General features: G+C 32.2%; 6 protein-coding genes across 10 annotated transcripts; 3 read left to right on the top strand and 3 right to left on the bottom strand.

Annotated features, from left to right (window-relative positions):
• On the bottom strand, positions 11,849-14,942 carry LOC109338727 (heavy metal-associated isoprenylated plant protein 9-like). 4 transcript variants are annotated; one of them, XM_019576038.1, is made up of 6 exons: positions 14,538-14,935; positions 14,136-14,409; positions 13,862-14,034; positions 13,652-13,742; positions 12,271-12,531; positions 11,849-12,237 (listed from the first exon to the last, which is right to left on the bottom strand). In XM_019576038.1, the coding sequence occupies exons 1-6, from the start codon at positions 14,556-14,558 to the stop codon at positions 12,011-12,013; spliced, it is 1,047 nt and encodes a 348-aa protein (XP_019431583.1). In that variant the 5' UTR covers positions 14,559-14,935; the 3' UTR covers positions 11,849-12,010. The 4 variants fall into 4 exon arrangements, with proteins under 4 accessions (XP_019431583.1, XP_019431571.1, XP_019431576.1 ...); XM_019576026.1 differs by having other exon boundaries at positions 11,849-12,531; positions 14,538-14,583; positions 14,623-14,935; XM_019576031.1 differs by having other exon boundaries at positions 11,849-12,531; positions 13,877-14,034; positions 14,538-14,942.
• LOC109328178 lies at positions 27,855-28,298 on the bottom strand. The gene has a single exon (XM_019561508.1). It carries the CDS (start codon positions 28,296-28,298, stop codon positions 27,855-27,857), a length of 444 nt encoding a protein of 147 aa, XP_019417053.1.
• Positions 40,081-59,125, top strand: LOC109338701 (fructose-bisphosphate aldolase, cytoplasmic isozyme-like). Of its 2 annotated transcripts, XR_002106581.1 has the most exons (6): positions 40,081-40,207; positions 40,859-41,086; positions 41,740-42,620; positions 44,095-44,104; positions 56,066-56,071; positions 59,111-59,125. XR_002106581.1 is itself a non-coding variant. In XM_019575990.1 (3 exons), the coding sequence occupies exons 1-3, from the start codon at positions 40,180-40,182 to the stop codon at positions 42,558-42,560; spliced, it is 1,077 nt and encodes a 358-aa protein (XP_019431535.1). In that variant the 5' UTR covers positions 40,081-40,179; the 3' UTR covers positions 42,561-42,771. The 2 variants fall into 2 exon arrangements, 1 of the variants encoding a protein (XP_019431535.1); XM_019575990.1 differs by lacking the exons at positions 44,095-44,104; positions 56,066-56,071; positions 59,111-59,125 and having other exon boundaries at positions 41,740-42,771.
• LOC109338711 (60S ribosomal protein L9-like) lies at positions 47,807-49,668 on the top strand. The gene is made up of 3 exons (XM_019576001.1): positions 47,807-48,310; positions 49,158-49,280; positions 49,399-49,668. Exons 1-3 carry the CDS (start codon positions 47,813-47,815, stop codon positions 49,480-49,482), a joined length of 705 nt encoding a protein of 234 aa, XP_019431546.1. The 5' UTR covers positions 47,807-47,812; the 3' UTR covers positions 49,483-49,668.
• On the top strand, positions 56,086-58,403 carry LOC109328169 (probable L-type lectin-domain containing receptor kinase S.7). The gene has a single exon (XM_019561496.1). It carries the CDS (start codon positions 56,086-56,088, stop codon positions 58,081-58,083), a length of 1,998 nt encoding a protein of 665 aa, XP_019417041.1. The 3' UTR covers positions 58,084-58,403.
• On the bottom strand, positions 66,283-66,968 carry LOC109338718. The gene has a single exon (XM_019576010.1). The coding sequence runs from the start codon at positions 66,797-66,799 to the stop codon at positions 66,404-66,406; it is 396 nt and encodes a 131-aa protein (XP_019431555.1). The 5' UTR covers positions 66,800-66,968; the 3' UTR covers positions 66,283-66,403.

The following is a 70,408-nucleotide window of genomic DNA, read 5'->3' as shown; positions in this document are numbered from 1 at the left end:
TGTTTATCATTTTATGGATAAACAATATATCTTGTAATACATTTTGAATTTTCAATTGATGCAAAAAAATTTATAAAAAAATAAATGGAAAAACTGTGGAACCGAACCGAACCATTCAAGAGCAGTTCGGTTCGGCTCTTATAGTTAAATTTGCGGTTAATTGAGCAGAACTTGACCATATATTTTTGATCGGTTCGGTAACTAAAATGTACCAAAAACCGAACCGAACCAAATTTTTACACCCCTAGGTAAGACTTGTCTCTTACCCAATCCTAAATATTAATTGAGTCATTTTTTTGGACCCAGACTTAGCCTTAGATTCGACCTAAATGTCGATCGAGTCAGCCTTTGAACCCAAATCTAGATCTGATTCAATATAATGCACACTCTTTTTAGATAAAGTCTTCTTAGTATTATTTATTACTATCGTTATGTAATTTGACATATGAAATAATGTATGTATATATTGTTAATCATGTATATATGATGAAAAAAATTAGAGAATCAATCATACTTTCAAGCAAATTGATATTATTACTATGTACATAATTGAATATAGTCACATACAAACATGATGAGCGAGTAACCATGGGATGAGTCCAGACCTAATTATGTTTGTCCTTTATCCAACCCTAAATATTGACATGGTCTGATTTTAAACTCAAACTCGGTGCCAAACTAGATGAAACTCAACCCTAATTGGGCTCGATCATGATTGAGTCAAACTGTATTAGCGGACTCGATCATGATCGAGCCAAACTGATATAAACACATTGAGATATAACATCATTGAAGATCCTTTACATGGCTTAGGAGGACCTATGACTAGAGTTAAGACCAAAAAGGCCCAAGAAGCACTTCAGCAACTCATATTTTCTACTATGGAAACAAGTGCAAATGGGACCAAGCATGAAGAGAAGGCTTTAATTTGCATAAGTCTTAATAAAGAACTCAAGGAAGGCCACGACCTAAGGGAGGATCCACCTTGATCTCTTTAGTTCTTACATTAGTAATTAGGACCATAAATAAGTGGGAGTTGTCTTAAAACCCACACTAGTTTAGGACTTTTATTTATCATGTCTTTAAATTATTGTCATTTTATTACATTTGTTTTAATTAAGGTTCATGTCTTGTAGGAAGGGAGGCACGGTTAGAGATAGAGCAAGGAGATAAATTGATGAAAGCTTGGAGGGAAAAGATGGAGCCAAAAAGATTCCACACGGCTAGAATCAAGGAGGACCAAGTCCACACGACTATAATTAAGGGAGATCTAATCTCCACAAGATAAGGATCTCATAATCTAATTTTCAAACAAGCAAATCAAAAGGAGGACCAAGTCCACACGGCTATAATTAAGGGAGATATAATCTCCACAAGATAAGGATATCTTAATCTAATTTTAAAACAAGCAAATCAAAAGGAGGATCAAATTATATCATCACCATAAAGATAATGGAAGATATTATTTCAACCACTCATCAAGGCAATCTCAAATAAAATCCACCATCACCATTCGTCCAACACATGGAGATTAGATTGAGATTAGATAGGATTAGTTTATCTTCTCATGCCTTTTGATTATGGCAATTTAAACCAAAGTTATTTTCCTCTATATATGAACCGAATGCACAAGGAATAAAGTAGATTGAATTTTATTTTGAATAACCATTGTTAGTGAGTTTTTTCCTAGCTTCTTGACTTAGTCAAGAACCCTTGTTCTTATCAAGAGTATCATTCTCTTGTGGCGAACTTCACAAGGCTTATCAAACATTCCATTGTCTGTGGCGCCATTCCATTCCTATTCCCCTACCATATTCTTAAACACTTACAACACACCAAACCTTCAATCAACCATCCAAACCGTGAACATCAATTCCATCATCAACCAACAACCATCCATAACCAACAACCATCCACAACATCCATCCATCATCCACTACAAACTGTGAGCATCAATCCCATCATCAACCAACAACCATCCACAACATTCATCCATCATCTACCACAAACCGTGAGCATCAATTCATTCATAAATTAATTCTACAAACTCAGGTCGAGGCATTCCCAAGGCAAATTAGCAACCAAAAGTAAACAAACAAATACAAGCAAAGTAATTCATCAATCAAAGAGGGACTTTCACAAGAAACGTTCCTACAAAAAAAGACAATCCACAAAGAGGTTGTCATCAAGTGGTCATCAGAGCTCAGTTCTTGCCTGAAAGTCACAATAACAATATCCTTATCAAAATAAGACTAAGGCATTGAATTTGAGGCAGCACCACAAGTAAATGCAATTTCAAATTCTTCTTTCTACAATTCTTCTTCTTATTCTACCCAAATTTCTTCCCCTTGGCCGAACCAAAAGCCATACATACAAACGAAACCATAGCATAAACACATTACCATACAAAAACCAAATCCATCCACAAAATACCCTACAAAACTTAGACACCCCAAACACAAATCATCCAAAATACAACCCTAAACCCCAAATACCTACACAAACCGATTATAAACCCTAACCCTAACCCAAACACATCAAGATGAATACAAAACCCTAAACCTAACCCAAAAACCTACCCAAGCCGAGACCAAAATCTAACCCTAACCCATAAAACCTACACAAACACAACCCTACAACCTACACACAATCCATCTACCCTACAACCTACACACAATCCAGCCGAGCCACAAACCAAATAAATTGGTAATCTTGTGAACTTGTCACACGTTTTTGATACTACAACTTGATCACTTGACTCACTCAAGAATCAAAGGAGAAATTTGAGAGAAAAGTGAGAGAGTGTAAACACTTGAGAGAAGAGTAAGGAGAGTGACATTATGGCTAGTCCAGAAGATAGTGGTTCTCCATTATCACCAAGGACAGCCGTGCTACATGCTATGATAAGCACCCAATTTCAGGCCCTACAATTACAAATGGATCAAATGAGAATAGATGTTAGGAGGCTGGAAGGTGAATCTAGTAGTGATGTAGACTATAGGAGGAGGGGAGGGAGAGATAGGAGAGGTGGTCGTGAGGATGAGGGCCATGGTGAGAGGAGAGGTAGGCATGAGGAGGAGGAGGGTCGTGGTGAGAGGAGAGGTAGGCGTGAGGAGGATGAGTATGAGGGAGGTTATAAGAGAGGGAGGTATGAGGAGGATTTTGAGGGTGGCCGTGGAGATAGGAGGAGGGAGGATAGGTTAGAGGGGGTCAAAATAAAAGTCCCTACATTCTTAGGACTTAATAACCCATAGGCCTATCATGAGTGAGAGTGAAAGATGGAACAAGTGTTTGAATGCCAACACTATAGTGAGGAGAAAAAGGTGAAGGTTGTTGCCCTAAAATTTAAGGAATATGCCATGGTGTGGTGGGACCAGATCCGAAAGGAGAGAGGAGGTATGGTGAGGAAGTAGTAAACACTTGGGGGGAAATGAAGAGGGTGATGAGGATGAGGTTTGTTCCTAGTTCCTACCAAAGAGATGTGCATAACAAATTGCAAAGGTTAACTCAAGGTAACAAATCAGTTGATAAATATCAAGGAGATGGAGCTGGCCTTACTTAGGTCCAACTTCCATGAGGACCGAGAAGCTACAATGGCTCGGTTCCTACATGGGTTGAACCCTGAAATTCAGGATATTGTGGAGCTTCAACCATATGTTGAATTAGATGACCTTGTCCAAAAGGCCATCAAGGTAGAACATCAAATCAAGATGAGGAAGTCTAAGTACTCCTCTAATTCAGCAACCAAGTATCCATCAAATACTTGGAAAGATAAATCCAAGAAAGAAGGCAATGCAAGAAAAGAGATTTTCCCTAATTCTAAAGAAGTCGTGGGGACAACAAAGTCCCAAGGTAAGCAGCCCCTTGATCCAAATCAAAGGAGCCGAGATATAAAATGTTTTAAATGTTTGGGGTGTGGCCATATTGCTTCTCAATGTCCTACAAGAAGAACTATGATGGTTCTAAATGGGGACATTGAGTCTCAATCAGAGTCAGCTAGTGATGAGGAACAAGATAGTGAGGGTGATCTTAATCTATGTACTTGTCCTTTGATGAATACTTCAAGGAGATGGAGCTGGCCTTACTTAGGTCCAACTTCCATGAGGACCGAGAAGCTACAATGGCTCGGTTCCTACATGGGTTGAACCCTGAAATTCAGGATATTGTGGAGCTTCAACCATATGTTGAGTTAGATGACCTTGTCCAAAAGGCCATCAAGGTAGAGCAACAAATCAAGAGGAGGAAGTCTAAGTACTCCTCTAATTCAACAACCAAGTATCCACCAAATACTTGGAAAGACAAAAGCAAGAAGGAGGGCAATGCAACAAAAGAAATTGTCCCTAGTTCTAAAGAAGCCGTGGGGACAACCAAGTCCCAAGGTAAGCAGCCCCTTGATCCAAATCAAAGGAGCCGTGATATAAAATGTTTTAAATGTTTGGGGCGTGGCCATATTGCGTCTCAATGCCCTACAAGAAGAACTATGATGGTTCTAAATGGGGACATTGAGTCCCAATCTGAGTCAGCTAGTGATGAAGAACATGACAATGAGGGTGATCTTAATATGCCCGATGGAGACCTACTCATGGTTAGGAGGCTCCTTGGGAGTCAAAACCGAAATCATGAGGAAAATCAAAGAGAAAACATTTTTCATTCTCGTTGCCTTGTACAAGGTAATATATGTACCCTCATCATTGATGGAGGGAGTTTTACTAACGTGGTTAGCACAAGAACGATGTCTAAATTGAAGCTTATCACCAAGGCACACCTAACACCATATAAGCTGCAATGGTTTAATGATGTTGGGGAGATGGCTGTGAATAAGCAAGATGAGGTCCCTTCTCATCCTCTTCCACATCCCATCTTCGTCCTCATCCTCATCCTCATCCTATCCTCATCACCATGACAATATGATAAAAATGCTACCCATGAAGGGCGTACTAACAAGTACACATTTATGCATAATAATCATAAAATGGTCTTATCACCCTTGTCCCCAAAACAAGTGAGTGATGATCAACGTAGGTTGAAAGAAAAGATTGACCAAGAGAAAAAGGAGGGCACGACTGAAACCATATCGAAAGGATCAAAAGAAAAGCTACTTTGTCACAAAAGAAGAAGTAAAGCATGCCCTAGTCACAAGGCAGCCCATGTACTTACTTTTGTGCCAAAGTTTTTGCTTAAATAACACGACTATTGAGAAGGCTTCTATGCCTCAACTTTTGAAAGATTTCTTGAATGAGTTCAATGATGTATTCCCATAAGAAGTCCCTAGTGGCCCACCACTTTTAAGGGGCACTGAACATCATATTGACTTGATTCTTGGTGCATCATTGCCCAATAGGCCTGCCTATAGGAGCAATCCTCAAGAGACTAATGAGATTCACAAACAAGTCGAGGAGTTTATGCACAAGGGTTGGGTTCAAGAAAGTCTAAGTCCTTGTTCCGTCCAAGTCATCCTAGTTCCAAAGAAAAATGGAGCTTGGAGGATGTACACTGACTGTAGGGCCGTGAACAAAATCACGGTCAAGTATAGACATCCCATTCCTAGATTGGATGATCTCTTAGAGGAATTACATGGTGCCTGCATCTTCTCAAAAGTGGATTTGAAGAGTGGGTACCATCAAATTCGGATTAGAGAAGGGGATGAGTGGAAAACAGCCTTCAAAACAAAATATGGCTTGTACTAGTGGATGGTAATGCCTTTTGGCTTAACCAATGCGCCAAGCACATTTATGAGGCTGATGAACCACGTTCTAAGGGATTTCCTTGGAAAATTTGTTGTGGTGTACTTCGATGACATCCTAATATATAGCAAGAGTCTTGATGAACATTATGAACACCTAAAAAGTGTTTTGCTTATATTAAGGAAAGAGAAGCTATACGCCAACCTTGAGAAGTGCAGCTTCTGTGTTGATCACGTGATATTCCTTGGTTTCATAATCAATTCTAATGGAGTACACGCAGATCCTGAATGGCCCACTCCAAAAAGCACCACAGATGTGAGAAGTTTTCATGACCTTGCAAGTTTTTATAGAAGGTTTGTCAAGGACTTTAGTACCTTGGTTGCACCTCTAAATGAAGTGGTCAAAAATAATGTGGGGTTTCATTGGGGTGATAAGCAAGAATAAGCCTTCAAAAGGCTCAAAGAGAAGCTCACACACGCTCCAATTTTGAGATTACCAAACTTTACAAAATCCTTTGAAATTGAGTGTGATGCTTCAAATGTTGGAATTGGGGCTGTGCTAATGCAAGATGGGCATCCTATTGCCTATTTTAGTGAGAAGTTAGGGGGGGGGGGCTGCCCTTAACTACTCTACATATGATAAAGAGCTATATGCCCTAGTGAGGGCCTTACAAACTTGGCAACATTATCTACTGCCCAAGGAATTTGTTATTCATAGTGATCATGAATCACTTAAATATTTAAAGGGGCAAGGCAAGCTAAACAAAAGACATGCCAAGTGGGTGGAATTTCTGGAGCAATTCCCTTATGTGGTTAAACACAAAAAGGGAAAAGCTAATGTGGTAGCTGATGCCTTATCAAGAAGGCATGCTTTGATTGCTACCTTAGAGACCAAGCTCTTAGGTCTTGAATGTGTGAAGGGCTTGTATGAACAGGACCCTGATTTTTCTACACCCTATGCCAAGTGTATGAATTCAGCCCATGATGGTTATTATAGGCATGAAGGGTTTCTTTTTAAAGATAAAAGACTTTGTATCCCTAAGAGTTCTATAAGGGATTTACTTTTGAGATAAGCCCATGAAGGGGGGCTGATTGGTCATTTTGGTTCCCAAAAGACCCTTGATATATTGCATGATCACTTTTATTGGCCTCATATGATGCGTGATGTTCAACTTTTATGTGAAAAATGTATTACTTGCAAACGGGCTAAGTCTAAGGCCATGCCTTATGGGCTTTAAACTCCATTGCCCGTCCCTGATTCACCATGGATAGACTTATCCATGGATTTCGTGGTTGCTTTACCACGAACTAAGAGTGGCAAAGATTCAATTTTTGTTGTAGTGGATAGATTTTCTAAAATGGCTCATTTTATACCTTGCAAAAAAATTGATGATGCTTGTCATATTGCAGGGTTATTCTTCAAAGAAGTGGTAAGGCTACATGGCTTACCAAGGAGCATAGTGAGTGATAGGGATGCCAAATTCCTAAGTCACTTTTGGAGAACCCTTTGGGGGAAGCTTAACACAAAGCTTCTTTTCTCTACCACATGTCATCCTCAAACAGATGGGCAAATTGGGTCAATAGGACACTCTCTACCTTGTTGAGGGCTGTCCTAAGGAAGAACTTAAATGCATGGGAAGAGTGCCTTCCCCACGTGGAGTTTGCCTATAACAGGGCAACTCATAGTGCAACAAAGCATTCACCATTTGAAATTGTTTATGGTTTTAACCCACTAACTCCCCTTGATTTATTACCTTTTCCAGGTACATCATTGTTGAAACATAAAGATGGTAAAGCCAAGGCTGAGTATGTGAAGAAGCTACATGAGAAGGTGAAGGAACAAATTGAGAAGAGAACCGAGAGTTATGCAAGATCAGCCAATAAGGGAATAAAGGAAGTCATCTTTGAACCAGGAGATTGGGTTTGGATCTATATGAGAAAAGAAAGATTTCCATCTCAAAGGAAATCAAAGCTTCAACCTAGAGGGGACGGTCTTTTTCAAATCTTGGAAAGGATAAACAACAATGCATACAAATTGGACTTGCCTAGTGAGTATGGAAATATTAGTGCTACTTTCAATGTGGCTGACTTAACTTTTTTTGATACAGGTGATGAAAATGCTTATTCGAGGTCGAATTCTTTCGAAGAAGGAGGGGATGATGTAAACCCATTGGGACATAACATCATTGAAGACCCTTTACATGGCTTAGGAGGACCTATGACTAGAGCTAAGACCAAAAAGGCCCAAGAAGCACTTCGACAACTCATATTTTCTACCATAGAAACAAGTGCAAATACGACCAAGCATGAAAAGAAGGCTTTAATTTGCATAAGTCTTAATGAAGAGCTCAAGGAAGGCCACGACCTAAGGGGGATCCACCTTGATCTCTTTAGCTCTTACATTATTAATTAGGACCATAAATAAGTGGGAAGTTGTCTTAAACCCACACTAGTTTAGGACTTCTATTTATCATGTCTTTAAATTAATGTCATTTTATTACATTTGTTTTAATTAAGGTTCATGTCTTGTAGGAAGGGAGGCACGATTACAGATAGAGCAAGGAGATAAATTGATGAAAGCTTGAAGGGAAAAGATAGAGCCAAAAAGATTCACACAGCTAGAATCAAGGAGGACCAACTCCACACGACTATAATTAAGGGAGATCTAATCTCCACAAGATAATGATCTCCTAATCTAATTTTCAAACAAGCAAATCAAAAGGAGGATCAAATTATATCATCAACATGAAGATCATGGAAGATATTATTTCAACCACTTATCAAGGCAATCTCAAATAAAATCCACCATCACCATTCGTCCAACACATGGAGATTAGATTGAGATTAGATAGGATTAGTTTATCTTCTCATACCTTTTGATTATGGCAATTTAAACCAAAGTTCTTTTCCTCTATATATGAACCGAATGCACAAGGAATAAAGTAGATTGAATTTTATTTTGAATAACCATTGTTAGTGAATTTTCTCCTAGCTTGTTGACTTAATCAAGAACCCTTGTTCTTATCAAGAGTATCATTCTCTTGTGGCGAACTTCACAAGGCTTATCAAACCTACCATTCCATTCCTTTTCCCCTACCATATTCTTAAACACTTACAACACATCAAACCTTCAATCAACCATCCAAACCGTGAGCATCAATTCCATCATCAACCAACAACCATCCACAACATCCATCCATCATCCACTACAAACCGTGAACATTAATTCCTTCATCAATCATTCATAAATTAATTCTACAAACTCAGGCCGAGACATTCCCAAGGCAAATCAGCAACCAAAAGTAAACAAACAAATACAAGCAAAGTAATTCATCAATCAAAGAGGGACTTTCACAAGAAACGATCCTACAAAAAAGACAATCCACAAAGAGGTTGTCATCACAAACTGTGTGAGTAGGTTCCATCATGATCAACAATAGGAAAATTGTTCTTCCTTTTATTATTTTTAAAATAGGTGTATAAAAATAATTATAAATAAGTAATTAAAATATAAAAATAGATATATACCATAAAGAAATCAATATTCAAAACTTGAAATAGAAGTAAGATAATATGACCACATCTTTAAATAAGGAAGCTTTTAAAATTAAATTAAATTAAATTTATCTTTTATATAAGCTTCTCAAATCAGCATCTACTTAGGTTATTTACCGAAATATTTATTTTTCAATTTTATTTTATCATTTTTATGTTTGTTTTAAATGAATGAGATCAATTTTGATACTTATTAAAAAACTGAGTAATAATGAGAAACATATTAAAGAAGTTGTGTTAGTTATTCGGTATCAAAATTTTATTGGATAAGACATAGTTAAAAATATACTTTTCGAACAAATGATCTTGATTTGTTTCAAACTAAAGTTGCACAAATAAGATGGAAAAACTCAAGTCAGAACTTGTGTAATCGAGGAACCAGTATGTTCTAAAAGAACAAAAGTCTTTTGATATATATGTAGCTTAATTTTAAAGTTTAATGTGCATAAATTTAAACAGGGTTCTAATGTTAGTTCACTGATTGAGCAAATAATCTCAACTTTTCATTGAATTCAATGGTATATAATGATCATGTTAAATACATGGTCAAACACAAATTCTCAAATATTATTGTAACAGCTTCAATTATTAGGATTATATGAGTTAATTTTTCCCCCTTAGAAATTGTTATCCTTTAGCTTATGATAAGGAACACATGTGACTGAGTTACTCTTCTTGAGTCAATAAAAGTAAAGTTTACAAATAAATTATCTTTTGAACTTTCAATTCATATTATTTTGTATTGGGATCAATATAATAAGAAATGATAATTCATTCCGCTAATCTTTTTTCCAAACTACTTATTTTTTTCTTCCCTTAATGTTAGGAAAATTGTATGAAAGGGTAAGGAGCATGTGACTTAATTACTCTTCTTGAGTCAATAATTGTTTCGAGTAAAGTTTATAAATAAATTATGTTTTCAACTTTCAAACCCATTCTATTTTGTGCAATGATTAATATGATAAGAAACGACAATTCATTCCAGCTAATCTCTTTTTCCAAGCTACTTATTTTTTCCTTTAATGTAAGGAAAGCTGTATCAAAGTTGAGAATCCAACATATGTTCCAATAACTCATCTTAGTGACACAAAAAATCCATTTGTAAAGGGAAAATCTTGTAAAAAAACTTGTTAGAATAATGCAAAGTAGTGCTACAACTTACCAGATTTTATGACCCCAAATTATCAATAGAAGTACAATAAAATAATGGATCATGTCCCACCTAAAATTTACCAAATTATAACTAAATGACTGAGGGATAGTATACATTTAACTGAGACAATATCTATTGTCCCATTTTGTGTATCAAAATCATTTGATTGATTTAAAATTTGATAATCAAATTGAGAATTAAGTTTCATATTTTTATATTTTAACTTTTTAATTTTATTTTAAATATTTTGATGTTTTAGAAATCCATATTTATTGGTCACTCACTCATTCTCTTTACCTCATGTCTCTTAGTATCTTTTTAATTTGAATTTTAATATAAATTAAATGATTCTTATACAACTTGAAACATAAAAATATGAAAAGTTTAAAATTTGTCCACTGAATGTATAAAGTTTTTTACACTGTCAACACATCATCCACCATTGATTTGCATTACTTTTATTTGAGAATAAATGATAATTAATAAATTAATGATGAATGATTTACAATCAACTGACTCTCATATGCTAGAAAACATACCTCCTTCATTTCATATTTGGATTTAATATATATATATATATATATATATATATATATATATATATATATATATATATATATATATATATATATATATATATATATATATATTAAATCCAAATATGAAATGAAGGAGGTATGTTTTCTAGCATATGAGAGTCAGTTGATTATGTCAGAGAATGTGAGATAACAAATTTGCCGAAATAAAATTCCACTTTTTCATGTTAGTTCGAATAGTGGTGGATGTTCAAAGAGATATCATATTAGACTAATGTTTCTTAATTTGTGACTTTATTGGCATTAATATGCATGAGTTAATTAAGTGATCGATATATGTATATATTGAATGTATTTTTAAGTTAGTTTTTTTTTCTTCTTAATTAGAATGATTGAGGTTTCTTACTATTTCTATATATTTGAACTCGTATACATATGTCCAATACTTTCTTGTGTAAGTGCTTCTAATAAAAACTCATAAACTTTCATACATCTATAAGTAAGTGATGATATAAGAAAAATTATGTACCGCCAATATTTTATAGCTTAAAAATTTATAAATAATTAGTATAAAATTTAATATTTATATCTATTATTTTGCCAAGAGATAATGATAATTAAATATGAGTGATAGATAATATATGAATAATGTATAAAACTTTTACAATATTAATAATGAATACTTTTTTTTCGTTCATGTATTTAATATAATTAAGAGAATCTTGATCTAACCCTCCAGTATCTATATTCTGGATTATCCAGAGAACAGAATCTCGACTCAATTAGTGATTACTGATTAGTGAGTATAAAACTTATTGAAACATAGGAGGAAAGGGAAGGAAATAGCAAAAGATAAGTTGAGGATACACCTATTTCACATGCATTAATAATTCGTACATATTGATTTGGGACTAGTGTATAAAATATAACATAAAAAAGAACAATATATTATAAATTAACTTATTATCATGTAACACCACCTTCTATTCTATCAAAATGCAGCTCCAAAAATTCCCAAGTTCTAAATACTTAACAAACAACTTACAAATTTAAGACCACTTTCTTATATTTCTATGATAAACTTTATAAAATGCAACATGCATTAGGATTTTCATCACTGAAGAGTTGAGGTGGTGGGATTCTTTCAATCACATAGAGAGGTTGATAAGGATAATAATAGTATATCATTCTCTTCATTCCATTCTCATCAACATTGTTTGTAACCACAAACTCATTTTCTTCTTTCTTTGTTTCTTCTTCAGTTCCTTCTTTGCCACCCTTTTCTTCCTTTTTCTCATCCTTATTCTCACCTTCACCACCCTCTTCTTTCTTATTCTCACTACTATCACCTTCACCACTCTCTTCTTTCTTTGGTTCCTCTGGTGGCTTTTCCTCTTCTTTTGTTTCCTCAGGTTTAGCCTCTTCTGCTGCAGGTTTTTCTTCAGCTTCTTTGGTCTCTTCTTTCTTTTCTGGTTCTGGCTGTGGAACTATTTTGGCTTGCTTTTTGGTGCGTCTATATACATATTCCACTAGCTTGTTTGCATCCATGGTTCCTGACACTATAACCTTCCCTGTGCTAAATTCTGTCACTACTGTTTGAACCCCTACATTAAATAATGAACATGTTTTCATACTAACTACAATTGAATATAAACATATAGCAATAATTTAATATTAGTATTGATAATGATGATACATACCAGTATGATTAATAATAAGGACAAATATTTCTTGTCTTCAAACTGTGTCCTAAATCATGTTCTAGACGAATGAAAAACATAATATATCAAATAAAAAATTAAATATTTATTATTTTTTTATTTTTGCTTCAATATTATTAGTATGAAGACAATAGATAATTGTCCCACGTATAAAGCATGATAAATTAGTTATATGACAACCCTCCTTGTGAATAGATAGTGGTACCAAAGTTTTGTTAGGTGAATAGGACAAATGGCATGAATGGTTTTTAAATTATGTTTCTTTATTGATTGTATTTCTAAAAGATTTAATCACTTTTAGTTGTCAAAATTTGGCTATGACATTAACATCTTTATAGAAATCTCCCCCTGCACTTTCTTTCCTCTTTTTGAGGTGCAATCTGATGCAGGACATGGAGCATGGGTCCCTTATCACATCATCATCAACTAATTTGCCCTAAAGCATGCCATGTAAAGGGTCCAATAACAAGTGCTGATTTGACAATATGACACAATTACAATGGACACATGCCCAACTTCCATATTGTTGATGATTATTCACCCCTATTCAATAATTTACTTTTGGATCAAATGGGTTATTAAAAGATTACAAAATCTATACAATGATAGTATAAAGATTTATACATATGTATTTTATCATATGTCATTTATTTAGAATATTTTTTTGAAAATAAAAAATAATTAAATATTAATGGAAGATGATACACTAGCAGTGTATAAAACTCATACGGTGCAAATTTTTCTCTTATTAAAATGGTGTGTGAGAAAAATAATCAAATAGAGGAAAAAATTGTATATGTAAATGGTGTAATACAAATAACTGATAAATAACATTAAATAATTTATTTCCCCTTTTCACCTTTCTCAATTATAACCAACAATGTAGCCATGAAATGATTTGAAGAGATAAATGATAACCAACAATGCAATTGGTACCTTCTTACCTCTCATTTGAGATAAATCATACATGAAATCATGAGAAATCAACAATGTACTAAGTTACCTCTCATTTGGAGTATCTTCCTCTTGAGTTGCTGAGCACATGCCACACAATGCATGTTTACATTAAGCTCCACAGTAATTGGTCCACTAACCTGGAACACCAACAATTACCATTGTTAATTAACTATTTATAGGTAATTACCCTTTTATTTATATCAAAAAATCTCAATCAGAAAAGAGGAAATTGAATTAAAATTCTTGTGATAGATACCTGAGAATTAACAACTTCTGGTATAGGTTCTCCTTCTGCTGCAGGCAATGGAGATATAACATTGGCTCTTCTCTTTGTTTTCTTAGTAATTGTGTTGCAGATTGCTTGAGGCTCCACTATACCCTTTATGGTCACTTCATTTTTAGCCATATCAATTACCACTCCCTCAACACCTATTAGAAGAAGATACACACAAAATAGACAATTTGATTGTACATGCATGCATGAAAAATTTGGAAACAAAAATGAATGACAAGTGTTAAAAGATGTGAACCTCTCATTTTCATTATAGATCTCTCAATTTTCTTGGCACATCCAACACAATGCAAGTCCACAAATAGAACACATGGAGATGGTGGTTTAGGCTCTTCTTTCTTCTCCTCAGCTGGCTTTTCCTCTGTAGGTTTTTCTTCTTTTTTCTCCTCAGCTGGTTTTTCCTCTGCAGGTTTTTCTTCTTTCTTCTCCTCTACTGGTTTTTCCTCTGCAGGTTTTTCTTCCTTGTTCTCTTCTGCTTTGTTCTCTGGCTTGGCCTCAACCTTGGGTTGTTCCTATGAAAAAATTAAAACAAACATGGTTAGTACTAGAACTAATGCAAACCATAATGTCCTAAAAATGAGTAAGAAAAACATCACAAATAAAAACAATAAAAGCATGATAATGCCAATAGAAGATTAACCTGTTTTCCTTCCTCACCCATTTGATCTATGAATGATGTAGAGTGAAATATGAGATTAGATTATGATTTTGGGAAACAGAAGTGAGTGATATACTGATATTATAAGGAAGGTTTAGGAGGGTGATTAGCATATAAAACTAAACTGAGTGATTGATTCTTGATGTATATATAATGCTACTAACTGCACAAAAGAGATTCTTAGTTTATTATTTCTTTTCTATCTTCGAGGCTGAAGAGAGAGAAGGGGTGAAGCAATGAATAAAGGTGAGAAGATTTATAGACCAAGGGGGTGATTAAATTGTGAGGGCCAAGTTGAAAGAGAGAGAGAGAGAGCGAAAAGAAGCAATGAAAAATGAGAATACTTCCATATTCAACCGACTGGTATATTTTTCATGACAAGGTGGTGAAGTGTTATTTTGTCATACATGCATGGCTTATGTGTATGTGTCATAATTTACTTATAGCTATTGGGTTTCATATAACGTGTATCACGTATCAAATTATTCTGTATCAAATTCTTTATTATAACTTGCATATAACCAGGTGTTGTGTACCAAAACTGGTACCACTTAGCATGTAATTATGGTATGTGTGGGACCCATTTAGGACAACCTGGTCGCCTACCTAGTTTTTAAGTATCACATCATTCTCACTAACTAGGTGTGTGTCTTTAGTGTGGACACCTATTATGAATCCTGTCACTAATTTTACGTAACTTTTTTTTCCTTTGATTTTTCCTTTGATTTGAAACTGTAATTATATATATAGAATTACTATACTACTTAGAAAATGACAAAGCACTACCTAAGCTAAAATAAATGACCATGGAACATGTAACTCTTATATATTATTAATCTTTTAGTTATCTTGAAAATATAGTAAAATTTTATGATACTAAACCAACATCTCGTTGGTTGATTCTCTGTCTATGTGCGTTATATATTAAATTTATAAACAATTTATTAGATTATTCTTAAGTATTTGGAAGTTTGTACAGGTTTATGTTGCAGTTAACATCCTTTTTTGCTGTTTAATCATTCTTCCATCATATGCACCACGCATGGAGAAAGCTTGCTTCCAAGATAACTCTTTGTTTCCCTTTGTTTGCCACCTAAGTTCAAATTAATATACTTTCATGAAAGAAAAATTATGTTAAGTAAAGATTCCTTGTAGATAACATTAAGCATTTATTTTATTGATGATATCAAAGATGAGATGAGTTCATTCGATCTAATGAAAGATTCATTGCCCAAAAATTGCTGATATAATTACTTATCCTACTCTACTCATGAGACTAAATTATTATAATTGTAATTCCATGAAAATTTATATTAAGCACTTCCCTTTGAGTAATATACCACTTTGATCATATAGGTAATTAGTTGATGAAAGAGTATGCACAAATCAACTATGTCATATGTCATACTATCATGAATTTTTTAGTAGTATCAATAATATTCCCTTTGGATAAAGAACTAATTTTTTATAGGTAATATGATTATCTCTTTTAATAAATATCACTCTCAACTTTTGATTTTTTCATTTTTCTAGATATCTAACATGACTTTATACCACCAGAACGCTGTATTGCTATACTATCATGAATTTGATCACACATATATTGTGATTTCTTGAAATGAGATTAGCAAGTACATTTTCTTGAGCACATTTCTCATTTTCATGACATGTGTTTGGGATGAATGGAACGTGGGAATGAGAGAAATGTAGACATTATGCGTGACTAAACTAATCCATGAACGTTAATTCCACGTGGGGCGTTAGAGACTTTTCTATTCTCCATTAAAAGCTTAATCAGTTATGCATGCACACACAAAGCACGTTGGACTATGAAATACCTCTTTTTTTTTCTGCTTTTATAAATCAATCCCCTCTCCCTCTCTAACATGTTTATTTTGTTACTATCATATATATCATTTTACCCTATAGTAAGAGAATGATATTTTCAAGGCGGATAGCTACTCTCTCAAAAAATATTCATTTCAAGAATCGAACACTTAACATTTTAATCTTTTTAAGATTTAGCAAAATCTTACATTACTAAATTTAATGTCTCATTAGTTACTCTAATTTTTTTCCCCATAAATTTATTATCTACTAGTGAAAATAGTTATGATAGTCTTTTAGCCAAGGTGGAGATTTATTAAATATTGGCTTAAAAGAAAAAGAGAATGATGTGGCAAAAGAAGTGGCTATGATGAAACATTCTTGTGGCCAAGTAAAATGAGTGGCTATAGTGTAACCTCTTTTGTAGCCAATGAGAAGAAGAGGTTGTGGTGAAGCATCTTTGTTTTTGGCCATAGGATCCTCAAGGCTTTGGCTATAAATAGGAATGCTCCAAGCCATTGTAAGACACACCAATATTCTAGCCTTAGTGCATATTCTCTCTTCTTCTCTTGTTCTAATATTGTGAGGAATATTTTAGTGTTTAAGATATAAGTGAGTGAGAGTGATATTGGGTGTACTTGGGTTTTGGGAAGTGAGTGAAACACTTGAGTGAACTTGTAATTCTCTTTTATCATAGTGATAATATCATTGTTGCTCTTCAACCGTGGACGTAGGCAAATTGCTGAACCACGTTAATTTCTCGGTGTCATTTTCTCTATTATATTTTCTCCATATGTCTTCCGCATCAACAAACTGGTATCAGAGCTCGTAGAGCTCTTGCATGCTAAGCCGTACGATCTAAAAGAAAATTCTTAGTATGCTCTGTGTTTGCAGCATTGTCTGATCTTACACACCAGAAAAGAATTGTTCTTGTTACTAGAAAGGTATAATAGTGTGAAAGTGCATGTCTAGGAAAGTTCTGTCTTAGGAAAGACCTGGTATTTAAGCGTGTCTGTTAAGACCCACCTCTCTTTCCTGGGAGCTTTCCTGGTGTATGTTCACGGACTACGATACTGTTCTGGTATACGGTTATCATGGCGAGTGCTAAATTTGATTTGGAGAAATTTAATGGAGAAAATGATTTCAACCTATGGCGATTGAAGATGAAGGCTCTACTAGTTCATCAAGGCTTGGGAAAAGCCTTGGAAGGTAGAAACAAGTTACCACAGAGTCTGACCGAGGACGAGAAGGATGAAAACCTGGAAAAAGCACATAGTGCAATTTTGTTGTGCTTGGGAGATGAAGTTCTACGAGAAGTGTCAGATGAAACTACAGCTGCTTCATTATGGTTGAAGCTGGAAAGCCTGTATATGACGAAGTCACTCACCAACAGGCTGTATTTGAAGAAAAGAATATATACCCTTCAAATGCAGGAAGGAAAACCCATAAAAGATCATCTGGATGAATTTAACAAAATTATTCTTGATCTAAAGAATATTGATGTTAAAATTGAAGATGAAGACCAAGCAATTCTTCTACTATGTTCCCTTCCAAGTTCTTATGAGCACTTCATCGACACCATGATGTATGGTCGAGAAGATCTGACCTTAGACGAAGTAAAGGCGGCGTTGCACTCAAAAGAACTGAAGAAAAGAGTATCATATTCGAGATCTGAAGGCTCAGGTGATAGTCTTTTTGCCAGAGGAAGAACAGAGAGGCGAAATCAATTTGGTGAAAGAGGGAAATCTAGGTCCAAGTCTAAAGCGAAACCTAGAAAGTATAAATGTTTTCATTGTCATAAGGAAGGTCATATAAGAAAGAATTGTCCAGAGCGCAAAGGCAAGGAAAAGATTTGTGAATATGGAGATGCAGCTGTAGCAAATGACTATGATAGTGCAGATGCACTAATAGTCTCAGAGCACGATTCAAAAGATGAATGGGTACTTGATTCTGGATGCTCATATCACATGTGTCCCATTAAGGATTGGTTTTCAACTTACCAACCCTTAGATGGGGGCAAGGTCCTTTTGGGAAATAATGCTCCCTGCAAGGTCATTGGCATCGGCTCAATTAGAATCAAGATGTTCGATGGAATCGTAAGGACGTTGACAGATGTAAGGCATGTTCCAGAATTGAAGAAAAATCTGATTTCCTTGGGAACACTAGATTCAAAAGGTTATAGCTACAAAGGTGAAGGTGGAGCTATAAGAATATCTAAAGGCGCTATGGTTGTAATGAAAGGAAAGAAAGAGAATAGTCTCTACATGCTACAAGGAAACACAATCACGGGTGTTGCTGCTGTCTCATCAACAAGTGATTATGATGTCACCAAATTGTGGCATCTAAGAATGGGTCATGTTAGTGAAAGAGGCCTAGCCGAGTTGGCCAAGCAAGGATTGCTATGTGGTCAACAAGTCGGGAAGGTAGACTTCTGTGAACATTGCATTTTTGGGAAGCAATGTCGAATAAAATTCAACAATGCAGTTCATCGAACAAAAGGCACGTTGGATTATGTACATTCTGACTTGTGGGGTCCTTCCCAAGTACCTTCTCATGGTGGTAGGAGATATATGCTAACTTTCATTGATGATTATTCAAGGAAGGTTTGGATCTTCATTTTGAAACACAAAAGTGAAGCATTTGTGAAGTTCAAGCAGTGGAAAACCTTGATCGAAAAGCAAACTGGGAGGAAGATCAAGCGACTGAGAACTGACAATGGCCTAGAGTTTTGTAGCAGAGAATTCGGAAACTTTTGCAAGGATCATGGTATTGTCAGACATTATACTGTGAGGCACACTCCTCAACAAAATGGACTTGCAGAACGGATGAACAGAACCTTACTTGAAAGGACAAGGTGTATGTTGTCAAATGCTGGATTGCCAAAACAATTCTGGGCGGAAGCTGTCAATACAGCTTGTTACTTGATCAACAGATGTCCATCAACGGCTATTGACTTTAAAACTCCAGAAGAGATGTGGTCGGGTGTTCCTGCAAATTATGATAATTTGAGGATATTTGGTTGCCCTGCATATGCTCATAACAAAGAAGGAAAACTTGATGCAAGAGCATTGAAATGCATTTTTCTTGGATATCCTGATGGTGTAAAAGGATATAAGTTGTGGTGGCCAGAGAAAAGAAAATGTATTATCAGTAGGGATGTTACTTTTAATGAAGCTGAAATGCTAAAGCCTCATAAAGAGTCTTCAAGTGAAAACAAAGACCCTAGTATCTCGGAGAAGGTGGAGTTTGAGGTGGAGTTTGAGGTGGAGCCAACGAAGGAAAATACATTTGATCAAGAAGAAGAAGTTCATGATGCATCTACTAGTAGTGATGTATCCCAATTGCAACATTATCAGTTGGCTAGGGATAGGCAAAGGAGACATATAAAACCTCCTGAGAAATATGGTTATGCTGATCTGGTGTCTTATGCTCTAAATGTTGCTGATGATATCAGCAATTGTGAGCCACAATCATATGAAGAAGCTATCAACAATAAAGAAGCTTCCAAATGGATTTCTGCCATGAGAGAGGAAATTGAGTCTCTTCATAAGAATCATACTTGGGTTCTTGAGAAACGACCAAAGTCTCAAAAGGTTGTTGGATGCAAATGGGTCTTCAAGAAGAAGGAAGGAATTCCTGGAGTTGAAGATGCAAGATTCAAAGCGCGATTAGTGGCCAAAGGTTTTACACAAAGAGAAGGAATTGATTTCAATGAAGTTTTCTCCCCTGTGGTAAAACATAGCTCTATTCGCATCCTACTTGCCATTGTAGCTCAATTTGATATGGAACTTGAGCAACTAGATGTCAAAACAGCATTCTTGCATGGTGAGTTGGAGGAACAAATCTATATGAAACAACCTGAAGGATTTGAAGTTCAAGGGAAGGAAGATCATGTTTGCTTACTGAAGAAATCCTTATATGGCTTAAAACAATCTTCTAGACAGTGGTATCGACGGTTTGACACCTTCATGCTCGAAAATGGCTATTGTAGAAGTGAGCATGATAGTTGTGTCTACTACAAGAAGCTGGCAAATAAGTCATTTATCTATCTCCTTCTTTATGTTGATGACATGTTGATCGCATGTAAGAACATGTCAGAAATAAAAAGCTTAAAAGCTCAATTGAGCTCAGAGTTTGAAATGAAGGACTTAGGAGCTGGAAGGAAAATTCTAGGAATGGAGATTCAGAGAGATAGAAAAGAAGGGACGCTCTTTCTATCACAAAAGAAGTATATTGAGAAAGTGTTGGAACGATTTGGCATGCAAAATGCTAAACCAGTCACTACTCCATTGGCGTCTCATTTCAAACTTTCAATGGCCTTGTGTCCACAAACTGAGAGCGAAAATGAGGAGATGTCAAGTGTACCTTATGCTAGTGCAGTTGGCAGTCTTATGTATGCCATGATATGCACTAGACCAGATATTGCACAAGCAGTAAGTGTGGTAAGTAGGTATATGGCAAGTCCTGGTAAAGTTCACTGGAAGGCTGTGAAGTGGATTATGCGCTACCTAAAGGGTACCATGGATATTGGCTTATTGTATGGAAAAGTCAAAGGTGTTGGAAGTAAGGTCATCGGATATGTTGACTCAGATTATGCCGGAGATTTGGATAAGCGAAGATCACTCACTGGATATGTTTTTACACTGTGTGGTTGTACTGTTAGTTGGAAAGCAACACTACAATCAATTGTTGCTTTATCTACAACTGAAGCGGAGTACATCGCAGTAACAGAAGCTGTAAAGGAAGCCATTTGGGAGAAAGGTCTAATTGAAGAGTTGGGTATACAACTAGAAGAAACAACCATCTACTGTGATAGTCAAAGTGCTATACATCTCACAAAAAATCCAATGTATCATGAAAGAACAAAACATATTGATGTTCGGATGCACTTTATCAGAGATATCATTGAGAAAGGAATTGTTAAAGTGGAGAAAATACCCAGTGCAAATAATCCTGCTGACATGATGACGAAACCAGTTCCAACAACGAAGTTCAGGCATTGTCTGGACTTGATTGATGTCCAGAATCTCTAGTGGGCATGAAGAAGAGCAACATGAAAATAGTTATGATAGTCTTTTAGCCAAGGTGGAGATTTATTAAATATTGGCTTAAAAGAAAAAGAGAATGATGTGGCAAAAGAAGTGGCTATGATGAAACATTCTTGTGGCCAAGTAAAATGAGTGGCTATAGTGTAACCTCTTTTGTAGCCAATGAGAAGAAGAGGTTGTGGTGAAGCATCTTTGTTTTTGGCCATAGGATCCTCAAGGCTTTGGCTATAAATAGGAATGCTCCAAGCCATTGTAAGACACACCAATATTCTAGCCTTAGTGCATATTCTCTCTTCTTCTCTTGTTCTAATATTGTGAGGAATATTTTAGTGTTTAAGATATAAGTGAGTGAGAGTGATATTGGGTGTGCTTGGGTTTTGGGAAGTGAGTGAAACACTTGAGTGAACTTGTAATTCTCTTTTATCATAGTGATAATATCATTGTTGCTTTTCAACCGTGGACGTAGGCAAATTACTGAACCACGTTAATTTCTCGGTGTCATTTTCTTTATTATATTTTCTCCATATGTCTTCCGCATCAACAGATATATAGTAACTTAATACTATGTACCTAAAAGTGATGAGACAAACTTTCTACTAAACATTTATTATCGTGACCTTACCAAACTATACTAACATGTGTATGGTTTAGATTGGTGAATATTTTCCAGTCATTTCATCATACCCAAACATTCAAACAAGGCCCTTAAAAGGAAAACTGAAAGCTTACATAAAAGATTTTGACATGTTTATTGACTCCTTTTTGAACAATGAAGAAAGTGGCCTGGAGTTAACTCAAATGGTTTGAAGTTTTTCTCGTTCAGATATTGTAATTGTGATTGTGATTGCAATTTAGGGTAGTAATTGTGGATAAATTTTAAAAAATGAGGTTGATGCACTTACATTCATGATTTTGATACAACTACTGACTTTATTAAAACCGTAATATTATGATTGAAATTACAACTACGGGCATCAATTTAAAACCCCAAGGTTTATTTTCGAAAATAACAATAGACTTTCTTTTATATGATCAAAAGAGGAAAATTTGATTTTGATAATGTGAATGGGAATGTTATTGTCTAAGCATTGAAAGTAAGGCTGATTAAGAAAAATTACCAATGGAGAATCTTATGTTTCCATTATGAATGGTACATTTATGAGGACACTTGGGAAGTAGAAGGGAGATTGTGACCTCAATTTGTTCTTGTCTCACTTAGTGTCTCCACCCAATTAAATTTTTTAATTTAATCAAAAAAAATCTTATAATAACATAAATTAATATTTTCACATTATTCTATAAAATTTGATTGGCTAGGTACATGTAAACAAGATTATCTTGGGACAGAGAGTCCTTGTCCCAATCAGAAATCATTGGTTTTGATTTATTTGTTTTATATTTTATATTTCCATATTTTCTATGTATAACTAAAATTTACCTTAGTTGGGGTGAGAATTGATCTTGTTTTATGATGTAATTGTAAACTTGTTTTATACTTATTCCAAAGGCATATTATTTATGATTAATCTTTATCTCCTCTCTTAAAACTTGTACTGACTTGGTCAATCATGAAATAATTTTGGGGTTTGGCACATGAATAACTCAACTAATTGGATCCATAAACACTTTCATTTTGTTTGGTCGGGGAGAACATAGAAAAAGTGGAAAGAAAGAATGTATGTCGGACATAAATAATCCTATAATTGATAGGCCCTCCTTTTCATGCCTAACAGGAATTGAGATCACATATTCTATTTTTTGCCCCTAATTTGTCTATCAGCTTAATTAAGAAATGATACATAATTAAAATGACAAATCATAAAAATATAAAATAATTTTTTTACATTATTTGGTAAAAATTGATTAATTTGAAACATATAAACATAATTTTTGTGACATAAGACCGTTTTATGTTCTTCCTACTTTTTCTCTCTAGATTTTAGCATGAGAACTTTGAATTGCTTTTGAAGCAAAGATTTCCGGTTCCATTACAAAGAAATTTCAAAGACCACAATCATATTAAGGAAAGGTAGCTACAAATGATAGAGCAATGTTTTATTTATTGGATATTGAAGACACTATTGGAGAATATAAGGTAATATGAAAAGAATTATTGAGAGGGTTAGCAACCTACTTGTTTATCTACTCTACTATCTATATAAGAATATAAAGGGCTGATGATATTACCATAATAGACATCTTTAAATGTTGACATTTGAAATATCAAAGGATAGAATTGTAATACAAAATTTAAACTAATTAAAAAAACCAAAACAATTATGTTGTTGCACTTGATAAATCTTAGTTCAACAACGATTCATGAAGAAGAAGAGGAGGAAGAAGAAAGAACTTAAACCAAGAGGAGAGAGGTAACACTTCTTTATTATTATTCTCTTAAGGAGAAGAAAAGGCTATATAAACAAAACAAAATAAGGGAAACTAACTTAACAGAAAAACTGAAATAACTAACCTGAAAAGGGGAAAAACTCAAAAGGCCATTAAAAGAAACTAATATTCCTAAACTACCCTTAACCCAGAAACAGGAAACCAAAAGAGGGAAGAAGGCAATTAATAACCATGGAAGAACCAATTATAAAGCTAACAGCCCCCCTCAAGATGGGCGATATAAGTCACATAAACCCAGCTTGAAAATGAAATCTTTGAAGGCGGAAGCATGAAGAGGTTTTGTAAATACATCTGCTAACTGAGCAGTGGTTTTGATAGGAAGAAGATGAACCCGTTTTTGCTGGATTTTTTCTCTAACAATATAGCAATCAATCTCAATATGCTTGGTACGTTCGTGGAAGATTGGATTGTGAGCCAAGTATATGGCTGATTTATTGTCACAGTAAACTGAAATTGGAGAGGGAGTGCAAATATGAAGGTCATTGAGAAGAAACTTCAGCCATTGTAATTCACAAACTAAGGTTCCCAGAGCTCTGTATTCTGCTTCAGTGGATGATCTACTGATTGTCCTTTGCTTCTTTGATTTCCAAGATATAAGGTAGAGCCCATGAAAATGCAGAATCCTGTGATAGGTTTCCTGGAATCAAGGCAACAAGCCCAGTCAGAATCTGAAAAAGCAGAGAAAGTAATAGGAGAGTTAGAGGAAAAGAAAAGTCCTTGAGATGGAGCTCCTTTGAGATAGTGCAAGACTCAAATTGCGGCCTTGTGATGAGTGTCATGAGGATTATCCATGAAAAGACTCAGTTGTTGAACATCATAGCAAATGTCAAGTCTTGAGATTGTGAGGTAGATGAGTCTTCCTACTAATCTTCTGTAGGATGAAGGGTCTAATAGAGGAGTGCCCTTGTGAAGTTGCATTTTTGTTGCAGGATCAAAAGGTGTGGAAACAGGTTTAGATGCTAGGGACCCTGCATCTTCTAACAAGGATAAAGTATATCTTCTTTGATTCATATGTATACCTGATTTGGATCGGACTATTTCAATGCCTAGGAAGTATCTTAAGTTGCCCAAGTTTTTGATTTTGAAAGAATTGTCCAGGACAGTTTTGACAAGGTTAATTTCTGGTATGTTATTTCCTGTGAGAACCATGTCATCAACGTAAACTAAAATAGCAGTGAAGTTAGTGGTAGTTTTCCTTGTAAACAAGGCTTGATCAACATTAGAATGATGATAGCCCAAAGTAAGGAGTTTGGAAGATAGAATGGTGTGCCATTCACGGCTAGCTTGTTTGAGGCCACAAATGGATTTGTTTAGCTTACAAACCAAGGTATTTGGGTAGTAAGAAGACCAGAGGGAGGGGTCATATATACTTCTTCATGTAAGTCCCCATGAAGGAAAGCATTGTTAATGTCCAATTGTTCCAAAAACCAATTATTGCAGGCAGCCAAGGCTAGGATTAAACAAACAATAGTGGTTTTTACAACAGGGGAGAAAGTATCAAAGAAATCTACTCCTTCTAATTGAGTGTAGTCTTTGGCAACAAGCCTGGCTTTGTGTCTTTCTAAAGTACCATCAGCCTTATATTTTGTTTTGTAAACCCATTTGCATCCAATTGGGTTTTTAGTAGGGGGTAGAGGCATAAGAGTCCAAGTATTATTATCTTGGAGAGCCTTCAATTCTAATTGCATAGCATTATGCCAATGAGGCATAAGAGATGCTTGTTTAAAAGTGGATGGTTCAAAAGTAGAAGTAACATTCAGACAAAAAACTTTATATGAGGGGAAACACTTATCATAAGAGAGGACAAAGGATATAGGATATAATACTGTTGCAGAAGGGATTTTAGTTTGAGGGTTAATATGAGCTAATTGGCAATGATAATCACGGAGGTGGGAATGGGGGCCTCTAATTCTAGATGATTGTCTAGGAGGTAGGTTTGTAGTGGGGATATGAGTATCTGGGATAGGATCAGGTTGAGTTGTGATGGTTGTAGAGGTAGGGTCATCAGAGGCAGGGGATGAGAAGTGGTGGGGTCTGCAAAAAGGTTGGGGTTGGGTAGTGTTTGGTTGAAGGGCTAGAAAAGGGAAGTGAATTTCATAAAAATATACATTTCTTGAAGTAAAAATGTTATGAAAATTCAAATCATAAAGGATATACCTTTTTGTTCCCTCTTTGTAACCAATGAAGGCACACTTCCTAGCTCTATGGAGAAATTTTGTTCTGTGGGCATAGATGGTGCTTGCATAGGTTAGACATCCAAACACTCTGAGATGATCAAGGGAAGGAATTCTGCCATGTAGCAGTTGATAAGGAGATTTATTTTTAGTAAAGGTGTTGGGAGTCTATTGATGAGATGTGTGGGCATGTTGGATGGCAAAATTCCATAGTTTTGGGGGAAGATGGGACTGAAAATATAGAGTACGAGCTATGTTTAAAATGTGTTGGTGTTTTCTCTCCACCACACCATTTGTTGGGGGTTTCAATGCATGAGGTATGGTGGAGAATGCCTTTAGAGGACCAGAATTGTTGCATAAGGAATTCGGCATCATTGTCAGTTCTTATTGTTTTTAGTTTAGTGCCAAAGTATGTTACAATAAAGAATATGAAATTGATCAAGTGTTGTCTAGTTTCAGCCTTGTTAGTGAGCATGATAACTCAAGTAAATCTACTATAATCATCAACTAGAGTAAGGAAAAATTTGTGACCAAAAATAGAAGGGGTGGAGTAAGGACCTCAAATATCAGCATGTAGTAAATCAAAAGGTTGTGTAGTATGGGTTTGACTGATGTTAAAAGGCAATTTCTTTTGTTTGGAAAAATGACAAGTATCACAAGGGGGGAAGTAGTACAAGGGGGAATAGAGGCAGTATGTTTGGCAATTAAATTCAAAACATTGCTAGAAATGTGACCAAGTCTTAAATGCCATAATACGCGAGACTGTTGTGATTATGCAGAAGTCTGAGTAGAAAGAACTGTGGTGTGTGGAAGATTGATTTGGAATAAGTCATGTTGAAGCTTAGTTGAACCAATCATCTTCCTGGAAGCATTCTGCACAATGACACATTTGTCTTGAGTGAAGATTAAATGGCATTTAAGGGTAAGGATTAATTTTTTTAGTGAAATGAGATTAACTTGGAATTGAGGCACATAAAGAACATTAAAAAGGGTAAAAGTAGGGGATAAAATGATTGTGCCAGATAGAGTGATGGATACTTTGTCACCAGCGGGTAATGTGATCAGGATAGGGGAAATATTTTTGGTTGTGGTGAAAAGATGTAAATTGAAACTGATGTGATTAGTAGCTCTAGTATCAAGAAGCCAAGGTGAGTGAGGAATACCTGGATTAGCAGAGTCATTGTGGATATTCACTGCAGAATTTGTTGTGCGAGTGTTTTCTTGTATGTTCTGGTTGAGAAGGTGCATGAGCCCTTGGTATTATTCCTCAGTGAAGCCTTGGATAGATGTAGTAGCTTGAGGTTGTTGGGTGGATTGGTCTGCTGCAAGGTTGTCTAAGGGGAAACTTGTGGCATGGTTAACCATTCTAGTTCTATTTGTTTGGTATCGAGGATGATAACCATGTTTTAGGAAGCAGGTTTCTATGGTATGGTTTGTTCTCACACAGAGAGTGCAATATCTCTTTGGTTGTCTGCCTTGACCATTAAATCTGCCACCCCTACCTCTATAAGGTTGGTTGTTCCTACCTCTATTGTGTTGAGAGTTGGTGTAATTTTTGGTAGTTTCTGAATTGAAATTCAAGGCCTTAGGATCCAGGTCTATGGGATGGGGGGTAGTAGTAGTAACTTGTCTTTCCTGTTGGATAAGTAAGGAGAAGGCTTTGGAGATGTTTGGAAGGGGCTCCATTAGCATGATCTGGGCACGCACTGGAGCATATTGGTCATTAAGACCCTTTAAGAATCTTACTACATACTCTTGTTCCTTGTAAAGGACACAAGAGCAGGGTATTGTACATGAGCATTTTCTAGTAGGTCTGAATGTTTCTATTTCTTCCCAAATGGTCTTCAATCAGTGAAAAATTCAGAGATAGTGAGGTTACCTTGGTGTAGGTGGTAGAATTCTTCTTCAAGTTCAGCAATACGAAAGATATCACCTTGTGAGAATCTGTCTTTGAGGTCTGTCCATAATTTTGAAGCAGTGTCAAACCAAAGAATTGACTTGGCTATGGATTCTTCTACAGAACGTTGAAGCCAATACAGGATTGTGTTGTTGCATCTTCTCCATGGACCATAGAGAACATCTTCAGGGAGAGGTCGTGGTATACTTTTGTCAAGAAAACCAATCTTGTTTTTGGATTCTAAAATCATCCTCATAGCTCTTGCCCAAGAATGGTAATTTTTACCATTTAGTAAAGGTGTAACTAACACCAATGTTGGATTTTCATTTGAGTGAAGAAAAAAAGGATTGGAAGGATTTATATTGAAATCAATATAAGTCTGATTCGCCATTTTAAGGGAAAGGAAAGGAGATCAGTACAAAGGATAAGGAGAAGGAAGAGAATCGGTTTTGAAGCTTTGGTGCTGATGATGAATCAGAGACTGCTCTGATACCATCTTACTGCAACAACGATTCATGAAGAAGAAGAGGAAGAAGAAAGAACTTAAACCAAGAGGAGAAAGGTAACATTTCTTTATATTATTATTCTCTTACATTGTTGAAGGAGAAGAAAAGGCTATATAAACAAACCAAAACAAGTGAAACTAACTTAACAGAAAAACTGAAATAACTAACCTGAAAAGGGGAAAAACCAAAAAGACCATTAAAAGAAACTAATATTCCTAAACTACCCTTAACCCATAAACAGGAAACCAAAAGAGGGAAGAAGGCAATCAATAACCATGGAAGAACCAATTATAAAACTAACAATAAATACTTTTTTACTTATTGTTGTAGTGTCATTGTTCACGTGCATATGCACTCTTCATTGGAAAATTTTCTCTCTCTAATAAGAAGGTAACATGTTGTATTTATTGCACCAATTATTTTAAACAAAAAACTATACAACTTTATTTTTCTCTCTCCAGATTATGTAACCATTTTCAAATTCAGATTTCAAATAACTTTTTTCCATTCATTTCAAAATTTGAAACTGCATACTATTTCATTCCTTTTTCGTAACAGTATCTTTCTCATGTATGCACAATTTCTTTTCCAATCTAAAACTCATTGAACCTTCTTTTCCATTAATTTTCTTCCTCAATCTTTTCTAGACACAATTTCTTTATATGTGAAAATTGATTCATAGGTTCTTATAACTTCCTTTCATGTTCTTCACTCATGGGATTCTAGGTTGTCAGGTATGCTTTCTCATCATAATAACTCATTTTGAACTGCATGCATGTTATTTTTGTGTTATTGAAATTGAAAATATTTTTAGTATATCAAACTTATTTGATGTTTTTTAGTTCAACATTTACTAAAATATATCATTTTTACCTACAAAGTTAACATTTTTTTTTAATATTTTTGCTCCATGAAGCTTATTTATGCTTTTTCAGTTCAAGATAATAATTTTGATGTTATCTTAGTATACATGTTATTTTGATGTTGTTGATAACATTTTAATGGATTAAACTTATTTGTTGTTTTTCCAAATCATCATTTGCTAGAAAGTTAACATTTTTATTGAATATTTTTACTCTATGAAGCTTATTTCATGCTTTTTGTGTTCAAGATAATATTTTTACCTCAAAAATTAACATTTTTTTGTGGGTATTTTTGCTCCTTCCAGCATGTTATCCTATTTCTCTATTCTTCTCTTTACATCAATATCATCCAAGTTAGATTTACCTTCTTTTTTCTAAATACTTACTATTTGTTTTGCTTTTTAAATCATTATTTACTAAAAAGTTAACATTTTTACCTCAAAATTTAACATTTTTTTGGGATATTTTTGCTCCACAAAGCTTATTTCATGTTTTTTGTGTTCAAGATAACATTTTTACCTGAAAAGTTAACATTTTTTGGATATTGTTTCTTCTTCCAGCATGTTATCCTATTTCTCTATTATTATTTTTACATCAATGTCATCCAAGTATGTTTTGTCTTCTTTTTCCTTAATATTTGCTATTTGTTTATGCAATTTTATGCTTTCTTTTCTACAAAAGTTTTATATATAAGTAACATACTTTTAATACTCACTTAAATCTCTAACTATGGACATGTAACTTACAATCATTTAAGCATGATTTGTTGGAATCAAGAGAATTATTTATTGCAACCTACTTAAGCACATTGTACTTAACGTATGTACTCGATCATACCATAATACATATCAAGTGCACTTGCTTTACATTTAATCACCGTTTAATATTTTCCTTATGGCAATATTATCTCATACTTTAACTCACCATCATACAATACTTTCTTTTTAATAAGAACGTGTATTATTTTTACACCTATATATGAGTCATGAAATCATTGTTTAATTAAATTTATTAATTATCACTTTAGGTAAAAAATTAACTATTGCAAATCTTATGATGTGTAATAAGTTGTGGGTAAAAAAAAGCTTTTCACATTTTAGAGATTTGTATTTTCTTAATTTACCCCAAAAATATATTAATTTTCCATCATAAGAATCACAAAAGGTAGGTTCATCTCTGACTATTAATAAACATATCTAAAAAGGTAGGTTCATCTCTGACTATTCTCTACTTATTCTTAATACCCGCTTAAATCTCTAATTATGGACATGTAACTCACAATCATTTAAGCATAATTTGTTAGAATCAAGAGAATCATATGTTGCAGTCTCCTTCAGCACAATATACTCAATGTAGGTACTCGACCATACCACAATATATACCATGTGCATTAAGTTTAATATTTTCCTTATGACAATATTATCTCATACTTTAGTTGAATATATATTGATGAATTTTTATTTACTTTTATTGGATCTATATTTTTCTTGCTTTTTTGAGTTTAACATTTTCTAACCATGTTATTTCAGGGTAGGGCTAGAAATATTACAGAGCCTTGATTGACCCAACCTTCTCTTTCTCAAAAGTTTTTCTATTTTTTCTAACATATCTTTGCTATACATTTGATGCAATTTTTCAAGTTTTTATTTGAATTATTGCTATAGAACAATGAATTGCAATGTATAACAACTGAATATTATGTTTAGTTCAATAATTTCCTTGCTTCCTCCATTCTAACTTCTATGTGTTATTTTGGATATGCATACTCACTATCTAACTTATTTGGTAAAAATGAATTATTTTCAGCATTTTTTATCAATCAAGCTTACTTTGTGTATTTTTAGTTAGACATTACATTTTCACTATCTAAGTTACTGAACCTTATTTTATTTTGTACACCTATATCCGAAGTTTCTATTTTTTTATCTAACTTTCTCTCAGCTTGTTAATTATTCCTTATTCTTCTTCATCATTAAGGTTTTAGAAGCAAAAGAAGATTTACAAGTGTTATAGAGGTCATGGAAGCTCCCAAAGATAAAAGAGATAAATCACCTACCAATGGACCAACTTCAAGGCTTAGAATATTGTATAGATTCAAAACCATATTGGGTTATGTTAAACTTTAATCTTTCCTCAACTTGCATTTTCAGTTTTATTGATAGATTGAATATTTTATTTTATTTTTTTGTTTAATGTTTGTTTTGGTTTTCCTTATACTAATAGTGATATCTATGTTTTGAACGGTGAAAAATGGAGTCACTAGCCCTGAGTTTCCAATATTACATGTTGGCCTCCGGAATTTTGAGGGATGGAAGTGATGTGAGTCATTCACTCTCATGTTTAAGTCATTTTTCTACTTCAAATGTTCAATTTGTATATTAATTATATTAAAATTATTAGATATTGACAATTCTCTAAGATGTAAATTTTTTAATCCTTAGATAAATGACTTTACAAACGAAAAATTAGCTTTTTTCTAATCACACTCGCGCCGTGCGCACACACACACATACATATATATATATATACATATATATACATATACATATATATACATATACATATATATATATATATACATATATATATATATATATATATATTCTTAAAGAACATGAAAAACATATTACGATTTGAAAATATATTGTATTAACTGTGATTTTCAGTGATATAACTTCTTATTATTATTAGGGATAGAACATCATACTTTAAATCCAAAATATATGTACCAAGTCTTGATAACTTTATTTGCAACATTCATCAAAGGTCTGAACTTGCAAACATATTGAAACAACCTAAGTTAATTATATGAGATGAAACTCCAATGACATATAAATTTTCTTCGAAACACTTGATAAAAGTCTTCAAGATAAAATAGGTACAACAACAAATGACTCAATTTTATTCGGAGGAAATGTTGAAGTTTTTAGGGGTGATTTCAGACAAATCTTGCCAGTGGTTCCAAGAGGTTGTCGTTCAGATATTGTACATGTAACAATAAATACATCTTATCTTTGACGTCAATGTACAATTTTAACTTTTACAAAGAACATGCGTCTAGAAAATCATGACAATGCAACAAAAATCAAGCAATTATGTGTATGGATATTGAAGTTGGGGATGGAAAATAATTCAAGCTTAATTATGGTTGTTCTAAAGTTCATATTCCAAAAGAATTTTTATTCTTGATTTTGGTAACCTGGTTGATGTCATAGTATCTAGAACTTATCCAAATCTACAACATCGCTACAAGGATGAACAATTTCTGCACTCTACGGAAATATTTACATCAACAATTGAGATTGTTGATCAAATCAATGGATATGTTCTGACTATAATTTTAGGTGAATTTTTTTACTTTTCTTTAAATTTTTATTATGTTTTATATAATAGATTTATTAAAGTTATACTAATAAATGCTCTAATGTATAACTATGGATGAGGAAAAGACATACCTACGTTTAGATTCAATTGACATTTCTGATGTTAATGAAAGTGATACATTCAACATACTAATTCTTGAATTTATAAATTCACTTACAACCTTTGGTCTTCTCAATTATAATATTAAGTTGAAAGTCCGAACTCCAATAATGATATTGACGAATTTAGACCCGTCTGAAGGATTATGTAATGATACAAGATTGCATATCACTAAAATATGGGGTTATATTTACCTAGATCAGTGTTCAGTCATAGTCAATTTTACATAGCTATTTCAAGAGTTCAAAGAAGAAAAATAGATTAAAGATTTTAATTCATGATAAGGATGGTCAACCACTAAAAACAACAACAAATGTGGTTTATAAAGAATTTTTCCAAAATCTCCAACATGTATTCTACAACTTTTTGTTCATAACAATTCTTTATTTATTTAATATAACAAGTTCAACATCATCTCAATCATCAACAACTTCACACCAACAATTAAATACATAAACATTATCTTTCATGAGGTAACCCTCAATAACATTGTCATTAACAAATTATATTTTCATTTTTCCAATAAATTCATGCACAATACATTATCACTCATGTGAATGCACGGATATCCTACCTTAAAACAGAGTTGAAGTTAAAATTGGTGAATAAATGCAGACTTGTATCTTTATTTATAAGGCTTCTCAAAATCCTTATGCATTAGATAGGATATACATGGGTTACAATTAATAATAAGGCAATAGGTTCTATTTAATACTATTATATAATAGTTATGGGTTCAAGGAACCCAATGGATATTCACATGATATACACATTATCTACAACAAACATCTCACTTCTCATCACTATATATATATATATATAGTTTAAGTAAGAGTATAATATCTAAGTATTATCAATATAAAGATTTATACAGAGTCATTTACTATTCATTTGTATTACTTTTTAAAAAAAATTAAATGATAATTAAATATAAATTGTGAATAATACAATGATAATATATCAAACATTGTTGATACATACATTTATTTCTAGTAATGAACAATATTTTTAATGAAATAATTTATAATGAACGAGGTAAAATTGTTATGTTGTTTATATTTATTTATGAAATAATTTACAAAGAAATGTTTTAATTTAAGTAAACTACACTAGAGTATAAAATAATATATATTGTTTTTAGTAGTACATAAACATTTTAGATGACACTGTTATGATTAATGATATTATTCATTTTGCTAAGAAGGATAGGAATGTGTGTATGTTGTTCAAAGTGGATATGGAGAAGATGTATGATTCGGTTAGTTGGGAATTCTTAGATTATATGATATCCAGGTTTGGTTTTTCGAGTTAATGGAGTAAATGAATTAATGAGTGCTTAGCTTCTACTACAATGTCGGTGGTCCTTGTGAATGACATGCCCTCAACTCAATTCTATATTTCAAAGGATATTAGGCAAGGGAATTCGATGGTGCCTTTTTTGTTTCTCGTGGTGGCGGAAGGTTTTGTGGGTTTGGTTCATATGGCAAGAAGTGGTGGATGTCAAGAAGGTTTTAAAATGGGGCGATCAGAGGTTGAAGTGACAGCTTTAAAATTTGCACATGATACAATAATGGTTTTCTAACCCACTATTTCTAATTTGTGGGGTGTAAAAACTATTATTAGATGTTTTGAACTAGTGTCTGAATGAAGATTAATGCTCATAGAAGTTATCTTTTTGGAATCTCAATTGAGAGCTTTATGAGATTGGTTTTTCTTGTAAGATTGGAGCTATTCCTTTTCTATACTTGGGACTTTCGGTTAGGGCAAATCCAGGGAGTACATCTACATGAAAGAGTGTTGTAGATGCAATGGCTAGGAGACTTGCTCCTTGGAAGCGGAAGCACATATCATTTGGAGGTAGGTCATTCTCCTGAACTCAGTTTTGTCAAATTTGAAAATCTACCTTTTGTCTCTTTATAAGGCTCCTAAGAAAGTCATTCATAATCTTACCATCCTTCAAATGAAGTTCTTATGGGGAAACAAAAGAGGTAATAGAGGCATCCATTGGTGAAATGGACAGAGGTTTGTAAACCGAAGAAGCAAGGTGGGTTGGGTGTTAAGGATTTAGCCAAGTTTAATGAGGCTTTGTTGGAGAAATGGAAATAGAGAAGATTGATTGAGCCATATTCACCTTGGGTTAGAGTGTTGGATCCGAAGTAAAGTCCTGACATGAGTCGCTTTGATTTAGATTTGGCCTCGAGGTGGTGGATGGACTTGGGTAAGATCAGTTCCTAGAGTGGAGCTCAAGATGGATGGTTGGACTCTCATATGTGGAAGGAAATTGGTGATGGTGGATCGATGTTATTTTGGCATGATACTTATTTGATAATCATTGCTATAAAGACATGTTTCCGGGACTATTTTTGTTAGCAGGGAATATATAGGCTCTAATAGCGGATTATGGTGTTTGTATCAACGAGTCTTGGAGTTGGCACATTTCTTGGAGACGACAACTATTATCTTGGGAGGAAGATTCAGCGGATCAACTATATGACCTTAAAAATTGTCATGGTTGTAGGCGAGGTATCTCTAATAGATGGAGGTGGTGTCTATATGCTTCTCGGGTTTATACAGTCAATTCGTCATGCTTGGCGCAATTAGAAATTGGTATCTCTGCTAGGGTTGATCTTCTTAACAGGTGTTGGATTAGTTGTGTTCCGGTGAAGGTTTGCTACTTTATGTGGAAAGCGTTGAGAGACATATTATTAGTGAGCTAGATTTGAACTGTGTTTTATGTATAAAGCAAGTAGAGTCAGGTGATCATCTCCTTTTAGCATGCCTATTTACATCGTCAGTGTGGAAATGATTCTACTTTTGGTTACAGGTCTCATTCTTCTCCCTAACTCTATTTATGATCTTCTTGTGATGCATGATTCTTTTTATAAAGTACCAAAAGGTAGAAAGTGTTGTAGAATGCTTTGGTTCGTTGTGGTGTGGTCGATTTTGCTTATAAAAAATGATGCAATTTTCCATGATAAAGAGGTTAGTCATACCTAGGTTATGGACTTAATTCAAATTTAGTCATCGACTTAGTTTTGTTTTATTAGTGGCCCATGTATTTATGATTTTGTGCATTGGTGTATAGACTCTAGGTCTTGCATTTCTCATACCAACAGCATTAAGTGCTTGTAATTCAACGTTGTTATATATTTGGTTGACACTCTTTATACCTTGTTAGTATTTTTTTCATTTATAAAAAAAGAAAGTAGTAACCAAACAAAAATTATATAATCTGGGTTGATTATGTTTCATGTAAATATAATGGTATTAGATCTAAATCAATAAATAATAAAATTACATGATAATAGAGTGCGACATATTTATTATAATGTTTACTTTTAAGATTTCATACTTTAGAATAATATAATAAGTATAAAGGTTTGTATATAAATATATTATCTGCCATTTATTTATATTAATTATATTTAAATTTTAATAATAATTAAACATAAATAATAGATGGTGCAATGATAAAATAATAAACTCTTACATTATTAGTGCATATATTTTTTTTTGTACTTTATAATTGCATAAGATTTAGGATAAATTTGATCTCTATTTTAGAATGAAGATAATTATTGAGAAAAATATGGTAAAATAAACTTAACTGAAATATATAAAGCGTAAGTTAAGGTGACACATCCAAAATTTAACTTAGTTACACCTAATTAGCTCCAAATTTAACTTAGTTACATCAAAATATGATCAATACTCCTAATGTTAAAAATATAATATTTAGCTCTATCTCCTAATGGGCGTTCATTGTAACTAAATTCATCTTCTTTACACTTATAACTAGTATAATGTATATAGTGCTTTATGTATGTATAAAAAGTGGATGATACTATGTATAATTTCACTAAATTGTATGGATAATATATAGAGAGAGAGGTTGAGTAGTATAGAAGATATTGAGAGGTGTAATGTATGACCAAACAATAATATAATGAATGAAAAATGTGTCTTCTTATTTAGGTATGTTTGTGGACAAATTTAGTTGAGTCAAATCTAATATTGGTGAGCAGGACTTGACCCTACTTGCTCATACAGTACGGTGTGATCATGATCGAATCTGAATAATGTCGGGTTTAAGATTGGGTTCAGGTTCAAAGATTAGAGTTGGTCAATATTTAGGGTCAGGTAGGGATCAAACACGACTCGTCTTAACTCGTCCTATGGTCATTCACTTATCATGTTTGTATCTATTTTTATTCACATGTATAGAATAATGTCATCTTTTTGTCGAAAATATAATTGATTCTCTAATTTTTGATCATATATACATGATTAATAATATATACAATATATCATTTAATGTCAAATTACACATTCATAATAATAAATGATATTGAGAAGACTTTATCTAAAATGAATATATATTATATCTAATCGAATCTAGGGTAAGGTTCAGGTTTAAAAATTGTCCAGGTCGATATTTAGGGTCGGGTTAGCTTCGGGTTTATGATCGAGTTCAGGTTAAAAACATGACTCGACTAACACTTAGGGTCGGATAAGAACAAACCTTAACCCGACCCATGCTCATCCCTAGAATCTAATATGATACTTTAATTAATGTTGTGAGGACCAGATCGAACCGAGCGATTTGATCGGTCCGACCGCTGACTAGACTTGAAAACAACTCCAGATTATAGTCTTAATCGAATAAGGGGTTGAACCAATTTAACCGGAAAATTTTCAGTCTGACCATGTTAAACTCAGTTAAACCACAATAACCTGGGAAGTGAACCAAACGGTTCACTTAAAATAGAAATGAAATATTACTATAATATTTTATTTTATTCAAGTCCAAAATAAGATGGAGATACGTTACTTCAATATAATAATACACAATTACTAATAATATAAAATTTTACATTAATATATATTTACATATTTATACAAATTATTAATTATATATGATATCTTCTAATCCGACTGTATAGTTTAATTAATTAAACTAGTTAAACTTAATACATAATTTCTTTTAGTTTGATGCCCGATTCTGATTTCATAATAATGATTTTAATAGATTTTTTAGCTATTCAGTTATGAATCATAATACATAAGACAAAAAAATATATATATAAATGATCACAAAAATAAAGTAGTCAAAAGGAAGAACTAAAATGTGGCAATTATAGAACTGATATTAAATATCATTATTAGTAAATAATTTTAAAATGAAAAAGGTAAAAAATAAAAAATAATCTTCAGTAATGATATTATTTAATTGGCCATTTAATAGGTTTAAAATATTGAATATAAAAGATAGTATATCAAAAAAAATTGAATTTAAAAAATGACATGTGTCCAACCTTGGACTCACGGGTACATGCTGAGATATGTATGGTTCCATGTTCATTTCTTACGATGATGGTCAATTATTTTTTAGTATATTAATAGAGAAAAATATGTATATATTGACAGTGTAAGAGTTTTTTATACTGTTATTTCATTAGCTACCATTCATTTTCAATTATGTTTGACTTTTCACAAAAAGTAATCCAAATGAATGATAAATGATATACTAATTATACATAATTTTTTACACTATCAGTGCATTAATATTACATTCATATTAATATCCACTTAGCAAACAATTCTGAAAATTCTACTGAACAAATTTAACATGAACCTAACATGTGTCACATTCTTATAGTTAAATGTAATTTTAGATTTTTGTAGGGAGGATATAACATTTTTCCGTGTTGAGATCTTTACCATTTAAGTGTCTAAGCTCATTTGAGATATTTTAAAATGTCAATATATAAGGCTCCTATTATAAATGAATTTATCTGACTTCCTCTGTTTCTAGATCTATTTTGTGGCTAAATTCATTTGTAGTAGAGAACCTTATATGTTGATAGTTAGTAAGAGTTAAGTATGTTAAAATATGATATTTCCTCAAATCATTGTCCAAGCCATACATATTATCACCTTCATCCACATAAACATTACCACTAAGTAAAAAGAAACAAATTCTATGTAATTATGGTTGAAGATTAATTTTGTAATTAATAAAGTAAAACATGAAAATTATCCTCTAAATATAAAGTGACACTAACTTAATATTCCAAATACAAGTCTTAATAAATAAGTCATTCAAAGTTAACAAAAACACCACGTAATATAAAATAAGGTCCTCTAGAAATTCAAAATATTGCTAGATGTATCAACTAATATAGTGAAACTTTTAAATTTTTAAAAATGTATAAGCCTTCTACTATATGAATTTAGTCACAAAATTGATCCAGAAACAGAGGAAGTTGGATATTTATCTATAATAAAGAGTCTTATACGTTGACAGTTAGTAATAGATAAATATGATAAAATATTATATTTCCCCATATCATTGTCTAAACCACACATATTATCACCTTCATCCACATAAGCATTATCACTAATAAAAAAAAACAAATTCTATGTAGTTATGGTTTAAGATTAATTTTGTAATTAATATATATTTTGAAGTAAAACATGAAAAAGTGACACTAACTTAGTATTCCAAATACAAGTCTTAATAAATAAGTCATTCAAAGTCAACAAACACCATGTAATGTAAAATAAACATTACATAAATTCCTCTAAAGATTCAAAATATCACTAGATATGTCAATTAATATAGTGAAACTTTCAAAATTTTAAAACTTTTTTCTCTTTGGAATGATTGATCTATTTTTATTTAGAGAAAAAGATGTATATATTGATAGTATATAAGTTTTATATCATTCACCATTCATATTTAACTATTAATCACTTTTCAAAAGATGAATCCAAATTAATGATAAATGATATAATAATTACATATAAATCTTTACACTGACATTACATATATATTATCTCTTTTATTTTTTATACTATTGTATAATCTATATATTTATTTTGATTGTTTATCTAATATTAGTGTGCAGACATAAACTTTGTATTTCTCTACCCACATAATTATTTTTTATATTAATTTTTTATATATTTTTACTTTATAGCATTATATTAATCTCTTTCCAATATATATTGTATTATGATTTTAATTATTATTAATACATTTTACAGGGTTATTATTGGATTATATGAGTTTTATAGAAAACAATATATATCAAAGGAAAAAACATGAAAATACAAATTACTTCCTAATGTTAGATATCATATTTCCAATTTATAGACAGTATAGATATAGATCAATACATATACCAAACTTTATAAGATTCATTTCTTAACCAACAAAAAAAAGCTGGCCGCTGAATTGAAAAGGTTAGGACATGGATTTGAAAAACCATTAAGTACATTTGGTTTCTAGAAGACATGAACTATTCATCATTTGACAGTTGTCCAATTTATGTTACTATAAATACATATAATACCCTACTCACTATTCCACTCATATCAAAACCCAATATTTCATAACCCTCTTAATCTATCTCCCATGTCTAACTTCAAGTCCAAGTACCATGGTAACCATTGTGTTGTTTAATATTTCTCTATTCAACTGATTTTATTTTTTTGTGTTCTTTACTTTATACTTGGTGATTTAGCTTTTTTGGGTTGTTACTTTTTCTATTCTTTCTATAGATTGGTTCTTTTTATGTTACTTTAGGATTTTGATCGGGTGAATATTTCAGATCCAACTTTTTTTTTTGAATTTTAGTTGAAAAAATAGTCCTTAATTTTACTTTTCGCTAGATCCAGTATGAGCAAAAGGTTAAATGTTAGATTTCTGTGAATGAAACTTGTTGGGAGGGACGGGCAGCCACGAAACCCGAGAGTGATTACATACTTACCCAAAAAAGGTGAAGATATATATTTGGTAGTATAATATATATAGATATGTAGTGAATAGTGTATTTGGCAATATTTTGAACATGTGTGCAAGAGAGTAGTAGTCATAAGAATAGTCATCAAAGACTACTCCAATTCCTAGAGGAAGAGTGAGATGATGAAAATTTGTGGATGAAATGATCAAGAAAGACTTATATCAATGTTTTGTCAATGAATTTGTGAAAGAGCATTATGATGAGTCGTTCTATTCATGATTCTTATTTGAAGATTATAGCAATAGAATTCTTATAATATATATGTACTAATTAGTAGTTTATAACTTGCAGATGAGCTCATTGCCAATGCTGCATACATAGGCACCCCTGGAAAGGGTATTCTTGCTGCTGATGAATCAACCGGGACAATTGGTAAGCGTCTAGCCGGCATCAATGTTGAGAATGTAGAGGAAAACAGGCGCTATCTTCGCGAGCTCCTTTTCACTGCTCCCGGAGTTCTCCCATATCTCAGTGGAGTCATTCTCTACGAGGAAACCCTCTACCAGAGCACCGCTGCAGGTACCCTCAACATTCTTGGGAATATCCTAATAGTTTTAGAAAAAAAATGTATACAGTAACAATAAAAGTTTTTTACAGTGTCCTCATCATTCATATTCATAAGTAATATAAATGAATGCCGAATGATAATATACTGATTGTGTTTAAATCTTGAAACGGATAGTACGTGCAAAGATATTATTACATTTGTTGTTTTATTTGTTAACTGATGAGCATTGCACCAATGGCTTTGATCATGCATTGCATTGTTATTATCCTGTGTTTGTTTAGGATCTCTAAGTCTATTAAGTAGGACTTCAATTTAACTATGGACTTTTGCCATTTATAATAATGATATTTTTGTTTTCAGTAAACAACACTATTTCATGTAAAACACTACTTTGTGTACAAATATTTGAAGAAAAGAAACGGAATGAAAACATTACTCAATAATAGTGATTAATAATAGTAGAGAATGGAAATGGAAATAGAAATTTTTTCTCAAACCAAATAGGCCAATAGTTATATTATTGAACACAATACTCAATGACATTTTCGATTTGTTCTAATCTTTGTAAACTTTATTTGGGAAGTGATTTCATCTATGTGTTTTGTTATTTGAATGATGATAGTAACATTGTTCTTACACTGACATCTTGAATGGATATTTTCAGGGAAGCCCTTTGTGGATGTCTTGAGGGAAGGTGGTGTCCTTCCTGGTATCAAGGTTGACACCGGTACGGTTGAACTTGCCGGAACCAATGGTGAAACAACCACTCAGGGTCTAGACGGCCTTGGTAAGCGTTTCCAGAAGTACTATGAAGCTGGTGCACGATTTGCCAAATGGCGTGCCGTGCTGAAAATCGGCCCCAATGAGCCATCTGAGCTTGCAATCCATGAGAATGCATATGGATTGGCCAGATATGCTGTCCTCAGCCAGGAGAATGGGTTGGTTCCCATTGTTGAGCCTGAAATCCTTGTTGATGGTCCTCATGACATTCACAAGTCTGCTGAAGTGACCGAACGTGTCCTCGCAGCAGTCTACAAGGCTTTGAATGATCATCATGTCCTTCTTGAGGGTACTCTCTTGAAACCAAACATGGTGACCCCCGGGTCTGATTCTCCCAAGGTTGCCCCTGAGGTGGTTGCTGAGCACACTGTTAGAACTCTTCAGCGAACTGTTCCTGCCGCTGTTCCTGCCGTGGTTTTCTTGTCTGGTGGACAGAGTGAGGAGGAGGCCACACTCAACCTCAATGCCATTAACCAGGTCAAGGGAAAGAAGCCATGGACTCTTTCTTTCTCTTTTGGAAGGGCACTTCAACAGAGCACTCTTAAGGCATGGTCTGGAAAGGAAGAAAATTTAAAGAAGGCTCAAGATGCACTCTTGATAAGGGCTAAGGCTAATTCAGAGGCAACTCTTGGAACTTACAAGGGTAGTTCTGAACTTGTTGAGGGTGCCTCAGAAAGCCTCCATGTTAAGGACTACAAATACTGATCAAATTTGCTTCTTTCTTTTAGAGACTAGAGGATAGGAATTGGTATCAAAGGTTGTTTCATGAATGTTGTTGTTTGACTTGTAAAAGAATAATTGCTTTTAAGTTATGCTTTGTTATGCAAGTGTTTCTCCAGTGTATTGGTCAACAACACATGCAGAAAAGGTGTTCACTTGTAAGCCCATTTTCGTGAAGTTTGGTTTTATATTGATGAAGTTCTTGAGTATATTTTGCATTTATCATGCCTCTCTAATATATATTGTGCTAATTTTATATTTTATATTGCAAAATGTAAAGAATGCAGCTTTTTATATTCTAAACCATGACAACACTAGTTGATAGTGGGAGGATATGTGTTGTCCCATAAAAGTATACCACTCTATGTAGGAGTACTTATGATCGATTGAAAAATATATTTAAGTTAAACATTTAATGAAGTATTTTTTTGACCAATCACAAGTACTAACACACGGTGTAGTACATTTTTTGGGACACAAGATATCCACCCGTTAATGATGGAGTGTTTGGCTTCCAGTTTTGATCAGTTTTTACACAGAAAGTTATCCAATCCAAACATGAAAATCACTTGCTATAAGTATACAATTTTCTATGGGTGTTTGGTGGCAATCTTATTATTTCATTATAAATTTGTAACTTTTCTGCTGTTTTCAATTTTGTTTAATTATGGCTCTGCCAACTAGGTAATATACCATCTTGTTTCTGCAGATTCAATGGTGCTTACTTGACATTGACCCTTGAAATTATCAAAGTAAAAAACTTTTCTAGTGCCATAATAAGACCCAGTTTTTTGTTTCCTCAAATAGCAATGTCTATTATATAAGATTGTGTCATTCTAAGTTGAGTGCTGCTATCTTAACTCTTCATTTACCATGTAACTGTGTGAGGAGGGTAAGGTTGGTTATTCTGCTGTTGATAGAACATCAATGACTTCTGGTTCTGCTTCGAAATCAGACTCCGAGGACAACTGTATGCTTATCGATATTTGATGCGAATTCACTGATGCAACAAAGGGCTCATGCATGAATCAGATTCTGATTATGAAGACAATATGATGATATTGATTAGAAAGTAATAATGACATTAATTCAATAAGTAATTTACCTGATAAAAATTCAATCTTTTCTTGTATGACCACATTCCCATAAAGATAGTCACAAGAATTTCATTGACATAAGCTCCAACAAGTGATACATGTTGATTCCTTTAATTATATTCATGCTGATTAATACTTGTGCAACTTTACCAATAAGTTATAGCCACCTCCTTCTGATATATTTATAAGTATAATGAAACACATCCTTTGTAAGAAAACTCTAGAACCCTTGTCATGGGAGCAAAAGAGAAACACAAAGATATACCAATTATACCAAATGAGAAGAAAAGTGCACAAAGGCACAAGAATAGAATAAGCTTTTCTGCTAGTCTTCCCAATGATGTGCATGGTGCATTTGCACATAGTTTTTGTGCAGTAAGTTACTCTGATAACCCTTTTGTTGACATAAGGGAATCAATTCTTGAGATGATTGTGCATGTTGGAGTTCATGATTGGGATGAAATGGAGGAGTTGGTTTACTGTTATATTGCTCTCAACTCAACAGAACTTCATGGTATTATATGTCAAGCATTTCTTGATCTTTGTGCTTGTTTGGATTTAAGTTTGTAAATTGAGTTTGGATGAAGTTGATTTTGCAATATAGATTTAGTCAAAAGCATGTATAATATAATATTAAATCATGATTATATATTTGTTGCTTTACATGATAAATAAAACCATGATTATGATGTAAAATCAATTTTGCTATGAAGATATCAAACATGTTGGGACAAATTCTTGGATTAGGAAGGAAAAATGTTAATAGATTCCAACTTTTAATGGTTCACCAAGTATGAATGCTTTTGATAAGGCTACAAAAACAAGGGCAATGTATTGAACATAGAGCATAATATGTTAGTGTAAAAATTTAAAAATGTATATGGTCTAACATTTGTTTATATTACATTTTTTGAATAGTCAATTACTATTAAATATTAAATATGAATGGTGAATAATGCAGTAATATTATAAAAAAGTTTTACACTGCATAATTTTTTCTAAGGGAAAAGTTCACAAAACCTCTTTAACTTTATGTATTTTGCAAGTAAATACCGTAAAATATTTTTCTTCCTAATTACTTCCTAAACTTTAATTGTTAGTGAAATCAATCTTTACCTACATAAAATCTTAAATTCCTAAAATAAAATAACAAATGAAAACACAATGTTGGATAGAGCTCTCTCTATCTGTCCATAATGCAGAAAGATGTTTGGTTCCTATTCTATTTTGTTTCCCCTTTCTTCTTTTTTATTTTTTATTATTACATCTGAACACTGCTCTATTATGTTTGTGGAATGTGCACTATATAGAGGCCTACCAAAACAAAAACTTAAAAGAGCAAACAATGTTCATGTTATGTTTCTTGTACTATGTTAATTACAGGGGATGGCAACGAGGCAGAACAAGCACGAGTAGTAATTTCCTATACTCATACCCGCACTATTTACGAGTGTCCGTACGGATAGTGAATATTTGCGGGTACCCAATGAGTTTTTAAGTTTCAATATATATTTATATATTTTATAATAATTAATACATATAAATAATTATTATATGAATAATAAAATTTGTGTAAATGTTAAATTTATCATAAATTTTATTACTAAAATTCATTATAAAATAGTACAAAAATGGATAATATATAGTTATAAAATAGTAATAAAAATGTAATACATATAAATTATTTAATTAAAAATAAATTAATAAGTATGCGGGTACCCGCAGGATGGGTATCATGATACTCGCTCCCACTCATAAATTATTTTTACGGGTACCAGTTGCGGATATTTTAGCAGGTATCTATTGGACAGGTATTTTTGCCATCTCTATTAATTACTTTGATGCAACGGGTTAGTTAACATTGTTTAATGCTCCATCTGTCATTCTTTTCATGGTTAGTAATTTAAAATTATATATATGTAATGACCAATTTCACAAATAATTAAAGTTTAAGAAGTAATTAAGAAGAAAAAATAGTTTATGATACCTATTCGTAAAAAACATAAAGTTTAAGGGGTTTTGTAAAAAAAATTCATTTTTTAATCTTAAACCTATATCATTACTCATTAATAGAAAAAACAAACGATGGGGGTGTGAAAATTTAAAATAAAAAGCAAGAGTACATATTAAATACGTAGAACAATGAAAAAAATGGTCTTGACCGTGAGGAAATCTTGTGTCCTAAACACTATCTCATTTAATGTGTCATTACTTATGATTGAAAAATATTTAATGATTCATTTTTAATTTAAATATATCCTTTTTAACTTATAATAAGTGACTGACATGTAACACATATTTTTGGATATAAGATATGCTCATTCTTAACCAACAATATGGAAACATTCGAATCATTAATTTTAAACAAATTTATCAAATCTATAATTTAAATATGTTCATGATTGCCAACGTAGAGACCATATGATAAAATCTCGAAAATTTGATGAAATGAATAATTACCTTTCGAAATTGTTAATACTTAGCCCATGTTTGGTTCTTCTTGTATTTGGTAACTTATGCTTATTTTTTTAAAAATAAACTGAAAATATAAACTATGTCTGTTTGACAACTAAATGAAATTATAAACTTGGTTTTTTTGTTGAAAAAATAAGCAAAAAAATATAAGCTCCAAAATCATGAGTTGATTTATTTTTTGTTAGCTTATTTTTTTCAATTTTTTTAAATCATAACTTTATCTTTCTCATCATGTTTACTCTTCTAATAAACATCTTAATTCTTCACAACATCACTCCAACCTCCATAACTCTCATTTTCTTCCATCTTTTTTATCACCATCAAACTCTATTACTCCTCGTAACTCTTCATTTCCTTTTTTCTCTTTACATTTTTTAATTGTTTGTCAAGTAAATATTATTTGGTAGATGTTGGTTATCCAACACCCCTAGATACTTGAGGCTATATAAATGTGAGCGATATCATCTTCCTGAATTCAAGCGAACTACTGGATTTAATAGTCAAAATGAAGTCTTCAACTATTATCACTCTACCTTAAGGAACACCATAGAAAGAACATTCGGTGTTTGGAAGAATAGATTTATAATTTTGCGTCGCATGCCCAAATTTAAAAATTATACTCAGATCCAACTAGTTATCTATACTATATATAAAGGCAAAACATGGTGTAACTTCCACCATGGTGTAATTTTTACTTCCTATTTTGCCTTTCACATTATTTAATTTTTACAAAAAACCATATAATCCTAATTAATCACCACTAACATATTAATTAACCACATCTCCCACCTTAAACTATACATTATCTTAAACACACAAAAATTATAATATAAAGTATATTGAACAAATATATTCTAATTATAAAAAATGAAATATATAATACCATGCAATATTGTTCGGTAGGCACGAAGTGCCTGTACACATTAGTTACTATAATGACAATACCTAATTTTATTAGGCAAAACAACATCTCAAATCCTGAGTTTAACATTATGGATAATCATGATGGTGATATACCAAATGTTGATGATGATGCTACCAATGATGATGATGGTGATTTTGCTGAACACATGAATAATATATCTTCTGATCACATGTTTCTTGTTCGAGATTCAATAAGGATGACATTATTAAAACTTTTGTGTAAAACTTGACATTTTAGTATTATTTATTTTATCAATTGTGTATTTCAAGTTTAATTTATGTACCATGTTGTTTTTTAATATTGATATTGGTTTTTATATTGTACTTATTTTAATATACTTTTTTTAACCTTTGTTATGCAATATTAAAAATTAAAAAGAATTATAGTAAAAATATATATGATGATAAATATTAAAAAATGTATGTTTAAATAGTGTAAAAAACAAATAAAATAATAATAACATAAACAAACAATCTCATACCATTTTATGTAATTTACTATATAAAAAATAAGTTTTTTACCTTACCCAAACAAAATAGATTAGTTTATATTCAGTTTTCAGTTAAAGTACCTAAACATAAATAAATTAATCTTAAGATATTATAATCTCACAATTTATAAATTGAAAATATAAACTTAATTTATACCAAAGACAGGGTTAATATTGACAAATAAGTATTAACACTTATTTCTTTAAATTGTTTTTGGTAATTTGTTTTGTGGGATTTGTTAACATACAAATGGGCTTAGAATTAACAGAGGCCCATAGCAAAAGTTCTTCTTCTTCTTCTTATTCTTGGTTTTCCAAAACCCTAATCGCCCTCACACTCTCACACACATACACAGAATTTCAACAGAGCAAAAGCATGAAGACGATTCTGTCTTCAGAGACAATGAACATCCCCGACGGTGTCACCATCAAGGTGCACGCCAAGGTCATCGAGGTTGAGGGTCCACGTGGCAAGCTTGTTCGTGATTTCAAGCATTTGAACCTTGATTTTGACCTAATCACCGATGAAAATGGAAAGAAGAAATTGAAGATCGATGCGTGGTTCGGTTCCAGGAAAACCTCCGCCGCTATCCGCACCGCCCTCAGCCACGTTGAGAATCTCATCACCGGCGTCACCAAGGGTTACCGTTACAAAATGAGATTCGTCTATGCTCACTTTCCCATCAACGCTAGCATTGGCAATGATAACAAGTCTATTGAGATTCGAAACTTTCTCGGCGAAAAGAAGGTGCCCTTTTCATCAAGTTTCGTTTTTTTGTCTTTTTCAATATTACACTGGTTTTTACTTTTACTTCTATTATGTATTGAGATTATGAACTTCATTTTATTGCTGTCAAATTCAATATTCTATCATTAAGGACTTGTTATTGACTAATCATATTCTTATAATACATTCTCATTCAGTACATTCATTAGTTTCAAATGAGTAGTTTTTGGTGTTTTGTAACGAATTATGATTATTTGTAAGCATTTAATTTACTGGTCTTTTCACATTTGATGTATGTAGCCGACCCGACTCGATCAGGATGAAAAGGGCTTGTTTGTTTTTGTTGTTAATTTATTGCTAATTTAGTTAAGCTTGAGAACCATTAGTCAGAGACTCAATGGTATACTAGTGTCAAGAAGTTTGTTTTTTTTTTTTTTTTTTGCATAGTTGCATTTCTTCTCTGATTGTCCATGACTTGGTATTGATGTTGTTGAAGCTGATGCATTTTCATTTTCAGCTCTCCTATCTCTCACTGTTGTGCTTTCTGCTATTGTTTTTATACATTAGGTGCGCAAGTGTGTTATTGCTTGTGTTTTTGCATTTCTAAATAATGGTGGATGGTGCAATTGGTTGGAATAGATAAAATACTTTGTATTATGTCTTTTGAAGCAATGTGATTTTATACCTTATAGGAACAAGTATGTTATTGCTATTTCTCATGTGCTTGTACACGTGTGTGTACATACATATGCATGCTGTATATAATATGCTGGATGTTGCAATTGGTTGGCACAGGCATTTAAACTTTGTACATGTGGTTGACAATTTTTTACTAAATTGAAATTTGCATTTGGTTGGCATGATATAGGTGAGGAAAGTGGACATGCTTGATGGAGTTAATATTATTCGATCTGAGAAGGTCAAGGATGAGTTGGTTTTGGATGGAAATGACATTGAGCTTGTTTCTCGCTCTTGTGCCCTCATTAACCAGGTTTGCTGCACTCTCCATCTCTTTATACACATGCATATAGTCAAATATTATCAAATTCTGTTCTTGCTTGGACTGTAAATGTAATTTTTTTCCCTCCCCATTTTATTTTCTTCAACAGAAATGCCATGTTAAAAACAAAGATATCAGGAAGTTCCTTGACGGTATCTATGTTAGCGAGAAGGGGACAATACTCGAAGAGTAGATGGTGAACAAATAGGAATACTGATGTCAATTTGAGTAAGTCATTTACCTGAAATGTTTACTATTTAGCTGTGAATCTTTGGAGACAGTTTTTCTTACCTTGTTGAGACTGGATGTCCAATCATGTTATCAAAGTTATGGAATATCTTATTTAAAATTTTATTTGCTGTTATATTGATTGCTATTGCATGTTTTCAAAGTTTTGGTGTTGCTTCCTAATTTTAGCACCCATTTATGGTGGGGCCTTCGTAGTCTCTGTAATAAAACGGTAAACAATGACAGAGAAAGTAATAGATAGAACAAGCAAATCATTTTCTGAATGAAGGATTGAGTCTAAACTCTATCAGAAATTTAGGGGTTCTACTGTGAGGGCCTAGATGCGCAACTTATATGGAATTGTGTATATTTTTTGTATTAGACATAATCACAATTCTTTCAGTCAAATGCTTGCTTCCTTTCATTGAGAAGCCAATAACTACCATTTTTTCACAAATCTTTTTGGTGCACAATTGATAAGTCCCCTACCACTAATAATCTTATAAAAATGTACCCACGCTTTTGGTGATGATAATGTATTAAAATACGAAGATAAAGTTATCAAAGTCCTAATTAGGATGAGCATGCATGGGCCATGTAATGTTTCACTCTTACTTGACCATAAATGTTTGACCATAAATGTTGGTTGTTTTATATTTTAAACCAGAACATAAACTGAAGCTAACCGAAACTCAAATGTCGACTCGGTCAACATTTGAATCTGAATCCAATCTTAGAACTGATTATTAGATATAATGTATACTTATTTAGATACAATATTTTTAATATTACTTATTTTTATGACCTTTATCTAATATGGTATAGGACCTTTATCTATGATGGCTATACTATAAGTTCCCACAAAAAACATGGTATTAACCATTTATTTATGATGGTTATACTATATATTTTATTTTTTTATTATAATAAAATAATAATATTAAACTCATTATTATTGTATTTCTTAATAATTTTAAAACAAAAAAAACATGTATTGAGCTTTTAGCTGTGGTTGCACGCAACACTAAATTTATTTACTATGTGATGAAAAGCTTCTTCTAATGTTATCATTGGACAAGTGTTAGATGTTGGTACATTTCCCCCTCTCAAATAGCTCCACACACTTATAATCCATTGACCCATACTCTATTGGCTACTCATAAACAAATTTGTTTTAATATTCTTTCATATCATCACTTCCTTTTTAATTTGTTTCCTTCCTAAAAGGTTCTATGACAATATTATCTACCTATCGACACTATATAATCAATTTTGTATACTATATATTATCATAATTAATAGTAAAAAAGTATGTAATTTATTTAATGTGTTATGTTGTTGATAATGATGACAAATAATTATTGTAACACTTAAACATTTTAAAGTTTTAATTAACATAATTATGGGAGAAGTGATGAATACTAATCTATAATATTATTAATGATAAATAACTCATAATATATCATTATCGAAATAACTATTTGATCAATTAGTATTTTTATTATCAAATGTTATGATCACACTTTTGGTAACAAAGCCTAATATAATTTCGAAATTTCGTTTATTTTCCTTATGTGTTTGAACATGCAAATAAACTAGTAACACATGTGTTCTTAACAATACAAATATACGAGTAACATGTGTGTTTTAACTATATAAATGCACGAGTGACCTATGTAGTCTTAGCCATGCGAATGTAGTGGTAACATGTCCGTTTTTAATCATGTGAATATACGGCTCACATGTGTATTCTTAACCATATGAGTGTACATGTAACATATGTGCTCTTAACCATGTGAATACATATGTAATATGTGTGCTTTTAATCACGTGACAACAATTATGCGAATACACGAGTAACTTGCTAGTTATAAGTAAAAAAAATTGAAACTTGTAATGGTCTTATATTATATAACAATGATGTTATTTATGAAGAAAAAGTGAATGAGAACATATACAATAATACAATTCATAATTAGTAACATATATACTATTAGAAACATATATAACAATACAATTCACCATTATTATTATACATAATAAATAATTTAATGATATATATAACAATACATGTATAATAATTAAGGTATATGTTAGTTTCAAATCTAGTATCACGAACCAACAATGTGTTGGTCTAGTGGTGTAAGACTCTACTAAATCATACTTGTTCGAAGGAGCAACCACGTACCTTGAAAGATATTAGTTCCTTACCAAAAAAGATGAGAAATATTATTAATAGTACTAGAAAAAATCCTACATCACAAAAATTAGAAGATATATTACAAATCATCATAATACTAAAAAAAAATATCATATATATATATATATATATATATAACAATTTAGTAAATTGGAACATATATAATACAAACATAATTACTAATATATATAAGATAGTCATATACTTCATTGAAAGAATGACAATAAATCAGAAAGATAATACTGGATAATGTTGGTGAAACAATAATTAATTGTGGTACTCTGAATTGTTTGAACCAAGGAAGCTTGCTTAGAACATGAATGAATAAAACTATACACCCCAAAAATATAAAAATTTATGCATAGTCGATGTATCATTTATTTTTTATTTAGATTAATTTTTCTAAAAATTCAATGATAATTTAAAATAAATGATAAATAATGTATTGACAATCTAAAAACTCTTACCTTATCAATGTATACATTTTTTTCTAATAAACTAAAGCTTTGGAAAAAATAACGTGCAAAAAAATGATTTATAAGAGGGATATTGTGGTTAGAAAGAAATTGAATATGTCTGTGTAATTGAAAATCGGTCAATCGTGTTTTTTATCCATTTATGAGTATTGCACTAAGTTTTGAAATTTTCTAGTTATATGGGAGTTTTGGTCTAAAAATGGTAATCTAGTAAATGCTGAAGTTAAATAAAATATTATACCTAACTACAGATTTCTTTTATAAATATTCTTTATAAAAAATATTTTATCTTCAAATTTGCATTTTTAAATGTCATGAAATTAGTTTTATTTCATTTGACTATTTGATTCTTAATAAGTGCTCATAAAACTTTTGGTTACCTATATTTTCTTTTTAATTAATTCATAATTTCAAAAAATCACAGATAAAACTTTTAGTTTTTAGCAGTTTTATTTTATTTAATATTTAATATGAACATTACAAAACCATAATAGCATGGGAAATTGAAAAAGAGTTCGGTGGAAAAAATAGAAAAAAATGAACAGTGATAAACCAAGAAACAAAAAAAAACCATAAAAAAAAGAAAGAAAGATGAAAACAAAAAAAAAAACTTGAGCTTTGTGCGTGGAGTTCAACTTTGAGGAGTTGTGAAAGTACCAGACGTCACGCTCCTATTGGTGTTGCCGCTACTTGAAACAACTAAACGTCATTTAACGTCTCAGATTGCTAATGCACTGTGTCGCTCTTACCCCAGACTCAGCCACGCGCCACTCTCGCCCGTGTCCCATCATTACCACTTATTGGCACATAATCTATGTGGCGATGTCACCTCATTCTTGACATAAAACTAAATTCATTTCCATTTTTAGATAATAAAACTAAAATTCGTCTTTAATGAAAAATAAATTCTTAACATAATTAGAGTCAATATTTGAATACATAATAATTAATTAAATATTATTATTTTATTAAAATAATTCATTAAATATATAACTTAATTAATAAATTATCGTGAGAGTATAATAGTAATAAATATCTTGTGTTGTATCTTAACTTAAATTATTACTTTAATGATTAAATAAGAATGTATTAATTAATAAATTATTTTTTTTCAATATAATACTAAAGTTATGTCTAGTATCTTACTAGTTGCTTCGAGTCAAGAAGCATTTATGGTCAAGTCGTATTATCTCTACTATATTTTGAAAGGTGAAGTTACTTCATGACGAAATGCAATTTTTTTATGCTATTAATTCTCTTTTAAGTGAAATTACTTATTTAATAATTAAATAAAAATGAATTAAATAATAAATTAATGAGTAAATACTTATTTTAGTCTCTCGTATTTTTTGACTTTACCAATTTAGTCTTAAAAAAAAAAAGACCTAAAATAGTCCTCAACGATTTCAAATGCGGGTCAATTTAGTTCTTTTTAGATATTTTACAATAGTTGGTAAAGACTAATTTAACCCCTAAAAGGACTAATTTGACTTACATTTAGAATTTTTAGGACTATTTTAGGTCTTTTCTTTTTTGAAGGACTAAATTGGTAAGGTCAAAAAACATGAGAGAATAAAATGAGTATTTACTCTAAATTAATTTGAGAATCTAAAAGTAAGTTTACGACCCTTGTCATATCTACTTTATGCTTCGAGACGAGAAATAATTGTGATCACTATATTATTTTTGCGATCTATAAAAATGGAAAGTTGTTTTACTACCAATATAGTCTTTTCTATTATTAATTCTCTTTCGATTAGATAAAAGTAAGATAAAATCTTGTCATAGTACATTATTTGATGTTGATAATTAATTTTTTTAATACAATTAATTAATTGAGAGCACAATTACTCAATGCAATTAATTATGATAACATTTTAACACAATAATACAAGATCTATTATTATATTAATATTTTATAATTATTTATATTGAAATATTTATTTTGTCTAACAATATTCCTATTAAACATAGTTAAAATTTATAATATGGTCAAATTCTCTCCATAGTTGCAGAATGATAAATAAAAAATATTATTATACTATGATTTGAATTTAAATACTGGAGACCAACTCATATTAGAACAATTTGTTAATGTGAGAAATGAGAAAAATTAATATAGACTATTGGACCTTGTTTGAACATCAAGATTGAAAGATACATGAACATGACTATTATGTTATCATTAACTAACTTTTAATTTTAACTATCTATGATGGTCGTAAGACCTAAATTTTGTTATTCTCACGAGTGTTGTAAAAATAGGTTAGTACCACTCAACCAATAAATCAGTGAATCGGTTCTCATACCGGTATGATATACTAATTATATTGATCATGCAATCATATCGATCAAAACTGGCAGGTTTTCAATATTAATGTTAATATATTGTATATGTATATCTAACTTCACATGTATACAGTTTAATTAGTGAATCACCAATTGAACTGCTATAACACTATATCAATATCATCACCGATTTGACATCGATAAAATATTAATAACATTGCTTCTCACAGTTTTTATAAGAGAATCTTTCTAACTCAAGTCCCTCCCTTAAGTACTACTATTATATTATATTAAACTATAATTATATTTTCATAAATATAAGATCATTTTTTATGCATAAAAAGACAGTTCAAATAAAATAAAATATTTATTCATTTTATAATCCACAATATAAAATAAAAACCTCAAGTTATAGCAAAGAGGTAATAGAAAGTTCTAAAAATCATATTAGTAATTAGATAATTATGTCCCAAGAGTAAAAGAATTAAACAGGTAATAAAATTTACGATTTATAATATTTAATTGATGGGATAATATAATAGTAAAAAATATAATCGTAAATAAAATAAATTTCCGGAAAATTAAATAACTATATGAAAAACATAGTTGAATGTTTTTCTACTAACTATAATAACTTAAATTATTTTTTGTGATAAAGAAATAACTTTATAAACATAATTAAATAAAAATATTTAACAAACATCAAAATTTGAGTCAAATATATAAAAAGTTTTTTCATCTTTGTAATTAATAAAGATTAGTTTGACAGTTACTTATAAGCTGTATCTAAATATACATGAAATAATTATCTTAGTTGGTCAATTATCAAATTATCAAAAATATATTAATTGTCTTTTAATAATTTTGATACGGCAGTGATATTATTTAACCAACTTGTAAGTCATGCAAACAACAAATTATAAACAATTGCAATATATATGTGAGGAATAAAAAAACTCTAAGGAGCTTGTATGTCAGACATACTTTTCCAAGATGGAATTTTTTTTATTGACTGTTTATGTTTTTTTCTCATAACATTTTAATTTCTACAAAATTTAAATTATTTTAAGAGCCTAATATATATGCAGTGACAATGTAAAAATTTATATGCAATTAATGCATCATTCATCATTCATTTGAATTACTTTTCTCTACTCACAATTATATATATACATATTTTTTCTCTTATTTTAATGAAAATATCAACTAATTGTATCAAAATGACAACTACAAATGAATATTGGTTCAAGTGGTACATGTTTGTTTTTCCTTAAGCAAATTCTCAGTTTCGAGTCTTATGGATGTGTTGGGAGAGTTAACCTCACATACATGTGAATGTTCCTAATTCGGACAGAATTGCAGAGGATACATTGGAAAACCAAAAAAATGAAAACAACTATAAGTGTAAACCAAGTTTAGCAATTACAAACAATTGTTTTCAAATTTTGGGATGTGGAAAAGCTCCATGAAGATGTGTTGAATTATAAGTTGTAATTACTTAAAATAAGTTTATATTAACCAATGGTAACTTTCACCAACTATCTTCCAAACTTTATTTATAACACTAAATCATATCATCCTAGTAAGTAGTTGCAAACTTGCAATGAATTCCTTACACTATTTCATCTCCATATTTTGGTTAATCAATCTTCTAGCTTCCATAATTCAATACCAAGTTGCAGTTTGTTCAACACGTAATGTTCCAAATCCAATTAATGTAACCAAACACTTTTCCTTCCCTGATTTCAACTTAACCAATAACCCACTACTTGTCCATAGTATAAGGCTTATTGGCAATGCCAAGTTCTCAACTAAAAAGGGTGCTCTTCAATTCTCAAATGAAGCAAAAGGCAAAGATATCAAACATCAACCAGGTAGAGGAATCTACTCCTTTCCGATCCGGTTGTTCGATCCAAGTACAAACACTCCAGCTTCTTTTGAAACTGCTTTTTCTTTCCAAGTCAACAATTCTACTAAAAATCAAACAGGTTTTGGTGGTGGCAGTGCCTTAACTTTCATTATAGTCCCTGATGAGTTCACTGTGGGAGGGTCAGGGCCTTTGGTTGGAATGCTCAATGGTGGTATTTGTGAGAATGATTACAAGGCATTGGTAATAGATTTTGTCACAAGAATGAAACCAGAATCAGGAGATCCAACAAATAATGAAAGCAACAATTTAGGTACCACATTATCTACTAGAATTATCAATGTTTCTGATGTTGGATTGCCCCTTAAGGATGGTTTTGTTCACTATGTATGGATCAGCTATGATGGTCCTAAAAAAATAGTCGATATTCGATTAGGAGCTGAGAAAGAAAGATTTCCTTTTAAGCCTATCTTTTCAGAATCAATGGATCTGTCTCCATATCTCAATGAGTACATGTTTGTAGGGTTCTCAGCTTCCACAGGTAACAATAATCAAATCCACAGCATACTCTCTTGGAACTTCACTTCTACTAGCCAAGCTTTTCTTCGCTTCCCTTCTGCTGAAAATTGCAAGTCTAAAATCTCAGTTCAGAACACCACCACAACAGAAAAGAAACCTGACAAGAAGAAGTCTAGGAAGGATGAAATTCCGCGCGGCTTTTTTATTTTTATGGCTGCGGTGGCTCTCAGTTCCATCGTTGGTTTTAGCTTTATCCTTAGGCGTAGAGGAAATGCAGCCAAACCAAACAATTCATTGGAGGCAAAAGTTGACCGGCCAAGTCCTCCAAACAAACCGTGTCAATTCACTTTTTCCCAATTTTCCTTCGCAACTAGATCATTCAGTGAGGTAGAGTTTCTTGGTAGTGATACTAGAGGACAGTACTATAAGGGAAAGCTTTCAAATGGAAGCAGTGTAGCAGTGAAAAGATTCTCAGGCAAGTTTCTCAACACATACATCTCTTATAGGAAACGTTTGTTGAAGGAAATCGCAACCATTAGTAACGTTCGCCACCCGAATTTGGTTCTTGTTAAGGGCTGGTGTGAAGACAACAATGAGATCATGGTGGCCTATGACTTTGTCCACAATGGCAGCCTAGATAAATGGCTATTTGGTACTGGTGTTCTTCCATGGGCGCGGCGGTTAAAGGTTATTAAAGACGTAGCCGATGGATTAAACTTCCTACACACAAAGAAACTAGCCCACAAGAACTTGAAATGCAGCAGTGTGTTTCTAGATCTTAGTCTTAGAGCTGTTTTGGGTGATTTTGGGTTTGTACTAATCGGAGCAGAATCAAAGAAGTTCGAGTCATTAGTGAGTATTGGTGCTGATGTGTTTGAATTTGGAGTCCTTGTATTGGAAGTAGTAGCTGGAAGGAGAAGGGTTGAGGAGGAGAAACATGAGGAAAAAGCAGAAGAGAGGAACTTATTGGATTTTGCTTGGAACTTGCATCAAACTAATGAAAAAGTGAAGTTGGTGGATAGAAGGATGGGACCATTGATCAACATGGAGCAGGCGATTCGTGTTCTCGAAATCGGATTGCTTTGCACTTTGAATGAGAAGGAAGGGAGGCCCTCTATGCAGGAAGTGGTGGAGTTTCTTCTTAACAGGGATAAGCCAATTCCTTATCTGCCAACAACTAGCCCTGGTGCTTTGCTCCCTAATAAGTTAAAATAGTGCAACACTACACTTTGCAATTCATACTGTTTGTACGTTCCGTTTGCGAGCTGAGTTTTGGAGAGGAATGAAGGAAAAGGAAAAACTTCAGAAATGTGAAGTATATTTGTAAGATGGCTTTGAAGACTTCCATTTCCATTCTTTCTCCTCCAAAACTGAACTTGCAAAGAGACCCTTAGGTGAGGCCAAAATGTTAATCGAAGATTATACCGAGGTGATTTATAAACAAATAAATAAAGATTTTAGGTGAGGTTAGGATGTTAATAGAGGATCATATTGGGGTGATTTATGAATAAATATAGAAGGATAGATTTTATGCTTGCAAGTTGTATGAAGAGATTGATTGTCCAAATGCATCAAATTCTTCAATTTGTTACGTTGTATAATGGTAAGAAGGCTAAGTTATATAAAGGAAGGCTCATTTTTATAACTACATTTTTTTTCTGCAACATTACTGTGAGAATTTTTACTTCATTCCAGATTGCCTTCACTCTCTTTTCTTGTTGTAATGGGATTATGCTCTGCAGATTTTAACAATTGCTATGTGGTAAGAAAGCTAGATATTTAGAAAGATCTAATATTGTTCAATCCGAGTATCTTGAGTGTCCAAACATCAGTCAACCACTAGGAATGAGGCCAATAACTCGTAGATAAGATATGGTCCATACAACTGTCGATCTTGTTCGAAAGGTTTACCTAGCTAGAGGAAAGGACGACACTCATAGAACATAGTCAAGTCAACACTTGCTATGCCGAAAAACCTTCCTTCACGCCAAAGGCAAAGTCACGGCTTGAGCAGCGCAGGTCCGCATTGCCCACACAGTAAGTAGTCCAAATCTATAACAATATTATCTGATAGACTAAGAAATAACAAAGTCATGTCATTGATAATAATGTCAGACCTTCCCTTTCGATGCAAACCACTTCATTTTAATATAAATAGGTGACATTACCCACAAGGAAAATATATATGTTTTCACTCTATTTCTATCTCTAAAAAGCATGCAATATAAAATACTAAATTGAGCATGAAAATTCTTTTTCACGTATACACCCAGGGTGATCCAAAATCGACTAATGCTCTAATTCAGGAAGATATACAGATCCCAACCAATCCCTTCAATAGAAAATAACAAATATTATTAGGTATATTTATAATTACACATTATTATGTCTAGATAAATAGTTAGGTAACTAGTTCACATTTTTTACTATTTTTTAATATTATTCATGATAATTATCCTCTTTCTAATTGTATTATATATTTTATTTTAGAGAATTAGATTTTTTTTTGAATTGAATGTACTTTATATTATATATTTTTTTGCCTTTTATTAGAATGTTCAACTTACGATTAATGTGTTTGAGGTTTGTTGAAATATGGCTTTCCATAAAGATTCAAGCTCCATAGAAAAAGAGAATTGACACTAGAGTATTGAACAATACCTCATAATATTTTTATTATTGAATTGATGAATAAAAAGTGAGTTAACATGACTTATTTATACAAGAAAAATAAAAGAAAAGAAAGTTTGTAAAGCAACTAACTAGCACAAACCTAACTTGCTAATTCCTAGCTTCATAACCAATTATCATCTTCCAAAAATAACTTTCAATATATCTTTAATATCTCTTCAAGCTGGTGGGTGAAAATTTTCACTCTCGAGCTTGAAGTTGATTTGAAAAAGCAATAACAACGCTCAGCCACTCATGGCAGAAACTATATCATCAAATGCTTAACCATCCATAGTAGAAGCTATATCTTTGCTTAACCACTCTCGATAGAAGCTAATCATCCGATGCTTAACCATCCATAAAGTTATTCAACCATTAATAATGAAAGAGAGAAAACATATCAGAATCTTGATCCTATGCTAGAGAGGTAAATGTTGAAGAATAAGAAAATGATGATGTAATCTTGTATATGATAGATTGGTCATGGTACTCCATTTTTGAAGACCTTGAAAATGAATTCTTATTTGACTTGATGTAGACTTGATGCTTGGTACTGGTGGCTCTTTGCCCGAGCGACACTTGAACTTGGATATTTTTGATGAACTTGGATATTTTTCTTAAGTCCATGGACACAATATCTTCAAAATAACTTTTGATGACAGAAACACAAACTATAGCATGAGAAAGATATCAAGAACAATATGTTCCATCATGTGCTATTTGCAACAACATTTTGTGCCCCTTTTTCATTATCTTGGATTTTTACAAGAAGATCGTTTGCTATCATTTGTAGTTACCAGTCTCAATTTTGCAGCATATAAGAAAGCAAACCAAATGTTCAAGAATGGGCAGATGATGTATGGAGCTTAGATGCAAAAGATGCAATGATTTATTCAACCACACCATTAGGAATCTACATTGCTCTGGGAGAAGTACACTTCGAACAATAAAATTGGAAATGCCAAACTCAATCCAACAAGAAAGCCTATATCAATCCCTGCTAAAGCTCCACTAAAGTTGAGGTTGTTAATGAGAAGCCCAACAACCCTTCCAAAGAAGAGTTTCAAGAATCATCTATTTTTGCAATGAACTTGCACTTTGACCCTGCTCCTCTGGATAATAATGTCTCTTCTGACGATGAGGACAATGACAAGGATAATGTAGATCCACATTTACATGAATCAATTCTAGTGTTAAAATAGTTGAGCTTTTTTAGTCGGTTAGTTAATTTGGTTAGGGTAGTTAGTGTTTTCTTCCCCTTTATATAGATGATTCAATGTAATTTTGGAATTCAATTCAATTCAATAACATTTTCTCATTCTTTCTTGTTCATCAAGAATCTCTCTTATCCATGCCTACTACCATTTTAATATGATATCAGAGCAATAATTATCTATTTTTGATGGCTTCCGCTTATGCTTCTATCGTTCCAAGATTCAACAAAGAATAATCATCAATATCATTTATTTCTTCAACATTGCAGTATCTGGTATTGCAATCCCTTTTGTTCTTGGCATTGGAATATCTTTAATTCTCAGAGCCACAATATCCAAAGGTGATGATTCAATATCTTTCCTTGTTTTCATGGGTGCAATCACTACACTCTCAATCACCTTTGTACCTCTATGAGTTTTGTTATATTTGTTATTAAACCCTTGCTTGTAGCTATGGCTAAACGTTATCTTGAGGGTGAGCCAGGGAAGGTGATTTATATATGCATCACATTGACACTAGTCTTGGCTTGTAGTTTCACCACTGGTATTATTGGTATTCATGCTCTATTTGAATCTTTCCTGCCTTGAAGATGCTAAGTCTATGATTGAATCGAACATAGAGAAATCATGGTGGATTGTTCAAGAAATGGAGGTCTTTTTTGATCTTGCTAAAAAAAACACTCATTCATTCAGTAAATTCATTTTTCTTATTCTTTATCATTACCCTCCAATTATCTCTTCTCTTTTATACTCTATTTTATTTACCTCTCTCATTAAACACACAATATTATAGTGTGTAATTTTTTTCCTCATTGAAGCAACATATAAGGATCAAGATTAAGGTCCATCTCTTTTCTCTCTTTCATCCGTCATGATTGGTTTGTTTCTGTCAAATAGATGGTTAAGCATCAGATGAAATTGCTTCTGCCAAATGGTGGTTAAGCGTCAGTATTGCTTCACGTTCAAATTTCAAGACTGGAAGACGAAGACTCGTTCACTAGCAAGATGAGGTATTAGAGTATATCATCGTATTCAACACAATTATTTCAAACTTGAAATGTTTGATACATTCCAGCTTGCGGAGGAATGTTAAAATAGTTGAGCTTTTTTAGTCGGTTAGTTAATTTTGTTTGGGTAGTTAGTGTTTTCTTCCCTTTATATGGATGATTCAATGTAACTTTGGAATTCAATTCAATTCAATAACATTTTATCATTCTTTCTTGTTCATCAAGAATCTCTCTTATCCATGCTTACTACCATTTTAACATCTAGTGCCTTCCTCTCCAAGCGGTGACCCTGTTAAGGCTTTTGTTGATGAAGAAGCAGAAGTTGAGCACATGTAGAAAAAATCATGATGTTGTTAAGATGCAATACTTGCTGTTGATGATGATTAATACAAGGTTCTTCTAGGGCTATTGAGATGGTTCTTCTAGGGCTTTTGAGATGAGGAAGAAGAATTTTGGAATAATGCAGTCATAAGCGGAAGCTATTAAAAGATAATTACTGCTATGATATTATGTTGAAACATGACTTTCCATACTTGAAAAGAAAGAACTCAAGATAAGAACAAAAAGAGCAAAGATTCAAGCTCCATAGGAAAAGAGAATTGACACTATAGTATTAAACTATACCTCATAATATTTTCATTATTGAGTTGAATTGATGAATAAGAAGTGAGTCAGTACAGCTTATTTATACAAGAAAAAAGAAGACAATAAAGCTCATAAAACAAGTAATTAACACAAACCTAACTTTTTAATTCCTAACTTCCTAATCAACTATCATCTTCCAAAAATAACCTCCAATGTATCTTTATTAAGGTTGTTACATAGTATTATATGGTCTTTTTAGAAATTAAAAAATATTAAGGGCAAAATAGAAAAATACAAATTATATTGTAGTAATAGTTACATCATATTTTGACTTTATATATAGTATAGATATAGAAGTATATATGACCTAATAAAATATGTGTTATAAAAGAGGTATAAAATAATATCAAATTATAAATATTTTCTAAAAGAGTTTTAAAACATTTAAAACATAAATAATTATTTTACAATTTACATTATCAAGGTTGACTCACCACAACCCATTTACGCGAGTTTGAGCTGCAAACTTTCATACATGAATAATAACATAACTTTTTAGTCGGCTTGGTTTTGCTCGAGCCCTATCTCCGTCTTGATAAATCTATGAGATAGTAACTTGTTTAACCCTTGTTAATTAGAGAATAATGTATCTCCTTGTATCAGGAGATACATTATAAATATTTTCTAGCAAATGAGAAAGGAAAGAGGTTATTATAGCAATACAAAATGAAAAGAAAGTTTGAAATTATTTATATTTAGAGTTTCTATTTTTTACTTCTATATTAATTTTTTTTCCTTTTAATCAAGTAATAAGAGGCTTTAAATATTAAAAAAAAATATTTCTCCTTATTTTTTATTAACAATGTGATTTATGAGGAAAAAAAGTTAGAAATCAAGATAACAAGTGATACTCCTATATCCACAAAACTTTTAAACAGTACAATCAAGAAGATAATTAACAGGGTTCATCACTCCCTCCACAAAAGAGTAGTTGAAGCTAGGAAAGCAAACATAAAGAAGATTATAAGAATTACAAAAAAATTAACTCCAATACCTCATCTAGGTGAAACCGAGAGTTCTCGAAAATGATTTTGTTCCTAACTAATCACAGTGTGCAGATAGTAATGAACCAAAGAGACATCCACTGGTGTTTGTTTTTTTTCTCCATCCATGAGATATATTACATGTAAAGAAAAGTTGTTTTTAACATCATTGAGTATAATTGAGTTAAAATCAATATTGTGAAATCCGAGTCGGACGTCAAATTGGAAGAGGTCTTGTATTTGGTTTAACCGATTTAAACCGTTCGGTCAGACCGAATGATTTTATTTATATGATTAATAACTTTTATTTATATAATTAATAACTTTTATTTATAAATATATAATTATATATAAATGTTAAACTTTGTATAATCAACAATTGTGTATAATAATATCAAAGTAACATATCTTTATCTTTTTTTGGATCAGAGTAAAACAAAAAATTAGAGCAGTGTTCTATTTTTTAAATTTTAAGTGAACCATATGGTTTACTTCCCGGGTTATTCCGGTTGAACCGTGTTTAACACGATCTGACCGGAATTTTCCCGGTTCAAAACGGTTCAACTCTTATTCAGTTAAGACTGCAAACCATAGCCGTTTTCAAGTCTGGTCAATGGTCAAACCGGTCGGACCGTCTGGTCCGGTTCTCACAACACTGGTTAAAACTAAACCAAAAGTAAAGCTTTTGCCAAACACTATAGGAAATATAGCACGGAAAGAATAAGTGATTTGTTGATTCATTCATCACGCAACAAAGAGTGCATCGTGGTGAGTCTTAAACTCCTAAGACTTCTCGTTTGAACTAGATTCAATTTTGTTGGGAGACCATTTAAGGAAATTCTCCATACTAAACACCTCATCTTTGGTGGAACATTACAAACCCACAATCTTCTAAAGAAGCCATTATCACAATTACTATCCTCCTCTTGAAGCACCTTATATGCATTTCTGACCGAATAATGATTGCCCTTATCATGAATCCAAATCTATTCATGAGTAGTGTCTTATTCAAGCCTTGCATTTCCCCTTGATCAATAATTAAGCTAACTCAGTTAGCAATTGTATGATTAGTGAGAATAAGACATATGTGATTTCTCGAATCCATTTCTTGATTTTCTTTGTAGATCGAGAGGCTATCAAGATTCCTGATCAGTCTGCTATCACCATTCACCATACATAATTATTATTCCTAATTAGTAAGGTTTTATATATCTATAATTCTTAGACCATATTAGGTAGAGTTTCGTGCGTTGGGCTGCCTTTTTTTATTTGTCCTCGGGAGAATGCTACTTCATAGTTCTGTATCCAATCAAACTAACATGATGCTCCAGCTCTAACTATGTATAAAGCTTAGTTGGCAATGTCTCCATTGATAAGCCCAATAGGACAAATAGAAGATGATTCATCAGGTGAGGTTAAAGATGTGACCTTAAACTATAACTAAAGAAATCCTAGATGATCACGAAGGTTGAATTTGAAGAGGGAAGTGAAAGGGTTTAGTTTTTAATTTTTTTAAGGTTTTAGTTGGGGCAATTTTATTTTTACTTTTTAATATTGAGATTACATTTTTTTGTCTCAAAAAGTGTATTACTCAATTCATTACCACTTCTGATCTAATTAGTCAGAAAAATATTGAATTATTCAAATTTTAATTTAAATATATGTGTTCCCTTGTTAATATTTCCTCAAATACGGTTGGGACAAAGTACAATTCTTGTTTTTTTCCTAATGCCTATCCCTAATCTCTTGTTTTTTTTTCCTTCCACCAAAATCAAAAGAACCCCAATTTGGTTAACTGCCTAAGGTGATTTCCATGATGAATAAGCTGTGGCAGCATAAAACTAAGAAATGATATTAGCACCCAAAAGTCATGATTCGAATAAAATTAGAGGTGTCAATGTAAAATCCTTTACACTAAAAATGCATACAACTTCAATTAATTGGACATTCCATTATGAAAAGCTTAGTGACAAAATGTGGAATGGCTATAAAGTGCAGATAGCAATAATATTTGCAAAATAGACAGGAAAGGAACAAGAGACAACAACTTGACCTGAATAATAGTCTCAATCAATTCATTCAAACGAGCTCAACAAGTTGAAGCAGTGATAATAGAGTAGGTTTATGTTTGGATGGATGAAATATAGGGGAATGGAATACAATGAAAAGGGATAAATCAGGTTCAAATTAGTTTTGAGCTAATATCATAATGGAATGAAAGGAAGAGAAATGTTCCCTTTTCCTTCTCCCAAATATCACTAATTCTTCTCTTCCCCATCCCCAAATTTAGGTGAAACCAATAGAACAAAACTTGCAAATAATGAGAAGGCTACTCCCATTCTGTTTCAACCCTTACCTTTATATTTCAAGATGTTTCATTCAATTTTATCTCCCTCCAAACTCTGCATGCATACATTTCACAGTTTCCATACAACAGATTGAAATGCTAAGTTCCTCAATGATATGAAAACATTACCTAAAGCAGTCCCCCTTGTCTTCAAATTTCAACAACACAGAAAAATTCAGAGTCACGCCTCAGTGCAGTCAATCACGTAAAAATTCAACAAAGTTTTATATTGGCGATTTAACACACATTTTATATGGGCAACAACTACGTATAACATCATGCACACATGCAAGTTTTGTCAACTACCTCAATGATGTACAATAAAATTTGAAGGTTTAAAACCACCATGATCTTAAGGAAAGTAATAATTATACACACAAAAGGCAATATAAGAATGGTAGTGTTCTCAATCAACAAAAGAATAGTCAAAATCCCCCATCCAAAAAATTGCAAAACAACAACTCTTAAAATTGAAATTCAACAAAATTTCCAGACACTCTTAAAATTGAAATTCAACAATGTTTTCGGACGCCGTCTACACTAGAGAATTAAAATGCAGGGTTAGATTCTAAAGTTCACTGTAGAAAATGGAGTCTGCTATACAAATACATCATCAAAAAGTAATAATGTGACAAAACAAATCACACTTTATACAGACACTGCCTCCAATTATAAAAGACCAAACAAAACCGAAAACCCTAACACAATGAGCCACACAATATGCACCAAAAGCAATGCTTGACCAGGTAGTGATGATGATCCACCATTCCCAACTTCACAGAAACCCAATTTCGAAACTTCAACACCGGCACACGCCGCCTCCGCGCAGCCGCACCAGTACGTCACGCTGTTGACGCCGCATACCGGATCGGTCCGGAAGCACTTCGCTGGGCACGACAACGGCGACGTTCCAGCGCACAAGTCATGCAGGCCATCGCCGGAGGGGACTTGTGACGGAAGCCGGAGAATGGAGGGTTCGTCGTGTTCGGCCGTACCGGAGGAGAAAATTATGGAGAGAGCGATGATGATTGTGAAAAGGTAACGAGGGACGGAGAATTTGATCATGGTGGATTGATCGAAAGGGGGAGCGAATTGGAGAACCCAGTTGGGAAAGTTTAGGAATTTGGAAAGAGAATGTGAAGATTTTGAACCCTAATTGAGGAGTTTGAGAGAGAGGGAAAGAACGAGTCTTTTATTTTCCTTCCTTTTCTTTATTGAGTTATTCTCTTGTTCTTGTTCACCAACCATACTCTCTTTTTTCTTTTCTAGTTGGCAACAACGCATTTAGACCTACTTGGGAAAATGGATGACTTAATGCAGAATTTTATTTCGTAAATGAGTTAATAATGCAAAATTTATTCGGTCAAGAGTTCATGCAATTTTACATTATAAAAAAACAAGCAATTGTTAAAGAATGTCCGAAGAGTTCATGCAATTTTACATTATAAAAAAAACAAGCAATTGTAAAATAATGTTTTAGTTTTCTCGTCAACTAGAAAATTACTTTTTATTATATTTTGTTTTTTAAATTATCTTTTATTTATATGTCAATCAATATATATTTAATTTGGGACAGAGAATGTGATCCCATCTCTTGTCACAAATTGATACTCAAGAATTCTAAAAACAAAATTTTAACTACTGATAATATGTATCATAGTATGTATGGTCGAGCATAGATACAATTACATTACTACACTTTATTAGATAATATATGACATCCTAAATCATTAATTTCTAATATCAACAACTCCACTTTGTTGCCCACTGTCCCTTCTAGAAGTGAGGAGGCAACCCTTGCACAACAATAGCACACTCCTACACTTGTGCCTTTGCACTTCCCTTGTAGACGACAACATGTCAACATCCTTGGACCTTCCCAAATCAATTCCCCTACAAAATTAAGGAGGCACGACCATGATGAGTAGGGATGGCAACGAGTAGTAACTACCCGTTGTCCATTTTAAAATAGGAGAACATTACACATATCCGCTCGTACATGTATGGATGCCTTATATGCAGGTATTTCTGAGTACCCACGGGTACAACAGGTATATGAAGGTTTTCATTATTATGAATAAATTTTTAATTTTTTACTTCTTTTATGTTTCAAATGAGATGAAACTTAATTATTTTTGTACCTTTTGATTGAATATTTGGCAAAAATGCTAAATTTATTAGTATTTTCTATTTGTGTGATTTTTTGTTCTCATTTCCTTAACAAAAAAATATATATTTTCTTTGTAAAATGTGTGTTTTACACATGTAATAATATTTGTAGGGTGTTTCACCACCAAACTCAATAAAATATGTAAACAAAGTAAAATGAAAAAATATACATAGTGTAATGAATGTTAGAAAAATGTATTTTTTATTTTAATTCAATATAATATATTTTAATCATATAAGTAACGGGTACCCGTAGGCACGGGTACCATAATACCCATACTCGCCCGTATATACTATAATTATTTTTAAAAACTCATTTATATTACTCATAGGTATCCGTTTGTGACCCGTACTCGTGTCCGTACGGATTTTTTGTCATCCCTAATGATGAGTAGTGATGAGAATCCAGATGGTGACCACCACCAACCAGGAGCTACAAGTGTCCAACGATGATGATGATGCCTCATGGTTCTTTTTTTTTCTTCTCTCAATATTTTAGTTTTAATAAAAGTATTCAACCATACTCATTCTTAAAAAGGAGAAATCCATGAGTTTTGATTTATTAGCAAAACAATAGATTTTATCATTTCTTAAACATGAGATTTAAATCATTTCTTAAATAGGAATAAAATGTTCACAATATGGAAAACTCCCAATATGAACAAAAACTCCAAAAAAAATGAAGAAAACTCCAAAAAAAAATGAAGAAAACTCGTATATACCCATTGTATTTATAATTCATAAATAAGTATCCATATGGTATAAGTGGTTATGAATAACATTTATAGTATGCAGAATGAGTAGCAGATAGTTACTACTCATACTCGCCACTATCTTTTGTCATCTCTATTTATACTAATTACAAGTATCATATACTTGAGTGAATTAAATAATATAGATATTTATGGTAGTTTGGTTGACCTAAAGTTTGATTTTCTTTTTTTCTAAAACATAGATGAATTCATTTACATTGTAAATTATATTAACTCTAAATTACAAAATTTAACATTATTTATTAATCTTCATGTACAAAAAGATTTTGCAGGTTTTAATCTGTTTTGATAGGTTTACCTGAACCTACATGTTGGTCGAGTTCATTTTTGGACTCATAGCTATCCATAGACACAAAAAATAATAAATCTAAAATTATGGACATCTCAATTGTATTTAATTTTGGAAGGTTGTGGATGTCTCATACTTATTTGGTAACATGGTAATATTTAGGATAATATTTTATTTTCATACGATAATAATATATATTACATAAGTAAACTAAGAGTAACTCAGTTCAAAATTTAGTAGGGGTGTGAATGGATCGAGTTGAGACTATCAAATTAATTTTGTTTCTTAATCGATTATAAATATTGATTAGATCAACTTTAGACCTAAACTTGTTTCATTTAAGTTGTTATAGAAATATTTATTTGAGTTATTTCACCCTTAATTTAAAGGGTAAATAGTCCTTTCCAATTGGGTCAAATTATTTTCTACTAAATTGATCTAAACTGAAATGCTACAAATAAAATATGAGTGTCCAAATTCAAATTTGTGAAAATGCACTCAAATTCATTGTCATTTTCTTTTTCCTATATTGGGTTGCCTCTTAAGAAAAAACTTGGGACATATTGAATTAACACAAAATATAAATCATCAGTTTGGCAAAAAAATATTAAGGAATTCAATTTTGTCTTAAATGTTAAACGACAGAAAATAAAATATATTCACTAATTTCAATATTAACATTTTTGGACAAGCTCTTGGATTCCATAATATTATATCCTGCCTACAATTTTCCATGCTACATGTAAAAAAATTGGACTACCTCTTGGATTCCATATACACGTGTAATTGAGCTGTCTTTTTTTGTGTGTGATTGAACTATGCAATTATTTTTGTCATTCTTCCTTTATTCTCCCTAAAATATTGTTTTATATGAGGTTTTACTTAAGTTAAATCGAGAGCAAGATATATGGCAAAAAAAATCTTACCTATGGGTACACGTAGAAATAACCGGATTAGGTACCCATAATAATAGTTTATAGGTAGAAATGAGTTTTATGATACTCATCTCATGAATACATTCAAATTTATAAATTTAGTTTTTAATTAATTTTTTATATGTATTAGTTTTTTAAGATTATATATCATATATTTTATTGTTATTTCATACAAAATTATACTTATTTGATTATGATCATAAATTTATCATATAAATATCATACTATTCAAATTAATTATTACAAAATATAAAAATATATAATTAAAATTAAAAATTCATTTGATATTCACAAATAACAAATACTCTTTAACCTCGTTGTCATCATCCCTATAAGATGTAGTGTCTACATCCAGGAATGGTTGATGTGGTGGAAATGTATTTAAATTTTTCTTTTGACAAAATCGATTTCAAGTCTACTGGTAAATTTCATATATATGTTAGAGACATACCTGGACTCCGGCCCAATAGATCACAATGTCCACCAAGGCTCAAAATGAGTTTAGTGT

Source organism: Lupinus angustifolius, chromosome LG02 (assembly GCF_001865875.1).
Source record: "Lupinus angustifolius cultivar Tanjil chromosome LG02, LupAngTanjil_v1.0, whole genome shotgun sequence".
NCBI classification, from domain to species: Eukaryota; Viridiplantae; Streptophyta; class Magnoliopsida; order Fabales; family Fabaceae; genus Lupinus; species Lupinus angustifolius.
The sequence above is the reverse complement of the archived record's forward strand: the minus strand, read 5'-3'. Positions and strand labels throughout refer to the sequence as shown.

What these genes read in the sequence shown, in the direction of transcription:
- LOC109338727 (XM_019576026.1), bottom strand. Translation starts at nt 14,558, where the DNA reads ATGGGTGAGGAAGGAAAACAG. An exon ending in TGGGTGAGGAAGGAAAACAG is followed by an intron (nt 14,410 to 14,537) that starts GTTAATCTTCTA and finishes ATTTTTTCATAG; the next exon opens with GAACAACCCAAGGTTGAGGC. An exon ending in CAGAAGTTGTTAATTCTCAG is followed by an intron (nt 13,743 to 13,861) that starts GTATCTATCACA and finishes TTGGTGTTCCAG; the next exon opens with GTTAGTGGACCAATTACTGT.
- LOC109328178 (XM_019561508.1), bottom strand. Translation starts at nt 28,298, where the DNA reads ATGGCGAATCAGACTTATATTGATTTCAATATAAATCCTTCCAATCCT.
- LOC109338701 (XM_019575990.1), top strand. Translation starts at nt 40,180, where the DNA reads ATGTCTAACTTCAAGTCCAAGTACCATG. An exon ending in CTTCAAGTCCAAGTACCATG is followed by an intron (nt 40,208 to 40,858) that starts GTAACCATTGTG and finishes TATAACTTGCAG; the next exon opens with ATGAGCTCATTGCCAATGCT. An exon ending in CTACCAGAGCACCGCTGCAG is followed by an intron (nt 41,087 to 41,739) that starts GTACCCTCAACA and finishes GGATATTTTCAG; the next exon opens with GGAAGCCCTTTGTGGATGTC.
- LOC109338711 (XM_019576001.1), top strand. Translation starts at nt 47,813, where the DNA reads ATGGGCTTAGAATTAACAGAGGCCCATAGCAAAAGTTCTTCTTCTTCT. An exon ending in ACTTTCTCGGCGAAAAGAAG is followed by an intron (nt 48,311 to 49,157) that starts GTGCCCTTTTCA and finishes GGCATGATATAG; the next exon opens with GTGAGGAAAGTGGACATGCT. An exon ending in CTTGTGCCCTCATTAACCAG is followed by an intron (nt 49,281 to 49,398) that starts GTTTGCTGCACT and finishes TTTCTTCAACAG; the next exon opens with AAATGCCATGTTAAAAACAA.
- LOC109328169 (XM_019561496.1), top strand. Translation starts at nt 56,086, where the DNA reads ATGAATTCCTTACACTATTTCATCTCCATATTTTGGTTAATCAATCTT.
- LOC109338718 (XM_019576010.1), bottom strand. Translation starts at nt 66,799, where the DNA reads ATGATCAAATTCTCCGTCCCTCGTTACCTTTTCACAATCATCATCGCT.